This window comes from Terrapene carolina, unplaced genomic scaffold (assembly GCF_002925995.2).
Source record: "Terrapene carolina triunguis isolate 2854851 unplaced genomic scaffold, T_m_triunguis-2.0 Scaffold629, whole genome shotgun sequence".
Classification (NCBI taxonomy): domain Eukaryota; kingdom Metazoa; phylum Chordata; order Testudines; family Emydidae; genus Terrapene; species Terrapene triunguis.
The window spans coordinates 1,494,089-1,566,177 of record NW_020664980.1 but is presented as its reverse complement, the minus strand read 5'-3'; the positions used below and the strand labels follow the sequence as shown (position 1 = coordinate 1,566,177).

General features: G+C 41.8%; 1 protein-coding gene across 4 annotated transcripts; it reads right to left on the bottom strand.

Annotated features, from left to right (window-relative positions):
• Window positions 1-11,838: 11,838 nt before the first annotated feature.
• On the bottom strand, window positions 11,839-58,368 carry SFXN1 (sideroflexin 1). 4 transcript variants are annotated; one of them, XM_024199353.3, is made up of 12 exons: window positions 43,633-43,684; window positions 40,154-40,280; window positions 31,754-31,928; window positions 30,830-31,000; window positions 28,767-28,865; window positions 28,075-28,150; window positions 26,187-26,272; window positions 24,896-25,023; window positions 23,335-23,384; window positions 16,843-16,892; window positions 16,018-16,065; window positions 11,839-14,252 (listed from the first exon to the last, which is right to left on the bottom strand). In XM_024199353.3, exons 2-12 carry the CDS (start codon window positions 40,185-40,187, stop codon window positions 14,156-14,158), a joined length of 1,014 nt encoding a protein of 337 aa, XP_024055121.1. In that variant the 5' UTR covers window positions 40,188-40,280; window positions 43,633-43,684; the 3' UTR covers window positions 11,839-14,155. The 4 variants fall into 4 exon arrangements, with proteins under 4 accessions (XP_024055121.1, XP_026515157.1, XP_024055122.1 ...); XM_024199354.2 differs by lacking the exon at window positions 11,839-14,252 and adding an exon at window positions 20,616-20,716 and having other exon boundaries at window positions 43,633-43,694; XM_026659372.2 differs by lacking the exons at window positions 40,154-40,280; window positions 43,633-43,684 and adding an exon at window positions 58,294-58,368.
• Between the last annotated feature and the right edge of the window lie 13,721 nt (window positions 58,369-72,089).

Below are 72,089 nucleotides of genomic sequence, written 5' to 3'. Positions count from 1 at the left end.
CTAAAATGGCACTGGAAAAATATGGGTAAATTATTGGATGCCAGGAGAGGAATCATGGAAGTTTGTTAGTCTGACCACAAGTCCCAGAATTCCTGCAGGTTCTGGCAGACAACCCACAATGCACTACCTGAAAACTCCCAGAGCTCTCTAGAGCTGAGTAGTAGAACATTGCAGCAGGGGATAAATGCCCAGAATGCTGCACAGTTAACTCAAACAAGCATAGCACTCTGTGGACTTAATGATTAATAAGGACAGTGCCTCAAGCCAGCATAACAAAGTGGTTTGAGTGAACTTCAGTTCAATATAGTTCATTTGTTGCACTTGGTGCAAAGTAATCCAGTGTAACATCCTCACGTAGACAAGCCCTAAAATGTGCTCAGAGCTGGTTTACAGCTGCAGAAACAGATCCTATTTTAGCTGATTTAAGCAAGGTGAAAGCACCCCTTGTCCGCACCCTAAGGAGATGCTACTTTTTCAGAGGAAGGCACTGAGCTACTTGGTTCAAGATTTTTAAATGTAAGTCTGGTTTGCTTTCCTCCTCCATCTGTCCTGCACTGTGTTCTCAAGAGACACTGCCCTTCCCTCAGGGGAGTTGCTTTTGTGAGGGTCATACTTTCTAGGGACCTGTAGCATTCTCAGTGATCCCTGTAAGTGAAGACTTCATTTCTTTGTCTCTTTTATTTATTAGAATGACAGAAGACATTTCCATGGGTGATGGCATTCTGCTACTTGGATGAGTTCTCAAACAGCATGGCCAGAAACACACTATATACAGAGACAGAACATTCTTCATTCCCTCTAACAGTTGGTGTGGTGTGTGTGGCTGGGAAGTGTTCTGTGATTCCAGGGTTGACTGTAGGTAGGGGTGAACTTATTTAATTTTTCCTGTTGGTTAATTGTTTTCTTACATAAAGTAGGGCTGTGGGAAATATTTGCTTGGAACCCTGAATCATCTGAAATAGAGTGAACTTAAATTCTACTGATACCCACACATCTTTGTGCACAGCATTAGCCTCACTTGGGACCCTTTCCTGAAGCTGGACTGTATTATATCGTTCTCCTCACAAACTCCCTCCAGCTGTCTCCCTTCCCTATCACACCTTGGAGACTCTTACCCTCAACTTACCATTTGTCTCCTTGAGGATATCCCTTATCCGGTTTAGTCCTAGGGCTTGGGGTCTACTGCCACATGTGGCTTAGGCAGTGCCAGTTGGTTCCGTGTGCTAGACGGGGTACCAGGTAAAGATCCCCTCAATCCTTAACAGTGTTCTAGGGGGTAGTATGTGCTTGCTCCTTGCTCCCCTAAAATCCTGTCAACTAGATCCTCAAACACCACCTGGACCAAGGTTGAAGCAAAGAACAGGTCCCAAGAGTCACATAAAGACATCAAAACATGGAGAAAATGCTTGGCTGACCATTGGGGTGGAGCAAGGAAAGGGGGTTCTTGAATGTGCAGAATGTGTAGAACTTGATCATCTGCCATGGTTAGGCTCACTACCAAGCCCTCTGAAAAGGCTGTTATTAATTACTGTTATTCTCATGGTACAAAGCACCATAAAGTCACATTACAATGAGCAGTAAACAGCACATGGGATTATTGGTCAGCAATCTTCCTCCACGTTTTGTGATCTTCAAATAGCCTTGAGAAGAAAGTACCGTACTGCATCCTGTCCAGTGAGCCACATCATCAAACCACACCCGCTGCGGGCCTCCACTGGGCTGGCGCCCGCCCCTACAAAGCTTGTTGCAGCATTTTCCTCACCTGACCCACATGTGCCGCCAACTGACGTTTTCTTCATCTGACTGTCTTGATATCAGGTGTCATTCCAGTTAATTTGGGAAATTACCTCTTAGCCATGAATGATGTAACATGGAGCAATCACTTGTGGTAGTTCAATTCAAAAGGCAGAAAGCCTCTTAATGATCTGTTTCCTTTGCACCCATGTCCCGCACGCATATATCAAGATGCTGAAGGCAAGAGACTGCAGCAACTTCATTTTCCACTTCAGAGTAATACATTTGCTTCTCTAAATGTGGCTGAATGTCATTAGAGTAGCAGTTGTGAGTCCAATTCTGTGTGAGATGTCCAAGGTTACGTCTACACTTGGAGATAGGGGTGTGATTCCTAGCTCATGTAGACATGCTCTCATTGAGCTTGTGGGCTAAAAATAGTAATGTAGCCATGATACTATAGGCTGCAATGAGTGGCGGGCTAGCTGGCCCTAGCACAAACCTGTCTGGACCCCATGGGGCAGCTAGTCCACGCCACTGCTTGCTACTGCCCATGATACTTCAGCTACACTATTATTTTTAGCAAGCTAGCTCTCATCGAGTTAGTGTGAGTATGTCTATGCATGCTGGGAATCACACCACTGGCGCCAAGTGCAGGCGTAGCCTAAGGGATGTTTAGCATCCTTTATAATCATGCTATCTGAAGGACTGCTTCCTCATATTTGGGTAGGAATATCTTCACCGTTTTAACAGACATAGATCTTTTGTCTTGTCTTTTCATGTGAACAGGCTGTATAGTGGCTTATTTGTGTGGGCCATGCAAACTGAACACTTTAAGAGCAGCAGCCGCAGGTGCGGGACAAAGCAATACCACTGGGTCTTAGGATTTGGCCCATATTCTAGACAATGACTGTAATGTTCCAGGTTTATGAATACCTCTCAATTTGTTCTGTTTACAAGTAAAAAGACAATTTCTCTAGCTAACAGCACTGCAAACACAAGATGTGATCAGAAAGACAAGCTGTGTTCTTTGACAGCAGCAATGACAAAGGTTCTGCACCTGGAGCATAACAATGGACAAATCATACTGGCATCTAGCACTTTTCCCACAGCACTATAAGATTTGCCACGTGAACAGCAGAAAAAAATTGCGAAGAATAATTTGTCAGAAAATTATACAGATTCAACTCAGTACACACCTGAAGAGCAGGTCTGTTGACTAGGAAGTTGACATTTTATGTCCTATTTCTGCCAAAGCCACACTAAATAGAGAAAGTTAGATTAGGGAAATCTTAGTTTGATGCAAAGGGGCTGTAGCAGTGCGCTGGTTTTAGCTTTCTCTTTGGCGATAAATTTCATCATCTAGTTCATGCATATACACATCAGGATTTAGGACACTTTTATTGCTATGCTGCGGTAGCACATTACACACCTACCTGAATCTGCTCTGCCTTACACCTTCTGTGTCATCAACAATTGTGCAGAAAGGGTACAAAATGCAGCAAAATCAGAATCTTTCATCCACTTTGACTGATGGTAGCACCTTTGCATAGGAGGAAATGAAGGTGCAAAGCACAGGATGGTTGGGCCTTTCTTTTATTTGGATTATTAACTATAACTTTGGGGGAGGAGGGGCTTATTTTAAGCATTCCAATGGAAAACATGTTGGATAGGCAGCGAAATCTGTACTAGCAATCCCAGCTCCAAGAGGCAGCCACCAGTCATTAAACGCTAAATTATCCTTTAGGTTTCCAGGGCAATATAACTTGACCTTTAACTAGAGCTCTATCTGTATTAGGAAACAAGGGTTTTGCAGGTCCCTGGAGGGATCTTCCAAAGGGAAGTTTCACTGCATTTTGTTTTTCAATGTGCAATGTGTGAAAGACATTTTATGAAACAAAATAGTCCGAAAACACTGTTAAGCGACATGCTATTTAGTTTTATTTCAGTTTCCTTTCATTTGATAATACCATTAATAAATGTCAGTTAGGGTTATTTTGTCTATTTATTGCACACGCTATTTAGGTCCTTTCCCTATCATAGCTCAGTCAATACACTTTATGCTTCCACTCACCTCACATTTCAACCTGCCCATGCAGAACCTAATAGCCATTGCTGGACCTATCCTCCATGAACTTATCTAGTTCTTTTTTGAACCCTGTTATAGTCTTGGCCTTCACAACATCCTCTGGCAAGGAGTTCCACAGGTTGACTATGCATTGTTTGAAAAAATACTTCCTTTTGTTTGTTTTAAACCTGCTGCCTATTTCATTTAGTGACCCCTAGTTCTTGTGTTATGAGAAGGAGTAAATAACACTTCCTTATTTACTTTCTCCATACCAGTAATGATTTTATAGACCTCTATCATATCCCCCTAGTTGTCTTTTTTCGAAGCTGAAAACTCCCTCTTTTTAATCTCTTCTCATATGGCAGCCTTTCCAGACCCCTAATCATTTTTGTTGCCCTTTTCTGAACCTTTTCCAATTCCAATATAAAATCATGCCACCTGTTATTAAGCTTGCCTAACATTTCATATTACAAGACCTTATTTTCAATTGCTTATAACTTTGGCAAATTTTAGCTGAAAATTTTCATGGCAGGTGTCTGCCTCAAAATGGTTTTTTTTTTTTTTTTTTTGAAAATTTCGGTTACACAGTTTAGCTGTTTCTAAGATTGAAGCCTGAGAAATGTACATTGTTTTGGGTATGTTAAAAATTTCTAGTGACCTTATCTTTGAATGGCTGTAGTACCCCCATGCTGTGGACTAGAGACCTGAAATTTGACAAGGGGGTGACCTTTGTGTCAGGGATGTGCCTTTTGCCACCCACGTGAAAATCTGCCTAAATATGGCCAAGTTATAAACCTCTAAAAACATTGCAGTTTGCAAATACTCAGAGACTTTTCATTTTAGCAGCTTAAAAACCCAGCCTTCAGTGAGCATGCTCCTAATGTTGACCAAAGTGAATATGCACCATCCCCACTGTGAGCAACTGAGCATGCTCCAGCCCAGAACTATATAGGTGAAGCTGGACTTTCCCTGTAACTGCATCTGCATTTGTGTAATGGGTTTGGTGAAGACAATATGCTAACATCAGGCACAGTCTTTTCTTCCCCCCTTCCTGTACCTCAGCTTCTCTTGTTGCTGTGGTACAGACCAGTCTTTTTCTGGACTATATATTATACAGAGTTAAATCTCTGATAAAAAGAGAGTGACAAAATCTCTAAGAGAAAGTTTACTAAATTTCTCTCTCCACATGCAGATGTATGTGACTACATAAGTGTACTTATAACCCTCAAAAAAAAAAAGTGACTATTATCAATAATGCCTCTAAAGACACTGTCATGACTTCCCCCACAAGTTTTAGTCTTGTTACTATCACAAGTTCAAATGCAAAATATAATTGCATGTGCACGTACATATACTGGGCTCTTCTCTGGGAAAATTTATCCTTCTCAGTCTCTGTGGAATGGCATCACACACAGGGCTGGCTCCAGCTTTTCTGCCATCCCAAGCGGCAAAAAAAAGACGAGCAGCGGCACTTCGGCAGCAGCTCAATCGCGCCGCTTCTTCGGCGGCAGTGGGTTCCCCCTCTTTTCCTCTTCGGCGGCAATTCGGCGGCAGCTCAAAGAGGAAGAGAGGGAATGAGGGACCCGCCACCGAATTGCCGCCGAAGACCCGGACGTGCCACCCCTTTGAATTAGCCGCCCCAAGCACCTGCTTCCTATGCTGGTGCCTGGAGCCGGACCTGTCAACACCCCATCTGTAGGGCATGCAAGCTCCTTAACATCTGGGAAACATGCAATAGTCCTACACTCTCCTTCAGACTCCCTTTGAATACATTCTGTTCAGAACCACCCTACCGCTGAGATTCTCAGCCTGTCTCCCACTTTTCTTCTTTATGAACTCCTCCCCTTGAGTTCCCACTGTTTCAATAGTTGGAGAGTGAGTCTGGGTGTGTCCTGCCAGGCTGCTTGCCCACAATGGAAATCACCCAAGTAGCTTCAAACACTTAATGAGCATGCCCAGTACTGGCCATGCCCACTTTCAGAATGATTCTGGAATTACTGGCCCATCCAGCAACATCTGCAGGCACAGTGTCTGCAACCACACAATCCTGCACAAATCCAAACCAAGAAATTATATTAAGGAGGGTGGTGGTGATTACTCCTTTGAGGGTCAGAGGGAAACATGAGGTGACATCATCAATAGCAGTACTGTAATTAAAACAAAAATGGAAAAAGTAAAAAAAAAAAAAAAACCTTTATTTCAGAGCTATTGTCATAACTAAGCCCTGGAAAAAAAATTAATGATGCAACTGAATAAGCCATTTCCCATAGTCGGAGAGGTGATTTTAATTACTTCAGTAAAGTATCTTTTCAGTAGCATTGCTGCCTTTTCACACCTATCCAGAACTTCTAGTACTGTAGAGTATGGTCAGTTTCCAGATCAGTGGCTCTCAACCTTTCAAACTACTGTACCCCTTTCAGGAGTCTGATTTGTCTTGTGTCCCCCCAAGTTTCATGTCACTTAAAAACTACTTGCTTACAAAATCAGACATAAAAATACAAAGTACACTATTAATGGAAAAATTGCTTACTTTCTCATTTTTACCATATAATTATAAAATAAATCAACTGGAATATAATTATTGTTCTTACACTACAGTGTATAGAGCAGTATAAACAAGTCATTGTGTGAAATTTTAGTTTGCACTGACTTGGCTAGTGCTTTTCATGTATAGCCTGTTGTAAAACTAGGCAAATATCTAAATGAGTTGATGTGCCCCCCAGGAAGACTTCTGCATATCCTCAGGGGTACGTTTACATGTACCCCTGGTTGAGAACTGCTGCTCTAGATGTATGTATAAGTCACATGCTTGCAATGCAGCATTTACTGGTGTAAATATGGGAAGAAATAATGCCCAGTGGGGAGAATACATAGTTTTCCCTTTCTGCTCCTTTTATATCTCCTGATTCACCCCTCTCTTTTGTTTAAGAGGAAAAAACAATCCATAATCAGCAGTATGCTACATATTAGCTTAGTTTTGTGGAAGATGCTGCCCTCTAGTGCGCCTCAAGAACAAGACAGCATTGCTTCTAAATTTAAGTAGCAATTAAACTGAAATATGGGTAGATGCAATTGTGACTTTTTCTTTCTATTTGTGAGTGTACTTAGAGCGTATCTTAGGGCTTTCTATTGCTGCCCATCACTGTGGTGTCTGTCTGCCTTCAGGCACAGGACAACTATTGCCCCCAAAGAGCTCTGCCAACACATCTCAATCCTGACCTCCAATACAACTCAGCCAGGAGTGAGCAAGATTTTTCTGTTCCCGCCCTGGGTGGTAGTTTTGTGACATGAGAATGGAAAGGGAGTTTGATTATTAATTCCTATGTGACCTGATCAAGGATTTGAACCAAATGTCCAGAGAGTAAATGTGAGTGCTTACAACTTAGTCTCTGTGATACCCATTGTAATTTTTAAAAAAGAACTATTTATGATTCTTATATATACCATAAAGCTGCACGACATAGTCATGTAAACATTAAGGGCACATGTTGCTTTAACTCCACTTTAGTATTATGTTCTAACTGTAATGGCACAGTTCATGTTCCGAATGGGGAGTTATGTTGATTTTCTTTCAGCCTGTCTCTATTAAGCGTAAATGGAGGTGTTCATTGAATGTACAATATTCAGCATAAAAAGAGCTGCAAAAATACATGTAATGTGAATATAGATTTGAGTTTTTCCAGTTTTTATATTATATATATCATCTCTCTCTATATAGATAGATAGATAGATACAACAAAAAAGAAAATGTAGAGGTCCAGAATAAAGGAATGCACTGCATCAAACACACAAACAAGAGAGACTATAAAACTGACTATAAAACTATAAGCAAGTCAGAAGTCCCAGTTAAAAGTTGTAATGTTGATAAGGTTCAACCACATATATTTAACTGGGCTAAAGGCTTCAACAGTCCAAGGTTTTAATCTTGTATAAAGACAGGTTAGATTCCATCTAGCTTTCAATGTAACTGTGTGTAACCATGTCAACAGACAACTGTTGTAAATGGGTCATCTATCTTAGCCCTGGTCTACACTAGGGGGTGGGATTGATCTAAGTTACGCAACTTCAGCTACGTGAATAATGTAGCTGAAGTTGACGTATTTAGATCGACTTACCGTGGTGTCTTCACCGCGGTGAGTCGACTGCTGCCACTCCCCTATCGACTCTACTTGCGCCTCTCACAGCGGTGGAGTACAGGACTCGATGGGAGAGGGCTCGGGGGTCGATTTATCGCATCTAGACTAGACGCGATAAATCGATCCCCGCTGGATCGATCGCTGCCCGCCGATCCGGCAGGTAGTGTAGACATACCCTTAGTTATAATTGCATTGCTAATGGGGCCAGAGAGAGAGAGAAGCCCAAAACAAAGTAATCTACCACTAGTCCTGAAAGAGATACCATTTATTCCCTCCATTTTACCATTTCCATGTGATCAATGAAAGGGGCTCTAGTTAACCCCTCTGGATGTCTAGGTGGGTTCTGATTTTTCTATTATCTTAATAACTGAGATACAAAGCTGACTAAATTCTGGCAAAGGAAAGAAAAAACTTTCAAAAAAACCTATATACAAAGCTTACGAGTAAGTGGCAGATCATATCCTACATTTGCCCTAACAGAGTATGTTCAGATCACTTTCAGTAAAGTCAGCGTATCAGCAACAGAGACTTGCTGTTAATGAAGGAACACAAGTTAGTTTTCATGCAGTCTCTTCTAGATGGCACAGCAGAATTTATTTAACTAGGACACATCAGGTATCAGGACAGCCCTATTATTCACTTGTCCCCAAAAGAGAAGAGATTATTTTGTTAAAAAACGCTGAAAGAACTGGAGGAAATAAGTAACCGTACCAAATAAAATGACAGAAAATATTGAATGCAGTGAATATTTATTACTGTTACTTCCTCTTGTGAGTTATCTTTGGAAACCTCTGTAGTACAAGAGCCTACAATTTCATACCTCTCTAACACATGGTTAAGTATCACTTAACCTTTTAGCACAAGCCAAATGCATCCAACATGAAAATTTTTTGAAAGTACTATCTCAGTTAAGCACCAGTCATTGCTATTTATTCTCACTAAACAGGTTCCCTGGTAGATGTCCTGATTAAATGGAGTATGTTGTATTTAAGGCATAGCAGGATCCACTCAATTGGTAACCTAATAGCATGACATGTCTGTTTAACTGGATGTTTACCAGGGAACAAATTCACTTCAATGAATTTAAATTACTCTAAAAATGGCTCAACTTGTCCATTGAAATGGTGCAGCTGTGCTGTCTGAAAATCTAGAATATTTACAGAAATATATGGGCAAGAATGGGCCTACTAGCACAAATAGCCCATAGGAGTCTTTTTAGTTACCTCTTAATGCTTCACTGATGGATCGTTACTGCTAAATTATTTTTTAATTCTTTCCATGTGCTATTTTAAAAACTTTTATTTCATCAGTTGCCTCTCCCAACACAAATGATTTCTAAAATCCGTGAATAAATGGGATAACTGGCAAATTTGTTTTGGGAGGAGCACCCACACACAGTGATTTGGTTTTACAAAGTTATGCAAAAGCCCACTCTTTGCCTGCAAAAAGCTTCAGAAGATAGATATTTTCAAAATGAAGAGGGACAAAAGCCACAGTTCACTGTGATCTGAACGCAAGATTACCAGAGATTTGAAATTAAACAACTTGATTGTCTCATTTATAGCCACTATTTACACACAAACAATGCATGCATCATACAAAATAGCTGTCACTGGTAGAGGGTCAGACTTGATGATCTGATGAGTGAGTTTTCTTCCATGGTAGCTTCTATGATTAAGGATTTATTTCGATTGTAAACATTTGGGGCAGGGATAGTGGTTTGTTATGTGGTAGTTCAGTGCCTACAGCAGAGAAGCTCTGATCCATGATGAGGTGCCTCTAGGCCAGGGGATGGCAAACTTTTTGGCCTGAGGGCCGCATCTGGGTATGGAAATTGTATGGTGGGTCATGAATGCCGTGTGAGGGAGGGGGACTCTATGGGGTGTAGCATGGGGGGGCTGGCTCTATAAGGTATGTTACCGAAGTGGGGGGAGAGGGGACTCATGGGGTGTGGTGCAGGGGGGGTGGGCTCTATAGAGGCGGTACTGGGGACTCCTAGGGACCCTGCCAGCAGTGACACCAAGACGGCTGTACCAGGCACCGCCATGGGCGGAGGCACCCTAGCTGGGATGGGTGCGGTCCCTGGGTGGTTTTGAGACTGGGAGGGGATTGGGCCCCGCTGCCACGTAGGGGCGGGGTTCCGATCCCAGAAACAGAGCGGTGAAGTCGTGCCTGCACAGCGTGGCTCTGCGCGTGCTGGAAGATGGTGGAATTGTGAGTCAGGGGTTGGGGAGTGCCGGGTGGGTGGAACGGGGCAAGCCCCCGACCCTGTTCCCCGGCGGGAGCTTGAGGGCCGGATAAAAATGTCTGACTGGCCGGAAGTGGCCTGTGGGCTGTAGCTGGCCCACTTCTGCTCTAGGCACTATCTGCAATACAAATATATGCATCAGTTACACAAACACAATTTCTACCTCTTCATAAAATCATTTTCTTCCCTATCACCAGATGGGAGAAAAGAGTAAAACCACAAGAACAGAGTTTTCACTCCAGAAGTAAACCTACCCAAGTCCCTCCATCCATCGTTTGCATTCCTGCAGGACCTCCACCACCCAGAGCTCTGTGGAGGGGCTTCTTCAGGCTACCAGGAAAAGAGGAAGTTTGCGATGGAGATGGTGTTACTCTCACCATAGACATGCCCCAAATATGCCCAGGACCGGGGCAGGTGCTTGAAATCACATTTAAAACATCTCCCTTCTGTACAGAGAAGGAATGATCAAGCTCACAATCAAATTCATGAATTTTCATGAAATTTAGGATTGGAACTTCCTTTACCTTATGATCTCCTAGCAGATAAACAATTGTATGTCTTTGAAATAGGCATTTATGTACAGGATACAGGTTTCCATGGGAGAAATGCCACCAGCCATAGAAATTTTGCCTGCTTAAGGACTGCTTAACATTCTGCAGTCCCTCCATCCATCCTATGCATACATACCAACTGCAAAGTCTACCTAAGGTACCATGCTATTAAGGAAGATTAAAATCCGAAGAAACCAAGTGGAACATCTGGGTAACATCATGCAGACAGGAACTTTTGTTTAGTATTGTAGATGACTTCTAGTGCCCTAAATTTGACTTCATTTCTTGGTACTCAGAGATAAATTTTCCTGGGGCAAAGTCTGTGTGCACACGATGAAATGTGACAGATTGAGGTAGGAAAAGACTAGTCATATCAGGAAACATGCCAAATTGGTACATGGTTATACAGAGGCTGCTATTGTAAACTGAAAGTTCCAAAATTTCAATTAATTGTGCCACTTGAAAATTTAGAACCTCCAACATGACAGCAGTAAATATGTGGGCTTTTTTTTGGGTGCAAGTACTGTTGGCATGAAATGTTCTTATATATCGGTAGAGGGTTGACAGCCTGGGAACGAACGTCTAAGACTGCCACTGAATTTCAAAGGCATAGCTGGGAGTTAGGCACCCACCTCCTGGTGAAAGTCCATGGAAGTTGGGTGCACAACTGCCCTACATGCCTTTGAACCCCTCTCCCCCATGTGCTTTTACTGTTTAACATTGCACAAGTATGTTTTGTTTTTAAATATTAGTTAAATAAACACGTGGGATCTTTCAGCGATGAGTCCAAATATTGTCAATATAAATATTCAGTTTTTTTCCTATGACAAATTTACATTAGAGTTGTACCTGCCTAAGGCTGTTAAAGGAGCTGTGAAACAGTTATTTATGATGGCCCATGCCATCGTAAGCTTTATTGAAGCTTATCAATCAAGAAGCTTTATTGATTGCTTTATTATGAATTTTCAGACATCAGCACTCAAAGCCTCTGAGGAGGTGCAAAAGATGATGAGCTGGAGTCGACTGCACCATAAAATTCAATGTACAAAAATCTATATTCAGAAGACAATACAATAAGAGAAAAATCAATTCATTTCAGTCTGAGTTTATTTAATATTGTATCTAGTTCACTTTAAATAGAACATTAACTCCATCAATACTGGAAAGACATTGTGATAATACTTAAATTAAAAATGTAGTCAGTCACTGCATCACTGAAAATTATATTCCCCAAGTGGAAATATAACTATTCTATTTTTAAGTAAGAGTTTATTGCACTTAAGTTGGAAATATTTTTTTAAAAACATTCTATTTCTAGCAGATCAGTATAAATTGTCTGATCTTTATACTATTTTGTTCTGCTTAATAATATCATGAAACTGTACAGATATTAGTTCTGTAGAAAAGCATTAATAGACTGAAGCTTCAAAAAAGAAAGTTAACAAAAAAAATATATACCCATGATTTTTTTTTCTCCTCAGATCTATACTTTGGTCACTGAAGAATCTCCTTTATTTAATTGAAATCTATCAATAATACTCTTTAAACTAGGCTATATCATTTTTATAGAACATTTGCACATTTCAGAATTTTCAAAACTGAATAAGTGAGTTCACATAAAATATATCTGATTGCAAGAGTTCAAAAATCAATGGGTGGAGAAATGGCATGTTTAAAAATGAGACAAGCTCTTTTAAATAGGAGATTGTAATCATTAAATAAATTCCTTCCTGGCTTCTCTGCAGATGAGTATACACTTCTACATGTATTCCTAAAGCATTCAAGCATAACACAAATCTTTTGGCATTTATGTTTTTTCATTTCTTCTCATGCAGAACTATTTATTGCAATAAAATATATCTAGAGTCAGAATTCACTGGGGAAACCAGCTCACTCCCAACTAGAAAGGTTAAGACAAAAACGTGAAGGTAGGTAATTACAGAAGAAATGCAGGTAAGGCTCAGTGGCATTCAAGGAGACTAAAGCTTCAGATCTGTTAATCCTTTCAGATCAAACATAAACGTTACAAGCCATCAAACAAATCTCTGCTTTATGAGAAAAGTCACTCTGATCACAGTCAAGCAAAATCTGCCACTAGACTGTTCTCTAAACTTCCAGACATTAGCTATGTTATATAGTCGCTGCATAACAACATACTGTCAGTAAAACACTCACCAATCATTATGTATATTACTTTGAACATCTACAAATGTAGGACAAAATTCTCTGCTGGTGCAAACTGGCAGTGTCAGTGGAGTTGCACAAATCTGTCCCAGTGGAGAATTTGGCTCTTTAAGTTTAAGCTCTCTAACGTTACATTAAATATACTATATATTAAATATAGGTGGGCCTTGGTAATACAATGGGTGTGTACTGGATACACTGAGAATATGGTGAAATGTAATAGAAAGTGTTCAGTAATTTTGTGCAGGAATTGATCAAAACAGCAGCATACAACATGTTTCCTTTGTGCTTTTCCTGGAACAAAGAGGTTGGCCAAAAAACCATCATATGAAAAAAGGTTAGGCAGATTGTACTGCTGCAATATTGATCACTCAGAAAACAAGAGCACTCTTAAAAGACTGAACACAGCAGGACTGTATGTGCTGAATGTAGTTAAAAAGGAAACCGCAGGAACTTTCCATGAAGTTTGAAGATTATAAGACATAAGAAAATAAGGCAAAATAAAATTAAGTGCTGCTGCTATTTATTAGAAATGGGAAATGAGGCTAATGGGGCATGGCCACAATATAGCTGTTCTTTGGAGTTATTACTCTTATGATGTTACCACTGGACAGGGAGGGCCTGAAGAAAAGGATTTGTGGTCACAACTTGAACCATGGGGCCAAAGACATTTACAAAGAGACATTTGCCCTACATTGAGGGGAAAATGAAAATCTGGGTTCCTTCCCACTTTGAGTGGAACAGGTAGGCTGCCAACCCTCCAGGATTGTCCTGGTGTCTCCAGGAATTAGAGATTAATCTTTAATTAAAGATTATGTCATGTGATGAAATCTCCAGGAATTCGTCCAACCAAAGTTGGCAACCCTAGGAACAAGTAGCAAATCTCAGAAAAGATCATCTGATTTTCTTTGTGCGCTTGATTTTTTTTTTTCCTTTTGAGGAGTTTTGTCTTTAGCTGCTTGCAAGCTAATGTAAACATGTTTGGATATGTGCGATTAAACTTTCAGTTAAAAAAACTGACGGCTACAAAGTGGGCAATACAACAGTAATGAGTTTGTGATTTAAGATAATTTTATCATAATTTTTTAAAATATATTTATATAAAATAACATGGATGGTCAAAATTGTTTAACAATAAAAGGATAGGTCAAAATAGAGTTCTTTTCACCAACATTGGCACACAATTAAAAAAGGAGCTCACGAGATTCTCCTTGAAGGGTATTCTACCTTCCTCGAATTATAATCCTTTATTAAAGTACACACGTTCTAAACCAGGGCTGAACTCTTGGATCTTGGCTCGCAATTCTGGCTCCAAGCGTGTTACGGACATGGAACTGGGCAAAAGAAAGATAGTAAAATGAGTACACAGAAAAATGCTGGGATCTAAAATAAAAAAGATGATGTATCTGCTCAAGGCTTTTTGGACTAGGAAAGGAGGTTCTGGATCTATTTTTCCCCCAATATGATGTTCTTAGATCAGAAGCAAAATAACTTTACTTGCTTGGAAATGAGATGTTCTGCCTATTCAAGAAATAGCTGCTGCTCTAGTATCTTGGACTTCAACCTTGATGGTTAGGGTCTCATGTAAATGTAGTGCTGGAAGACACAAACTATACCCTTTTACGAGACTTTCCAAAAATACTGTATTTGGCTGCTTTTGACGACTGTGTTATTTTATTCTGTTGAATCAAAGGAACTATTCTGTAGATGCAACATTTATTTTTCATTTGTAAAATGAATTCATCTGACAAGTCATGTAACAGCTGCAATTTCTTAAATACATTTTTTTTTAAATTAATTTCCCTATAAAATTAGTGAGTCAACTCAGGACACATGAGGGTGAATTTCAAGAAGCACTGATCTGACTCAGGAATAGCACAGTGCTCACTACACTGACTTGCCAGTACAACTGTGTCAATCCAACTCAACATAGTCCTGCCGTGTTCCTTGCTATTGCAGCTCTTCAGCCTGTTCTTAGCCAGGAGGGCAAACAATGTGTAATTTCATTGTTGGAATCAAGGGAGTTACACCAGTGTAAAAATTATGTAAGTGAGATGAGAATGAGACCTAGGGTTTCCGGAAGAGAAAAGCTAGTGAACTCACCCATTAACTTTGTTAACTAACTAACCTCCAGTTGCAACATTTAAATCACATTAAGTATTTTTTCCACTTGATGCAGTAATCATGACTTCCATTAATGACAAAAGGAAAGAATACATATCAGTGGAGTTTTTACACCAAGTTTACATAATTTATTGCATTTGAGCTGACCTTAATATTTAGTCTTCCCAGGCTCCTTTAGGATCTCATGGATAATGAATGTCAGCTCCATGTTTATTTTCAAACAAAGCTAATGGTTCTGAGACACATTAACATGGATGAGGCTCTTACCTGGGGACAATCTTATTACCCAAACTACAAATAAAGCACACACAGTCCATTCAGTGCGAGTTTCCAAATGAAAATAAATGGGATCTCACCACTTTTTTCATACATTAAAATGACGCCACCACCTTAAGGCACAAAAATGTATCCTTTTGACGTCATCTCCCCCTCTTTGAATCCCTCTACTGGCTCCTCACTGTGCTGTGTATCAAATCCAAGCTCCTTGTCCTGACATTCAAGGCCCCACATTATTCAACCCCAATCTGTATGTCCAACTGTTTCCTTTTTTTCCATTCACCCCATTCTCTCTGTTCCATCAATGATGCCCACTGTAACATCTCCTTTGCATCCCCTCCACTCCTGCTTCTGTATCTTCTTCAGAGCTGCCCCGCAACAGGAATGCCCTCTCAAACCCCAAGTCCTCCCCTCTCATTCAAATCCCTCCTAAAACTCATTTCTGACACCCGGCCTATCAGAAGTTAAACCCTGCTCCCCAACTAAACGGAACTATTAATACGTACACCTGCCTTACTGAGTAACTGTGGCAACTGTCTTTTCCTTCCTCCCTCATGTGTATGACCCACACTTGTCATATGTGAATTTAGATTGTATGTTCTTTGAGGCGGGGGGGGGGATTTATTTACTTTTTGCTGTGGAATGCCTTGCATGCTTATGGGCTCTCAACATTAAAAGAATAAAAAAACCGACACGTACCTTTTTTGAGGAAATAATGCACAGCACAGAGGTGTAGCAAACACCAAACTATAAAAGACAAAAATAAGATTACAATATTTAGGGTAGAATCGTACTTTTCTAAAAAACATTGCTAGACACACAAGTCAATCATTTTATTCTCTTTTCTTCTCAAGAACGGTAGGCCCCAGTCCTGTGACATGAAGTCAATTCTCCACTGCCTTGCACCATGTGTAGTCATTTACACCTATGCAGAGTGCAAAGAGGGCGCGAAGCACTATCACCCATATAAGGCAGTGAAAATCTGATTTGGTGACATTTCACACCCACTTTGCATAAATGTAAGTGATGCACAAGAGGTTAGGCAGTGAAGAATCAAGCCCCTTGTTGACTTCCATGTGAGTTGAGGGCATTCACAACATTACAGGAATTGGTTCTACATTATCACATGTTTAGGCAGTGGTCAAATAACTTATTTTAATCAGTTGTAGGCCTGAGCCACCACCCGCACCCCCTTCTGCCCCCTTTCTTTGCTGGTTATATCTACGTTTGTAATTTCTCCACGCTGATGGCTACCATAAAAGAAGCAATGGAAGCAAGAGATTCGTGATTCATTTTTAAAAAACGAATAGATAATACGATATAGAATCAGCAGATGTAAATGATATAATCTCGTTAACACCTCATCTCACAGAAGGAATGAATAGTTTCTGATGCTCATTGGCTTTACTGCCCAAAAACATACAGCCTTGATTTTTTAAAATATTTTCAAATTGTGCCTCTTTACATCTTCCAAGGAAGCTATAGTCACACCTGTTAAAAATAGTAGAGAAGAAACTCACTCACCAGACTCCAACTAATCCAACTTGAATGGGGGCACTCATCCACGGGAACCGCTGTGTTAAAAATAATTATTACATAGTGAATCAAGTGTGCTTTTCCCTCCCCACAGTTTTGGAGATTTTATGTACTCATAAGAGATGGACTGACAGCTGTTAAGAGCTAAACATGGTGCAGATATACTGTGCAAGTTCTCCCCACAGCTTTGCCAGCACACTTCAATCCTGACCTCTAACATTGCTAAATTTGAGGGCCTGGTCCCAAGTCATCTGAAGTCAGTGGAAAGATCCCCATCAATGTGTATTGGATCAGATCTGAATAAATCTCCACTGGGAACTAGATTAATAGATGGCTGACAACCCATTTTGCTCATGGCCGGATTCTGATTTGAGTCTAGGGGCCAGTTCCATGGCGAGACCACTTTGTGCTGCACTGACTTCAGAATGTAGCAGCAGCATCAGTGTTTGGCTACGCTGTATTGAATCCTGGCTATTGTTTCAATCTGTTGTGCACCCTCAGGTTGATCTAACTTATGCCTGAGGACTTGCCAGCAGCGGCTTAAGGATCATGGGAGTGCCAAGGTAAGGTTTTGCACCAACCTCTCTCCTCACCCCTTGATTTGCTCTGTATGCTTCTCAGCTATCGCTGAGGTTCTGGCTCTAAATTCCTATGGATAAAACTAGTACTGTGCAACCGTGTGAGGGCCCCACTCCTTTTACAATTAAAGAAGAACATAAAATAGAAGCTGTGATTTGTTTAGCAAAGCAAAATAATTTTTTTTATACAAATGTGATATTTGTGGCTGGTTCATCTCTATTGCACTTTCTTTTGCAAATCTCATCAAATGTATTTGGAAAGAAGACAAAACTTTTATTGTAGGTCTTTAGATGATTTTTAAATACTATGTTAGAATTTTAGTTGAAATTAAATACTAATGAAATAAAACCAAACATTTTAATGAAACTCTGCTGTGATGGGCTTTTTCTTTACCATCAAACGAAGGTCTCTAAAAAGCATGGAACACACAATTGCTATCACAACAACATGTTGATTTGAAACAAAGCAGTTAATTAGTTAAGATTACACACTACAGTAGGTAAGTATAAAGACGATGTGTCTACAAGAAGCATTCCTCAAGCTGTAGGAAACTGGTGAACCAACAACAAAACTGAATGTCAGTATTTTAAAGGGGAAAATGGAAGCAATAGGGAATGAAGGCAAAAAGGAATTTAAGAAAGTAAGTACGACAAGGTTGGTGCTAAAAGATCACAGCAGAAACAAAGAAGTGGGAAAACAATTCTGGAATTAGCTCTTTCCTCAGGGACAGAGAGAGAGGAAATAACATAGCAGATTGTGCCCTTCTTTGTTTGAGGCAGTCTGTAGTCCAGAAATGGCTGCAGGAGAGAACTGTCCAATTCATCAGTTACCTACAAAAGTAGACAACAGATGGAAAAAAGCAACATCAAGGCGATAAAGGAGGATGAATTCAGTGGTGCCGCACTGTTCTGACATTCCACTAATACATCTTCATCTGACCTTTGCCCCAGATAGATTGGTTCAAAAGGCTTTGGTTTCATACAGTGGGAGAGTTAATGACAAGAGATGGTTGGAATAGCATCACAGGAGCAGAAGTGCTCGGAGACTGTATGCTTATCACAGCTTGTGTACCAGCAGCAGAGGACTGTGGGATTGCTATCCTCTTTGTGGGAATGTTAGTCAGATTCCTTACTGTGAAAGGCTATGATCAAGGGGAGGATTATGGTTGAGAGATTCCAAGTATTGAACACTGAGGGAGTTGAGATAGTCTCATAATACAGAGGCATCAGGTCACTTGGGGTATATAAGACAGATCTGTGCTTTTATCACAGTAAAGCACAGTGGTATTCACCTTCTTCTGAGTAGGATATTACTCTGAAAAACACAGGTGTGTCTAACAGCCTAGGCAGCATCATTAGCATAAACTGGTTCATTTAATGAAACGTTTTTTGTTTCATGACAGTAGGATGTAAAAAACGCCTGTTAGGCAGATAAAGTCCTGACCTTTATTTTCCAAGAATGCTGCTGGACAATGCTAATATTAAAAAGAGTAGGAGGAAGAAGCCAGCATTAAAGATCAGTTTTAAGAACAAATATCTGGAAGGGTGAAAAAAATCAAACCAAACAAGGAGGTATAAGTAAAATACACTTAACTAAAAACAAGTTAGAGGCATCAGACGCAGAATGTGCATCTGTCTGGAGAGAAAACAAAAACAAAGAAGCACAAGATAACAAAATAATTTGGTGAATACCAATTCTCTCATTGAACTCAGGAAGACAGTAGTTCTGAATGTATCAGGACTTAGCTTCCAGATGGTTTGTGTGGCAGGTATTATTGTTGGATAGCGCACATAACGAGGTTGTAGAAATGACAATTAAATATGAAAACTTAGTATTTTAGTTATTGTTTCTATTCACTGTTAGTGCATAGTCACATTGGGAAAGATGGCAGATTCAAAAGTTCTTCTATTTGCAATTAGATAAATAAATAACATTACTGGAAGCAGTTAAGGAATTAGAGGTATATGGAAGGAACTTGAATGTATCATAGGATAGTTCTTTGAAGAGCAGAACTATATGAGAGAAGACTGCAGAACAGGCTTTCTTTCTAATTAGGAAAAAAAGTTTGTAACGGTTGTTACAGTTGCAAACTAAGAAAATCTGATTAGATGGTTATATTACATGAAAGGGGAAAAAATACACAGGAATCAACCTGAAATGATGTATAGCGCAACAGGAGAAAGTAGGATGGGAACTTGTATGAGAAATTATATGAATTTATGAACCACGTTAGAGTTGGTTTAAAAATCTCAAAGTTCGGGTGGCAACAGTGATTTTCAGAAGTTTGTATGGAAGAAGCATCCAAAGTGCCTCTAATGGAAGGGTTAGATGAGATGGAAGTGCACCTATAAACTCTGCATTTCTATGCTAATATAGTTTATGGCTCCTGCCACTGGCAGCAGCTATTGTGACTTGGTTTTCAGACATACATACCCAAGCATGAGTCAACAGAGATGATGAATATAAGTAATAATCATATAGTCATATGGCCTTTGTTTTTATTTCAAATATCAATAGAGTTTACCATGATACCATTAAAACTGTTAGACATGAAGAAACAGAAAAGAGAAGATATTCTATGGTAGGATATAAAGAAATGAAGACTTGCTGATTGACACGCATTTGTTTATTTTCAGGCTTTTTGGTCTCAAAGGTATGTCTTCACTGTAATTAAAAACCGGCAGCTGGCCCATGCCATCTGACTTGGCCAAGGGGCTGTTTAATTGCAGTGTAGATGTTCAGGCTTGGGCTGGATCCCGGGCTCTAGGACTCTCTAAGGTGGGAGGGTCCCGGAGCTTGGTCTGCAGCCCGAGCCCAAACATCTACACCATGGTTAAACAGTCCCTTAGCCCGAGTTCTGCAAGCCAGAGTCAGCGGGCACAGGCCAGGTGCAGGTTTTTAATTGCTGTGTAGACATACCCAAAAAGTTTTTACAGGCACATAAGAATTATTTTCTGGAATGCTGGTGTGCAAAGCAAAGACTGAGGTACATGTGTTAGTAAAGCAGATTGTAGGTGGTGGTGTCACAATACTGCAGGTGGAATGGTGCTTCTGGAAACCTCAAGAGGACATGCACAAGCTGCTAGTTAAAAAATGCAGCTCATTCCTTAATAGTTTTAGAACTAATCTACACCAAATGTTACCACTGACTAACTGCAGAGCAAGGTTTCACCTGAACTCACAGTCTGTGAGGCTGAGGGGAAGGAACAGGAGAGCATAAACGATCATGATGGTACCAAAGAACATTGAGTAGCCACTGAAGAAATCTCTCATGTATGCTGATCTGCAAAATTCACAACACCCTTATGTTGATAATACTGCACAATAAATATTTGAAGTTTGACTCCAAAGACACACTGATTCCTCCTTCACTCTTTTTGCCATAAATGTCATGTTTCTGCGATGCAAGTTGATATGACACATGACAATTCTTTCATGCCGGGCACATGTAAAACCATTTTTGCTCTAAATTTGCAACCCCTTGGATTTCAGAAAACAAATGTCCTTGCTCTTTAAGGACAGTAAATTTTCAGGTGCACTGCTGTAGTTATCATGCCTCAAGTAGTCTAAAGGTCAAAGGAAGTCCATGAATAGGAGGTAGGTCAAATCAATATATTATCTCATTTATACTAGGGAAAACATGATGTGTGTACATGGGAGCTTCACTCCTATCAGTTAGGAGAACCATGCAGTTTAAGTCTCCTATAGAGTAAAGATTTTCATTCCAAAATTCAACAGCTATATTCCCTGTTTTAGCACTGTGACGAACACAATTTTCTGAAGAACTGAGCATTTCAGGAAAATGTAGTTTTCTAAATTTGGGGATAAAAGAAAATAAAAATTAAACAGTCTTACAGAAATGCATATTTATACACAAGTGTGTGCGTGTGCATGTGCACACACAGTGTATATTTCAATAGTGTAGTTGTGAAATCTAAACTCAACATAAAGACTATGAAGAACAGAAATATAAGAAATAATTCCTCAGAGTCAACTAAACGTGTAATCTAAAAACTGATTACACTAAAAATATACCTTTCCAAGGAGTGTCGGTAAGTTTATACACAGTACTTCTTTTCTGCTTCTAACAATAAGCATGCTCCTAACTCAACTTGTGTGTTTCCCAGACAAAGATATGAGATTGTCCATAGCCACTCATGCAAAAGGAAGCCAGGGACATTAATGGGCAAAGAAATTCTACCTTTGTAACTAAGATACTGCCCTGGCTCAGGTCTCATGTGAAATCTGTATGATATTTTATTCACAATGTAGTATGTTATTACTGCTGATTACAACCTCATGCATACACACAGTGTAAAAGGTAAACCAAAAGACCTTAATAGATCAGTATTAGATTTATACTAACATAATATGAACAACTGAATAAGGACATCACACTACATTAGCTTAAATAAAATATGAGAAACATATCATACTTATTGAAACATGCACACCCAATATTTGGTTTACCCATAATTCTAATGGGTCATTTTCAAATCAGATTTTTTTCCACTTCAAGATACTTTTTGACTGCAGCTAAGCGGAACCTCTCTTTATTGACCAAAACTTAAAAAATAAATTTAAAATGATTTGCATTGTATTTGTAACAAATTCAATGTTTACAAGTATTCCACTGAAACAAGCAAATCTTGCTGAACAGAGAAGAATTGCATATTTTAGAATTTTTTTTTAAAAACAGTTATTGTATTTTATAATTTGGTAGGCTCATTCATTTTTTGGGTGGGTGGGAGCAGAGGGAAGGCAGGTGACACTAACATCATTCGAAAACAGATCGCAATCTGTGTGCAGCCCATTGTGTTAGCTGATTCAGATAAATGTTCCCTAGATTTTAACCAAAATATCATATACACATACATGATGCTATACAGAGTAATCTACTCATTCCTTTCATAAAACTTTTATTTAGACAGTGCCGAGGTGAAGGACAGGGACTGTTAAATGAATTATTTAAATAATTCATGATACTTCGATAGCACCTCTGATCAAAGCGATATATGAAAGCACTCTGCCAACCTTAAGCAAGCATAACACCCTATTATTTCTGCTTTACAGATGGGGAAACTGAAGCACAGGCAAGTTAAAGAGCTAGATTCTATTTGGTGCTGAGCAACTCATTTGAAGTACTTAAGCACATGCCTAAGACTCACTGACTTCAATGGGGCTTCTGGACGTGCTTAACGTAAAGCATGTTCTGAACTGTGTTCGTGAACTGGAGCTTAGCTCCCTCAACTCCCACTGTCTTCAACGGCAGTTGAGGGGACTGAATATCTTCAAGGAGCTGCTCAGGTCCTCACAGGATTGAGCCCTAAGTGACATGACAAGAGTCAGAAATTCTTGACTGGCAGACCAACCTTTAACCATTAGACAGCATTTCCGAACTATTCAGTAAAAGATTTAATAATTTAATTGGCAAAACTACATAACTGAAAATATTCCAAATGTTTCTTTATGCATATTCAGAAACAAAAATTTTCCTTTTCTAGGGAATATAATAGTTAGCGGTCAGATCATAGAATCACAGAAGAAGATTAGGGTTGGAAGAGACCTCAGGAGGTCATCTAGTCCAACCCCCTGCTCAAAGCAGGACCAACCCCAACTATATCATCCCAGCCAGGGCTTTGTCAAGCCGGGACTTAAAAACCTCTAAGGATGGAGATTCCACCACGTGCTTAGGTAACCCATTCCAGTGCAGATGTAGACTAACTTTATGTTTCTGTGTGTATTTGCGGTTAAGTAACTTAAACAATGTTTTATGAAAACACAAATATTATTGAAAATATAACATTGTAATCTTTCTTCATGTAACATTTACTTAATACTCTGTATATGAAATATATGTGACTATGTCCTATATGCATATATTTAGCAACAGAGGCTTACCTTTAAAAAGGCTTTTTTTTCCAAAGTATTCATTATAAAGGGAGGAATAGCTGAAAGTGAGAAAATAAAAAACAAAACACAACAAATGCTTAAATCTTTGCAAACAACATATAGTTTTCCATAAACCTTTTTGCAGCAGTTTAGAACAGTAGTTGGAAATCTTATGCCACCTTTAAAATCTGGAATACTTTTCTGTGACTTCTTGAAGTGTGAACAATGACATCCAAATAGCTTAATTATGACAGTTTCAATATTTACACATATCTCTATCAATGTGTGCAAGCATTTTGCTTGGACAATTCAGTCTATTGTAAATTTTCCTCATTCTGGAGCAGACTCATCTTCTCCTCGTTTTCCCCAGTGCTCCTTTCCCATTGTGTAGGCTGTTCTAGTGGCATCTGCATTTTCCCCACAACTCCAGGTCAAAAAGAGCAGCTGACTTTCAGTAAGCCGAAAGCATTGGTTAGTAGGACCCATTAACAGCAGTAAGGAGGTGATACACCATAAACAACCATTGTCTCCTTGTACCTCTTGGCTTTTACCAGCCTGCACACAAATTTTAACATTCACATCCATTGTGAGATTACATTATCAAGGTATTAGCCTAAATTAGTGTAATACTAAGCACAGAAAAAACTATTTCCCATACAGTAGAATCATCTTAAGTGAGACATCTCAATGGATGACCTATCATCCTAATTAAGCACCTGCCTTGAGTAAAAGGAGGACACTTTAAAGCAGCCAGTTAAGACTTTAAATGAACTGAGTACCATAATGAAGATTTCACTGCTTTTCATTTTGATTTGACTTTCCTTTTCCTGCTCCCCTCTGCCCTTCACAACCTCTCCTTATCTTTATTTGACAACTTGTCTTCTAACACATTGGAATGGAAAATTTCTCACCTATTTAAAATATGTTTAAGCACTCAACAACTTGGCACTGGTTAAATATGTCCAGACTTGTAGCTAATTCTGTTCCATTTGAGTAGAAGTTACCACCACTTGCTGACAGCAGCCTAAGAACCATATTCTCAGAAGTATTTAGGCAACTAGTTTCTATCGATTTCAACAGCAGTTAGGGAGCTAAATACCTTTGAAGATTTGGGCCTAAGGCCCTGTCTACACTACCACTTATGTCAGTGAAATTTATGTGAAAAAAACACCCCCCTGAGAGACATAAGTTTTGTCGCCATAAGCTTCTCCCGCCGACGTAGCTACCACCGCTTGTTGAGGTAGTTTTATGATGTCAACGGGAGAGCTCTCACCCGTCGGCATAGAGCGGCTACACAAGCCATCTTACAGCGGCGCAGGTGCATCGGTACAGCTGTGCCGCTGTAAGATCCCTAGTGTAGCCATGGCCTAAATCTCTTCCTGGGGAATCATTCCAATAAATTCTGTTCCATTTAAGAGGAACACATAGCATGGTTCCTCCTGGAATGTCTCTACAACCATAGCAGGGTTTGATCTATTAGACAAACATTTACATAGAATTCAGCATCTCTCTAGCTGTTTATTCTAACAACTGTAGGGCAATCATTATGTTTGACTAAAGTTATACTAACCCATGCCAGGGGCAGCCATGAGAATCCTTGAGACAACCACCTGAGTAATGGCCTGCTGAGCAGCTTTGGCTGATTCACCTAACCTGTTCCCATTTTCGTCTGTAACCGGGATACCAAATTTGAGTTCCCTGTTGAATAAAAAAAGAGAGTTTAATAACCATTAGTGGCACTCATTTTTATCCTTTTTTGTCATCTGATCCTAAATGATTTTTCCTCCTTTAACTATGTCAAATTGAAAAAATACTTCCAAGCAAGTGACATAGGCCATGTGTACACTGCTTTCGTTGTTAAAACTTTTGTTGTTCAGGGGTGTGAAAAAAACATCCCCCCGAATGATAAAAGTTTTGACGATGGAAAGCGCCAGTAGGGACAGCGCTCTCCCGGTGACAAAGCTACTGCCCCTCATTCAGAGTGGTTTTATTCTGTCGCCGGGAGAGCTCTCTCCTGGCAACAAAGAGCGGCTACACTGTGCACTGTACAACAGTGCGGCTGCAGCGGCACAACCACGCTGTTGTAAGGTGCGCAGTGTAGACACAGCCTTAATATTTGATGAACTTTAAGTGAATACTTTAAAGAGCTTTTAAAAAATAACTCCTTTGGTGCCAAACAAAAATATTTCTTTTGTAATCTTGTAGGCCAAATATAGGGATTTTTTTTGCTGGGGATGGGGGGGGGGGAGTTAAACACACTAAAGAGTACTTCTCTACACAACGCACAGTCAACAAAAAAGAATTAGATATATTCATGGAGGACAGGTCCATCAATGGCTATTAGCCAAGATGGTCAGGGATAAAAACCTATGCTCTGGGTGTCCCTAAACCTCTAACTGCCAGAAGGTGGGACTGGATGATGGGATGAATCACTTGATAAATTGCCTTGTTCTGTTAATTCCCTCTGGAACCATCTGGCACTGGCTACAGTTGGAAGACAGGATTCTGGGCTAGATGGACCATTGGTCTGACCCATTGTGGCCATTCTTATAAGACTCTATATGTCAGGACTTGAAGGACAGGTACTTGGCTTTTGAGATCCAAGAGCAAAGATCTAATGGGATACTTATCTTAGGAGAACAAAGATGTTCTATTTTATACTTGTGATATTTAATCAAATGCCTTTAAAACCTAAAAAAGACTGCCCTTGAAATGCCATACACGACATTGAAAACAACTAAAATAGGTAGAAACATTACAAAACGGATAAACTAACTAAACCAAACAAGTAGTTCATCTGCAAGTGTTGCCACAAAAATTACATTTCTTCTAGAATGAATGTATCACATTCTCTTTCTTACCTTTGCCTCATTAATGGAATATTTATGCAATTAGCAGCGGCTACAGCAGCAAAAGGAACAAAACGTCCTATAAGGGGCGAGACATGCTGTGAAAAGGGGAGGAAAAGGTTTTCAGGTTTCACAATCTTTTTAAAGGGTCTTCTTAAGCCATTTTTTTTTTTACATATAAAGCAGATTGTTCTCTTTGACTTAAAATTCAGAGAGAACCCACTGTGAAGTCAAGGGCAAAAAAAATCCGACATAAAACTTTTAACTGACAAAACTGACAACCCTCTCTGTCAGGGTAAGCATTGGCAGGAAGGTTGAAGGGGAGACAGTCTTGACTATTAGCATCGCCGTTGCCTAGAAGTGTGAGCTTCCTGACACACCCATCAGCATAATAGCAAGGAGTGGCACCAAAGAGACCTTAAATTTAATTCCATCCACTGGCAAGGTTATATCCACCAGGCATCAATATTAATAGCTTTGTAACTAAGGGCACTGACTATACAGAAGCTATTGATCAAATCAATATGTTGTATAATCTGTTATGCTCTACTTAAAATAAATTCTCTTGAACATTTCGTCATTACTGCATTTTATCCAAAACTGAAATTTAACAAAAATATGTAAGACATGCTATTTTTTTTTGGGGGGGTGGGGGGAGCGGGTAAAGGAAGAGGAAAAGGTAAAGAGTCTTCTTTCATGGTAAATCTGAGGATTTAGTTAAATAACTAGACAATTTTCAACCTGAAATCAGTTTAACAGAAACATCCAGATATACTCCATAGCAGCTTCATTAACTCTGTAATGCCAGTTTGGGACAGAGTTGCAAAAAACTGCAAAAATTGCAAGCAAAGAAATGTGTATCTTCACTCATCACTGAAGCACGTATTAAAATTAAGCACTTGGAGAACAAGAATATATAAGCTCAACAGAATCCCTTGTGTAGGATCAGGTGATAAGAAAACTCCAATTCCCTACATTTTAAAAGTGAAAGCAACATAAATATTAAAAGGGAGGCAGTGAAAACTGTTGCAAGTATTGCTATTGCAAAATATAGTATTCTTGCAAAGTTTACAAGTTTTAATCAAAGATTTTGATAAAAGTACTAAGTTCGTTGGCAAAAACTTCTTGACATATTTTCAGGAGTTTTGACAATAACAATAAGTAATTGTAAATAAATAGGTATATGAATAACTACATCCTACATAAATATTATTTTATGCTTAAATATCAGACTACTTATTTCACACTTTGGCTATGTCTATACTGCAACTGAACTGCAATCAAAGGTGTGATTGCAGCTGGAGGAAGCATACCTACACTAGCTTTAATCTAGCTAACTTGGCTAACACCACAAGTACCTACCCAGGGTCTCAGAAGGGCTCATACAGCCTACGCCAGGGTCTATGACGTCATGTCTTCACTGCTATTTTTAGCCATGTTATGCCTACCTAAGCCGCAATCACATCTTTGATTGCAGTTTGACTGCAGCATAGCCATAGCCTTTGACACTTATGGCCAAATTTTCAGCCAGACTGAGGTTCAGCCTCCACGTTTGCTGGTGCAGTTTTGCATCTACAAAAAAATGTTCCTGCACATTTTGTTCACATGAATGGATGATGAGCATATATATCTTAGTGCTTACTGGTCTAATTTCCTGATTTTCTTCCAAAAGATACTTAGACATGTAACACTGCCAGTGTAAAAATGGAGTACATGCAATTTGCACTAGCAAGAGGGAGGGATGGGCCACTGAAAAATCAATCTGCAGTTCTAAACGAGCAGTAGGTAATTATAGTTCCATAATGGGAACTGTGTTTAACAAGATGTAGAGGTACCAGAGGATGACTAAGCCACTAAAATTCTACTAAACATAAAAGTTTAACTAAGAAAAATTCAATACCTTGGTTAGTGCATTAAGTCCTAGAGCTGTTGCTACAGCACCCGTAGTGGCAGAAACATAGGCTGTTCCCAGCTGGCTAAAACAAAAATAAAAATGATTGCACTTGCACAGCCTGCATTTGTATTAACTTGCAAAATCTTCAAATTCTAAAACAACATGCATCAATACTGTACTAAAATAACGTAGTTTAAAAACAAAGCTGCATTTTATTAATGTAGAATCAAATTTCTCTCTGCATCTTATTCTATTCATCGCATTTTAGCTTTCGCTCATATGTCCAACTCTCTGAACTGAGGCTGTGAAGGATCATATGTCCTATATTTAATCTGTTGATGTCCTTAATTAAAGACATTAACCAAAGCTTCTGACAAGGTAACAAGCTAATTTAGCATTCTCAAATGACTGTTAAACAGTGCAATGAAGATCTCTATTAGAGATTATGTTGGCGTTTAAAAGATTGCTTAACTCATGGCAGTTATATTCATTTTTAAAAGGTTAAACATAATTGTAATCTCAAATCATTCTCAAGCATCTCTTCGCAACTGTGCTAACTTGTTAGCACGCACTCACACTGATTTGTGCAGTGACTCATGTCCACATACTGCATCAGAAATTACTGAAGCTCAACCATCTTCAGATAGATGGCAGTGCTGGTTACAAAGATATTTGAACTATTTGGTTAAGCATCTGACCTGACAGTAATTGGGGCATCTCCACTCCTGTTGGTGTAATTTACAATAGCGTTGAAGGACTGGTTAATCCACTGCCAGAAGACCACTGCCGGAGTAGTTCTTAAAACAAGAAAAAGTGTTTTTTTTTTTAAATGGACATTAACAAAAGAGCGATGTTATACCAAGCAAGGTGAGTATGAACCTGAAGAGCTGCTAGGCTGTTCTTATTTATCTGAGCAAAGTTATTCCGAAGTACTTCAGCCAATCAGAAACTAGTTTATTAAAGTAATCAAAATACAGAATAAATTTTTAAACAAACACAAAAACACAACTAAAAACCATATCAGCAGTCAGTATAATAAAGCACAACCTTAATTATTCACTCAAGATGGGAGGTGACTTGCAACAACTGAGACATTATGGCAAAAGCTTCACTTCTAAAAATTGAACAAAAATATATGAACTTACTTCCACCTTATATATAGACTACATTTACAGACCTGGTTATTTCTCGCCCAGCTCCACAACCACATGGATTGGTAGGTTTCTTTGGAGATCTCTCTCACACACACACACACACACACACACACACACACACACACACACACACACACACACACACACACACACACACACACACACACACACACTCTCTCTCTCTCTCTCTCTCTCTCTCTCTCTACTTACTCCAAAAGTTCTTCAGTCTGCTACGGTGACATAAAACATGTCCTCTGACCCTGAAACATTTGTTTGAGTTCAGGAGTCAACAGGTGATTTTTTCATTATTAGCTCAAAGCATAAGCAAACATTTCTGCATGAACTAACCATAAATATTGATGTTGTACAGGAATAAATGTAAAATCTGTTTCAATATAGGATCAATGACAGATTCATTTGAAAAAAAAGTCTCTGAGACGTCCTCTAAATTGTGTGAATGCTACTAAGGTGATGCCTCAAGACAGAAATCCTACCTTGAAAGTATTTAAACACTTTAGCTGTTGGGGTAGCAAGAAAGCTAAAGATCATGCTCAAGTTTCAAAGCTACAGTCTGAAAAACTGATGTGACTGCTATAATATTATCAAGATGGGTGCTTTAAAAATGCCTATGTGAGGAGGTGGGGAGGGAGTAACTGTTCTACTATGAATTCTGAGATGGAAAACAACCCATTAGTGTGAACAAAGAACATAGATTAGAACATTCTTTCTATTAAATTCAAGTAAATTGCACTTGTGGGGCCTTTTTCAGATGACAAAATATTATATTTACCAGGTTGTTCAGTGGAAAAGCTCCAGAAGACAAGTCATTGGCAGAGACAAAGGACACAGAGATCAGCAAATCGTTTACATTTCTTAATATAGATTGCACTGATAATATTTGTTTTTGTTGGTTTTGATAAAGTGATAAGATAAAGTGAGGATAATTTTAGAATCACTGAATCAAATACAATAATGTTATTACCTCTAACTTCTCCACTGGTTTTTCTAAGAAAAATAATATTATTTCAGAAATAAACAAATAAACTAAAATAAAATTCAAGTGCAAAGACTGCTCACAGAAGATACTAAGACTGGCCTTTGAAAGTAGACTCCACTGAATTTGTGAAGATTTGGAATAAGGATAATTCAGGTGCTTTTGAGGAAAAGGGAGGTAATAAAAGGGACATGGGACTGGACGACTGATAGACTGAAGGATGTTTAACACTTACTTTGCAGAGAGCATCCTACATGCCAGATCTCTACAGTAAGAATTCTCAGACAGAATCTCCTCCTCTTAGTTCTCCAGATAAATCTCCTATATGGATGGGATTTTGGAACATTCAACTTCCTCAGTTAAATGAGGAAAAACAGGATATTTGGTGAATTATTAGAGGAGGCTAAAAGGCTCACCTCACAGCTACTTCTAGAGAAAACGACCAATAAATGCAGGTAAAAGGGATGCAAGGACAGAAGAGGAAAGGAGGCAACATTTTATATTTAAAAAAGCATTTATAAAACATCTTTTAAAATGTTCTGATGAGCTAATTACATTAAATATTACCTACTTTATTTACTAACAGTGTTTGTGTTATATTGGCATCGCTTACCTATAAAAGGTCATCATACAACCTGTGATAGTCATGTTCATTGGTACCTGAGCTGACATTCGGCCAATCAAAATCATCTTTTCACCGGTGTCTGGGTGAAAAGCTGAATCATACACATATTTTGCTCTCCATAGTTCATCTTCTGTCAGCCCAGGGGCCACAATACCTTGTCTTGGAAACAAATAAAAAATGTTGTTATAAAATATAGCAATTAGTATAAACAAACAAATATGGTACCAAAGGACTTTTGGATCAACAGAATACATTTAAAAAGATAGAAGTGAGTATTGTACTTTAGCTTCTATTGTACTGCATGTTAAGAACCCCATTGACAAGTGCATTTGGTAGATTAGCCTTTATATAGCTAAAGAAAGAATCAAAATTCCCTGCAATGGTTAGGAACCTTAGCTGATACTGCCCATAACAACATTCTACCTGTTCAAAAGAATGTAGAGATTTCAGCTATATAACTTCCATTAAAATCACTAGTAATCACATAGACAAAAACCAGTGCCCAAGTCTGAAAATTTATCTTCAGGTATCTGAGAAGCTATTTATCTCAAATAATAGAACAAGTAGTCAAAGTTAGCTCTCAGTATTGCTGTCATACCAACTATTTATCGGAATTAGACAGCTCATCCATAGACCAGAGTGCTTTCTTAGCACGGGTTCTCAGACCATGTCATTTGTTAATTCATAACTCTAGATGCTACTATTTTAAATATCACATATACTTGTCATTACAAGAAGATACAATAGAATACCTAAAGGAAGCGATATTGGGTTGAAAATGTTTTAAATATTTCATTAGATGGATATAATCACCTATTGATATGAGTGACACTTAGCAAACCACAATCACTTATGGTCCAAGAAAAAAAATTGTCATTATTACTGATGGCCAAAAATATCCAACTATCATACCTGTAATCATGAACAATTTTTCTTGCATTTTCTAGTTGTTCATTAGGTAATAAAATATTCCTGGGATCCGTTACAGTAAAGAAATGATTGGCTCGTCCAACAAAAGTGCTTTGATCCCAACGGGGTTCCTTGATATTAATGTCTAATGGTATATCTGCTGACATTTTCATGAACTCTGTGTGCAAAGAAAAAAGATTTCAATTTGATAATTCTTAGTAATACATAATGTACCGAGAACCTCTAAGGGTGTAATCTTGCTAGGTGCCAAACACTCTAAAATTCCATTAAAAACCCTAAATGAGCAAGTACATACTTTGAATGCAATGTATTTATCCCATATGCTTTCCGCAAACAACAACGTGATTGGCATTAGTCAAATTGTCATTCACATGAGGAACAAGTGCAAGTTTATCTGAACATACATATATATTTCTACATTCCTTCTCTTAAATAGCTGCACAGTAAAAGAATGGTTCTCAGAAGATGAGTAACTGAAGAGCAGAATGTTATTTATAATAGCCTCACAAAATAATGGATAACGCAAAATACTAATTCAGTATTTGCTTTACTTGAATTAATTATGTATTCTCTCGACACTCCACCAGACTGGAATAAAGTGACTTAAAGTGAATTAAAAATTAAATTGAGAAGACAGGCTTTAAGTGAGTTAAACTATTCTTCTGCCACTGTATTTTGTGAGAAAGCCTGTAAAAAAATTCTGGCACAGCAAAACAAAATTAAAGTTAGAAACACACAATACAATATCTTTTACTGTAACAGCTGCATTTTCTAGAGCTTACTGTAGATTATCCTTTATTTTTAAAAGTGTTACCAAGCAATCCATAACACTAAGAAGGTGTGCCAGTTTTCCTAGGCATAAAGGCAGGAAAGAGCACCTCTGCCAGTTAACCTCACAGACCTAGCAGTGTTCTGCCACCTCAGTAGAACAGGGTGACTTATTCATAGTTTGCAGTAATAATAGTTGCTTCCACACCAAGAACAAATATCATCTGCTCAACCATTCATTCTGTCTAACTACTAAATAAGTCTGTGGAAAATGCTAATTAATAATGATTGGTTGGGGTCAATAAACAATTGTGTTTCAAAGGCAATGCTTCTCACAGCCCTCTAAAACAGGCAAATGGATGTTAAAATACATCTAACTGAGAAGTGATTTTAAAGACAACCCGCTGTGTTTCTTATGGGTTTAAGACTGAATGGGACCATAAAAACAATGTTTATTCAATGCATTTCTAAACATTAAACAGTATGGTATTCTGTCTAGTATTGAAAACAACCACAGACTTACAGACTTCAGTGAAAAAGAAAAGTAAACACATAAAACCCAATATGTGATCAAACACAAGACCTTGAGAGAATGACACTTTCACTGTAGACACTACAGCAAAAGCAGGCAAAAGATCATACCAGCAAGAGCACATGCTCAGCTCCCCCTGACGTCACTGGAGCTGGAGCATGTCCATGTCCATAGGGGTTAGGGCCCAGAAAATTAAAGGTTTTGTGACTAAAATAATTTTAGCATCCTGATGAAAGAAGGCAGTTCCTAGTATAATACCGGCTGTATCAACTATAGCATTGTTAAAAGTGGATTTCTACAACATGTTCAAATAAAACCTGAAAGTGGATTTCTACAACCTGAAACAAATAAAAAACCCAAAACAAACAACCAAAGTTAATTAGACTTAAGAAAGGGAAAAATGTTATGTGAGAATGATATTTGTACTGTAATGTATTAATTGCTAATATCATTATCTTTGTCAGGAGAAACCAATACACTGTGTACCAGTTCGCTACCATTAAGATCTAGTTAATAGTCCAGGTGAAGTTCCAAAAGTTAAGACTTTTAATTGTTAAAATGCCAAACGTAAAGATATTTGCGTTCCTGTTGGGTTCACGGTTATCTAACTGGAGCTTCATTTGGGGTGGTGAGTTGTGTGCATATTATTTCCATTAATGAAATAACGGACTTTATATAAACTTGTATTGTCCAGGAGAGAGCTGGGTAGTACAGGACATACATTTCTGGGGGGAAATTTAAGACCGGGAGTGTGTTGGGGTCACCCTGCATTATAACAAAGGCTAGTGATAGCCAGAGTGTAACCCAAGCATGGCTGGCAGGCTGCAGTTACACAGAAACACACAGGGAGTGACTTGCATGCTAGAAAGCTGTTTGGGAGCAGCCCAGGTTGGAACTGCTTCAGCAAGGCATCATAAGGCACCCAAGATTGCAGGGCAAGGGTGGCCCAGCTGCTCATTATTCTACATTGTACTCAAGTATGTCACACCTTCCACATGGCATTCTTTCATATTCTGATCAAAGACAAGTCAAATACTGTTTGTGAGAAAATTAGTGAAGACACTGGAGTTCAGCAATTAAACTTGAGTTGTTGTGTCACTGAACCTGGATAGTTCTTTGCTGTTTATGTGAACAAATTCTGATGAGTATTTTCATCTTAACTTAGCTTCTCTTTTTACTTGGTTGATGTTTGCTCACTAATGGAGAAAGATCAGGCACAAATTATGAAAGCTGTTTGAATTGCGTGAGACTGATCAAAATTAGATGTGTAGAGAAAAAAAGTATAAAAAGAAGCACTTTATAACACAACTTCTAAAAACATCTTCAACATATGAATTTTACACCAAAACAGAACTAGTCCATTCATGGTGGAGAGGTTAACACATCCAACAGACATGAACCGTTACTCAAAGTCCTTTTTTTCCACCTCAAGAGCACTTTGGAAGTCTTGGAAAAGCAATTAAGTTATCTACAGATAGAAATTTCTTGGTCTTCTTCATATCCTAAGCAGCCCAAAACAGCAAAAGGTTGTAAGAGATATAAAATACCATCCACATTTCATATTGGAGATTAGGAAGCTGATTTAGACCACTGATACTATTGGTAAAAAACCTCCCAGTTCTTGGAATCAAGAAATTAACCATTTGTGAAAGTCAGGCCCGGATCCACAAAGGGACTTTTAGGCACCTAGAAAATCACTGGAATCCACAAACCCTGGATTAGGCACCTAGACTCCCTATACAATACATTGGGAAATATAGGCGGGATCCACAAACGCCCCAGCACTCTAGGTAGGAACTGACCTAAGCTGACCAACGGGAGATACCTTTCCTTATAATCTTTAGTCCAATGGTCAGAGTACTCACCCTGGTTCAATTCCCCCCACCCCCCTGCCTGAGAAGATATTTGAAAAGGCATTTCCCACCTCTCCTCCAGATGCCTCACTAAGGCAGCAGTGTGCATGCCCAGAGGCAGAAACTTGGGTATCTAGGTAACTTTTACAATGAAAATGTAGGCACTGACTAAGCTTTGGCCTTGGCTACACTTGCAAGTTACAGCGCTGTAAAGCCTCCCCCAGCGCTGTAACTCACTCCCCGTCCACACTGGCAGGGCACTTACAGCGCTGTATCTCCCTGGGTACACCGCTGCAGGTACTCCACCTCCCCGAGAGGAATAACAGCTGCAGCGGAATGACTACAACTCACGGGTGTGAGTGTAAATGCTTGCAGCGCTGTACTAATCACCTTGTCAAGTGGCCAATCCTCTCCATTGTTGTGACCGGCTGCAGGAATGTGGAAGTGCCGGTTTCAAAGCTCGTACCACAGAGAAAAGCAAACAGTTTGCAGCTTGCTTTGAGTGAGTGAATGAATGAGCAGGGGACCGGGAGTTTGGAACTTGCAAAATAGAGAGCTGACATGCTCCAAAAAGCACTCTTTCTCCCCCCACACTCCCTGTCACAATCCACCCCACCCCCATTTTGAAAAGCACGTTGCAGCCACATGAATGCAGGGATAGCTGCCCATAATGCACCGCTCCCAACACAGCTGCAGATGTTACAAGTGTGGCCACACCACTGCGCTATCAGCTGTCAGTGTGGACAGACTGCGGCGCTTTTCCTTACTCAGCTGCACGAAGACAGGTTTACCTCACAGCACTGTACAGCTGCAAGTGTAGCCAAGGCCATTTTTGGCACCTAAAGAGTTAGGCAGCAACCAAGTGGGGGTTTTGTGCATCACAGTAATACCTACATCTGGGGTTTAGGCCCCTAAATCCTTTTGTAACATATGTCATGGGGACCATAAATTTGTTTTGTAAACAAAGTTACTACTGAGAACTGATGGCTGTGACAAAGATATTCCCTCTCCATGCACTTATGTCAGAAAAGATTTTTTAAACTGTAAGATATTGAGGGAAAGGGCTTTGCCTTCCTTTATGTCTACACAGCACTTAGAACCTTTTGAATGCTTTTATAATTATTTATTGTTTAAATTACAACGAAGGCCTAGTAGTCACACATCATGCATAGCTTACTACATTTCACATATTATGAAAGATAGCACAGTTCTCTAAGATGCTAATCCCCACAAGACCTGTCACTGAGATTCAGTTTGCCCAAATTCTGCCTCACGTTAATCTCCTACCAAAATCAATGAGTGTTGGCACACACATGAAGGCAAAATTGGCTCCAATTAATTTTACCAAGTATGCAGAGCAGCTGTGTTATGCATGAAATTTAGTAGTGGAAAAAGAAGAATTGGCAAATACAATTCATTTGGCTTTCCAGAACACAATAGACAAAGTCCCTCAGAAGAGGTTTTGAAGGAAACTAAGTAGTCAACAGAAGCAAAGTTCTGTAATGGATTAGAAAGAAACTGGTTGAAAGACAGATAACAGATTAGGAGTCATCGTCCAGCATAGTAAATGGCTAACAGTGGAATGACCCAATGATCCATACAAAGACCAACACTGTTAAATAAAACTTGCTAATGACCTTGATGAAGTCATATTTTGTTCCCACTTACCTTTATACCAGGGGTCCCCCAATATGGTGCCTGCGGGTGCCATGGCGCGTGCCAGGGCATCTAAGTGCGCTTGTGTACTGGCCGGCGGATGAGCCACGGAGGACCATAGCGACAGACGAGCATCCGCTGAAATGCCGCTGAGAAGCAGCGTCATCCAGAGGCGTCGCCGCCAAAATGCCACCGATTTTCGACGGCATTCCGGTGGTGACACCTATTGACATTGCCGCTCGTCGGCGGCATTTCGGCGGATGCTCGTCTGCCGCTATGGTCCTCTGTGGCTCATTGTCTGGCACCTGCCAGACGAAAAAGGTTGGGGACCACTGCTTTATACTATCCCTTTATGCATGTCCCTGATAATTATACACTATTGTTTTCAGTTAAACAACTATTCTTTAGAAGAAAAAAAATTGAGTTTATAGTGTTTTCAATTAAAAAAAACACTGTCGTGATATTATATTTTTACATTTAGTCTATACTGTCAAACATAGAAGATTGAAATAACAAGGCCATTACATTAAAAAGATTTCTGTTTTCAGCCAGTTCCAAGATTATCCTTTAACAAACATTCTACTATGCTAGACAACAAATCCTATTATTGACTTAAACATCAGTCAATACCTGATTGCTATCCTGCTAAAAGCTCATAAACAAAGTTTACAGTATATATACATATTTCTCCTTGTCAGGAACCACATGGATTTTTGTTTCTAGTCTCCTAATTTATTCTGGCACCAGGAAAACTGTACATTGTATAAATAAATTGACCCTTTTTTGTCCTGGCGGTGCAGAGGTTAGTAGTATAAAAAGGTTGTGATGGGTTGGATTACAGAAACCCCTTTGGGACTGCCACCTGATGTGCTTAGACTACCTCTGAGCAGCGGCGGCTCCAGGCACCAGCGCTCCAAGCGCGTGCTTGGGGCGGCAAGCCCTGGGGGGCATCCTGCTGGTCACTGCGAGGGCGGCAGTCAGGCAGCTTTCGGCGGCATGCCTGCGGGAGGTCCGCCGGTCCCGCAGATTTGGTGGCAATTCGGCGGCGGGTACGCCGAAGCCGCAGGACTGGCGGACCTCCCGCAGGCACGCCGCCGAAGGTAGCCTGACCGCCGTGCTTGGGGCGGCAAAAAAGCTAGAGCCGCCCCTGCCTCTGAGCCTGTTTTCCCTGCCAGCTTGGGACTTCAGTCCCTTGCCTGGTTTGAGCCAGACACACTTGCCTGCTGCAGCACAGATCCAAGTCTGAACCACGTCCCCCACAAGCTGCAGGCTTAACTGAAGACAGCTTAAGAAGTTCTCCTGGTCCACATTCAGATACCCAACTACCAATGGGGTCCAAACCCCAAATATATCCGCTTTACCCTGTATAAAGCTTATACAGGGTAAACTCATAAATTGTTCGCCCTCTATAACACTGAGAAGTATGCACAGCTGTTTGCACCCCAGGTATTAAACATACTCTGGGTTAATTAATAAGTAAAAAGTTATTTTATTAAATACAAAAAGTAGGATTTAAGTGGTTCCAAGTAATAACAGACAGAACAAAGTGAATTACCAAGCAAAATAAAATAAAACACACAAGTCTATGCCTAATACAGTAGGAAAACTGAACACAGATAAAATCGAACTCCGAGATGTTTCAATAAGCTTCTATCACAGACTGGATGCATTCCTAGTCTGGGCCCAATCCTTTCCCCTGGTACAGTCCTTGTTCCAGCTCAGGGGGTAGCTAAGGGATTTCTCATGACTGCAGCCTCCTTTGTTCTGTTCCACCCCCTTATATATCTTTTGCACAAGGCGGGAATCCTTTGTCCCTCTCTGGGTTCCCATCCCTCCTTCTAAATGGAAAAGCACCAGGTTAAATAAAGATGGATTCCAGTTCAGGTGACATGATCACATGTCACTGTAAGACTTCATTACCCACTTGCCAGCACACAGGTATACAGGAAGACTTATAAGTAAACCAGGGCCGGCGCTTCCATTTAGGCAAACTAGGCAGTTGCCTAGGGCGCCAGGATTTGGGGGAGCGGCATTTTGCCGCCCTTGGCGGCAATTCGGCGGCAGGGGGGTCCTTCCGCGCTCCGGGTCTTCGGCGGCAATTCTGCGATGGGTCCTTCACTCGCTCCGGGACCCGCCGCCGAAGTGCCCCGAAGACAGGGAGCACGGAAGGACCCCCCCACCGCAGAATTTCCGACAACGACCGGGAGCGCAGAAGGACCCCCGCCTAGGGCGCCAAAAACCCTGGCGCCGCTCCTGAAGTAAACAGAGCCATCTACAGTCAACTGTCCTGGTTAATGGAAGCCATCAAAATTCCAAACCACCATTAATGGCCCACACTTTGCATCATTACAATAGGACCTCAGAGTTATACTTCATATTTCTAGTTTCAGATACAAGAGTGATACATTTATACAAATAGGATGACCACACTCAGTAGATTATAAGATTTGTAATGATACCTTACAAGAGACCTTTTGCATGAAGCATATTCCAGTTACATTATATTCACACTTATTAACATATTTTCATAAAATCATATAGAGTGCAACGTCACAGAGGTATTAACTCAAAGGCTGCAAACATCTGACTAAACAAAAAGCACAAATCATGAGTGCATAGTGCAGCCAGTGAACACTATTGTCTGATGTTTTAAGACTGTTTTCCTGGTTTATACTCTTAATGTGTTAAGATCATTTAAGCGTCTAAATGTTTCTCTAGACAAGTGTTATTAGCCTGGCTATTTTACTACAGGAGGTCTGTGATGCACTGCTTGTGCAGTGCTGTTTTAGGAATGTTGTTACTGTCTCAATAAACAGAAGCCTATGCTGTCACATGGAAGGTCATTTCAAAGATGCTCAAAGCAGTCCAGATTCTCACATCTTTTATTTTGACAATTGCATTGGATTAAGAGGTTGAATTATTTGGCAATAAAGTCAAATTAGCTATTCTGAATGCTGGCCTTGTCAAAGCAAAGTGTGCTAAGGTCTTTCCAACAGATAGGACCTAAATTTGAAATAGAACACAACCTTGTGAAACCAGAAAAAATAAAGATGAAATAAGGACAGTTTCCAGTAATGATTAGGGCACATGAATAGTTCCCACTGACCTAACTGGCTCACTTGCAGCAGAATGCACTATTGGTCCCCAGATAAAAAGGGTTTATCTACTGCAGTTGATGTCCAATACCTATTAGCCCAAGATCTACATCTTCTTGCCAAGGTTAAAAATACTAGTGTCACCACTCCTTTTCAGGCCAGTACCTTGCAATTTAAATGGCACCATTATGTGCTGATTGTTTGCAATTCAATATTGTACTGTACTCATGATAATCAACTTTCTATTTAATACAGTTTTATTACCTAGCTGAATAACAGAAAACAAAATTTGTTGTATATAATTATTCAATGAATTTCACAAGTAGTCATCAAATGATATATTCATTAAATAGCCTTTGATCAGTTAAGAAGTCAGTCTAATATTGCACAAGAGTATATGTCAACTGAATTATTCAATAATTACCAGTGAACTTTTAAAAATATAGTCACTTATTATTGTACCAGCTCTACTTATTACCTCTTTCTTGCCTTTTGTCATAACTTCCTTCCATTACGAACTTCACTTTTTCTTTCTCTGAAAGAGCTCCAGGAAAGTGGGGATTTTTCCAAGTACCGTAAATATCTTCAAAACTGCTGTATATTTACTAAAATAAGTAATCATAAACCAGGGGACTCAAAGAGCACTAACTCTGTTGTCCAAACTTACTGTAAATATAGTTTCAGTACATGTTAAATATACAGATAACTTACATTATCTCCCATATTTCAAAGTTCCAAAATTAGCTTACACAAGAGAAGCTCAAAGTCCCCCTGGATACTAGAAGGATAATAAAAGCAACTCAGTATGGGGGTGGGAGGTTGGGAATCTAGTTCTATTATTAAATCGAAAGGGAATCTTAGTTAGGAGACAGCAGTGTCTATTTGCATTTTTTTATAGAAAGTTGGCAACCTTCCTTCATCAAAAAGGGGAAACACTTTTCTAATTCATGGACTTCCAAAGAAACAAGTTGGCACAATGACAGGCTATTTATAAAGGTACTTTGAAATGCTGAAGATACTCTTCATGATAACTACGTAACTGCTAATAGACCAGTACAATCGAATAATGCAGTGACTTTCACAAAGGCTCTCAAAAGACCTTTATTAACACTTATCAGGTTTCTCAACACCTTTGTGAGGTATCATTTCCCCCATTTTAAAGATAAGAACACTGAGGCAAAGCAGTAATAACTTGCTCATGGCTACAAGGCAAGTCAAAGCCAAGAACAGAACCCAGAATGCCTGAATACTAATCTTTAACCATCTCTGCTATAGCAGTTACTTACATACTCTATGATAGTGTGGTAAATAAATTCTCACAAATTATCCAGTTGGGGGAGGGAGGGAAGGAAGAAAAAGAATTCCCACTTGTCGTCTAATGGGCTTTATAGACTGTTAACTAGCATGTGGAAATAAACTGAGTCAGCGCACAGAGTGCATCATAAGCATCTTATGCTCTCTTGGTCCTCCCTTACTCAAAAAGGGCTCACACATTAAGCATTAATTAAAACTTCCAAGAGATCTTCAAGAGGACCACAAGCAATTAAGCAAGACTCATTGCCACTGGTATCATTAGGCATCAATTTGATATCTGGGAGATGTCCCAATTAAGCATAAACTGGTACTTTATCTTAGGAATTTTAGTAGGTAGACTATTGAACTGATGCAGGTGATTCTACCAGATCCACGTAGGTAATGTTTTCTCACATGTGAGAAACTTGTCTGGCCAAATCATTATACAGTAGGGGCAGATACATTTTACTAAGAATAAAATACTGCTTAGAAAAAGAGAGGGGGGAAAAAAATAAACCCTGCTACTTCCAAATGTTGAGACCCAGCATGTTGTGGATCTTTCCAAGCTCCCTGGGGCATGTGCTGTACCTTCCTCTAAATTCTATATAGCATCAACAATGTTACCAGCATTCAAATAATAAATGAAAATGTAAACCTGCATTTTCAGATTCTGTTAGCCTGTAATATACAATAAATTGAAACAAGCCAATATGACCTGTTTCATATATTTAAGGTAATGAACTTTTGCTTTGATCCACTGTTGCCAATAGCCCATTTTTAATCTCTAACACTTAATGTGATGAATTCTTCCACAGTGCTATATAATCTTTCCTATATCTAAGAAAGAGGTCCTCAAAGAAGAACTGTATTCATTTCAAAGTGTCATTTTGTTTTTAAAAGGTTTTGACATTTACATAAGGTTCACATAGTGCCAGAGACTGTACACAAAATTATACACTGCATGAATCCTGGCTTAATCATCCAAGCAATGCTAACATTGTAAAGTTATGCATTCATTTAAATATTAGAGTTTCTTCTGATCATAAAACCAGCACTAAAGTGACAGGAAAATATCTAGAATTTCCTTGAGAGGTGTGGAGCATGTAAAATTTTAAGTCAGCTTCCATCCTGTCAAATTCAATAGGCCACATTCAGAGGTGAACTGTAAGTTACTGACTGATAAGTGAGAATAAGCAAGCCTGAACTGCTGTAACTTACACGAGGAGGGTAAGATCTATAAAAGAAACTAACAAGGGGTGTAAAGTGTCTGTTAAAGTAGGACCCTCTCTGTGTAAATTACACTGACACTTTTGCACCCACATACAGAGGTATAATTTTCACCATTTTACATAACTAGAGTTGGTAGAAACTGACTGATGTTTCAATCATTTCAAGTTTTCCACTACATTTTTCATTAAAAATCTGATTTTTTTAATGAAAAGTATTTCTCACCAAAAATGCAGGTTTTCAATCACTTGTGGAGCTGGTTGAAATATTTCAACAATTGAAATATTTTGATGAAATTTTAACATTTTTACAATTTAAAAAATTCCCTGGACATTTTTAATTGTTTTTTCAACCAATTCTACACATAATCTATGAACTTTTCAGATTTCTAATAGCCTCATCACCTCCTATTTTCTTTTTTGCGTTCCTCTCCTACACTTTCCTGCATACCCCCTCCACAAAGAATTCTCATCATGACTTCAATGGCGGGATCATACTCTTGGTAGTTACAGGAGCATACTCTTGATGGTTACTTTAAAACAATGTCTTCATTAATTAACATAGTAGCGCCTTAGATTTAATGACCGTCCATAAAAAATAAAAACGGCCCAAAACTAATGGATTTGCAAATGTGTGTTTTGTCATTTTAACTATTAAAATGTGAAGTGCATCAGTTCAGCAAGTTTTCAGCAGCAAAAGACTGTGATAATTTAAATATCAATTTTACAGAAGTGGAACATGATACGGATAATCTGAAATATGGGAGTAGGTGGGAAGCAGAAAAAGGTCATGGAAGCTTCAACTGCAAGACAGGATGGAGAGGATGCACTGTTAAGTCTAGCAGCTGTTGAAAGGACTGGCATTCCTTCACATGGGAATGAGCCATTTCTATAGAAAACAAGTGTTTACATTTTCCTTGAGGATGAATGTTCAAATGACTAAAAATTAAATAAGATGAAGAGGGCCAACAACATTGTTTCATCGGATGGACTGATTTAAATCAAGGCTATTGAAATTGTGATTTTAATCACCAAATGGAAAGCCTCGATAAATCATCAACTGGAAATGGAAAAGTAGATTACTGTAAACTTATTTTCTAAAGAAAGATGCATTCTCATTGGTTGATATGACCATTAAAACATATTGATTTACAACTAAACAGAGCTTTTACACTAGATTTGGTACATCTTTTTGCCACCTAGGAGGGTACACTATAACTATGTATATTTATTTAAGCAATTATATAGCTTAATAGTTTCAGATTCTTATTAATAATACATTTTTAGTATGTTAGAAAATGGCAAATGATATATTGCCTATTTACTAGATAATTAACTTTCTGATCATGATTTGCATCAAGCTGCATTAGGACGGTAACTGGAATTTAATTAAACACACAAAACAGCATATAAAATTATTTTGATTAAACCAACTAACCTTAAATATTTTGGATAGATAAGCTTCATTATTTTTCCATGTGCTGGAGAGTAAGTTTCCATGTTGGGTGGGGTCATAAATATTCATAATTTGAGAAGTGAGTCAAACCAGAGCTCCATTAAGGCAAAGCCAAAAAAACAAGAGTATGAGACCACCCAGGCTGGCTCAGTGGATGATCCTGATGAGACACCTGATGATGTTTCCTGGAGTCAGAGGCTGGGCTGCTGTGATGACATCAGACTCTTGTACCCACTAGCACAGGATCAAGCCCTACTGTCTATTGTGCCATATTTATAAAGTTTGACCTCAAAAGTTAAATATTTTCCCCCTTGATTCTTTCTTTACATAGAAAAGCAGCCTTGTACTCAAAGTTTTTGATAGATGCTCATGGATTCAGCATATTTATTTTTTATTTAAAATTTTTAAGAAATAATAATATTAGGCCTTAGCATATTTTAAAGAGGTTTATTTTTAAAAAGAAAAAATAATTTAACATAAATTAAAAGAATTGGATTTAATAAAAAAAATCTGATTTTTATGATTTTTTTCAAAAAAATATTGATTTTTATCCACCCTGTCATATTAACTTAATGCACCAAGGAAAGAATGATAAATGCCATGGCAGAGAATGTTCATTACTTATCTTTTAAAAATTATTGTAACCCCACATTTTTCATTACTACAGTTAAAACATTTCAAAATATTAAATGATTCATGAAGAATGAAACCCAACGACAATCGTGTTCACCATTTTTAGGACCCAATCCTGCCTGGAGCTCTGTGTGGGCACAGCTGTCAGTCCACATGGAATTCAGTGAAAGATGGGGACCTTAATTAGTAGCTACCTAAGAAAACAAAAGGTTTTCTTCCTCCTCTAGATTTTTTCTGTATATAGTATATTTGGCAGACGCAGAAATCTTGAGAAAATAAAAGCAAGTATGAAAAATCTAAAATACATCGTATCATCCATTGAAGTGATGGATACAATCCAAGGAGGAAAGAAAACAGTTTGTATCAAGTGAAAATGCAGTGATTCAAGATCATTCTATACACTTCGACAATAAATTTAATTTCTCTGAGTGTAATGAAACCCAAGTGCTCTGAACACATAAAGAGTAATAGTGTAAGGAGCCCACAATTTGCAGTCACCCGAAAGTTGAAAAAAAGTTGCTAAGCTTTCTGATTTCACAGTGGAAAGCACTGTTAAAATGGTACACCTCTAACAAACAGCAAGGATATTTCCTTGCCTTGACAAAATTACAAACTTTTCACAGAAATATTTTTTATATAGAAGTATTGTCCTTGGTACTATTGAGATTGTAAAATCCCAATTTTTGTTTTGTTTTGCTTGTTGGTAGACCATCTGTTAACAGAGAGGTAGGTACCAACAGAGAGGTAGGTAACAACAGTCTGAAATGAAAAAACAGTTCATGTATTTCTTTCCTGTTCTGCATAATTTATCATCCACTATCAGTAAACAGTGAAGATGTACATAAATTCCCATACAAACTAAACTATACAAGCAAACACCAACAGAACTCCACTGGCCATCACATACAGTCCCCAGCTAAAACCTCTCCAACGCATCATCAGTGATCTACAACCCATCCTGACAACAATCCCTCACTTTCACAGGCCTTGGGTGGCAGGCCAGTCCTCGCCCACAGACAACCCGCCAACCTGAAGCATATTCTCACCAGTAACTACACACCGCACCATAGTAACTCTAACTCAGGAACCAATCCATTCAACAAACCTCAATGCTAACTCTGCCCACATATCTACACCAGCGACCCCATCACAGGACCTAACCAGATCAGCCACACCATCACCGGTTCATTCACCTGTACGTCCACCAATGTAATATACACCATCATATGCCAGCAATACCCCTCTGCTATCTACATCGGCCAAACTGGACAGTCCCTACGTAAAAGGATAAATGGACATAAATCAGATATTAGGAATGGCAATATACAAAAACCTGTAGGAGAACACTTCAATCTCCCTGGACACACAATAGCAGATTTAAAGGTAGCCATCCTGCAGCAAAAAAACTTCAGGACCAGACTTCAAAGAGAGACTGCTGAGCTTCAGTTCATCTGCAAATTTGACACCATCAGCTCAGGATTAAACAAAGACTGTGAATGGCTAGCCAACTACAAAAGCAGTTTCTCCTCCCTTGGTGTTCACACCTCAACTACTAGAAGAGGGCCTCATCCTCCCTGATTGAACTAACCTCGTTATCTCTAGCCTGACTCACTCTTGCTTGCATATTTATACCTGCCTTTAGATATTTCCACTACATGCATCCGACGAAGTGGGTATTCACCCACGAAAGCTCATGCTCCAATACGTCTGTTAGTCTATAAGGTGCCACAGGACTCTTTGCTGCTTATACAAGCAAAGTGTTTTAACAAATACTTTGGAAACTGTCCCTATACTTAAAGATACTCCTATATATAAAAAATACTTCAACTATGAAACAAGAAATGGGAACTGTGCACAAAAGTATTTTTATCATGGCTATTTTTTAAATGTATTGAAGACGCCCTACTTAACTGGAAGGCATAATTCTCTTTTCTGGTGAAATAATGAGCCTGCAGCCAAAGATCCCTGGAACTGGTACAATACCTTGTATTCATATTTTAATCAGCTCTATCTTAATCAGATACATTAATTTTCAGAGGGCTAGTTTTAAATTGCCCTAGAGGAATGCCACAGCTTACTTAATCAGTCTGAAGGCACAAAAATCCAACACCAGAAGCGATCAAATAAATTTTATAACAAATTATGTAAGACCTGATTCTGATCTCACTTACACTAGTTTTCCATTTGTTTAACTCCACTCACTTCAATGGAGTTACTCCTGATTTATACTGTTATCAGAACTATATCCTTAGTGATACAAAATCTGTACCTGAATATTACGACTAATAAAATAGTAAGAAAAGAAAAATTATGGACATTTTGGTTACATAAAATTAAGATAACTCAGGAAATCAGATAAATTTAATGAAAAGTTTTTAAAGGGAACATGCATGGGAAGTAAATGAACAAATCTTGTAAAAAGGTTTCAGCAGCTACAGCCATCTGATGAAGCCAGAGCTCAACAGCGATCAAATCATTTACTGCTCTTTTTTGGCATCTTATTTTATCACTTCCAGAGATTGCATTATTTAATAAACACCATCAGAAGTGGAATAATCTATTTAATAACAGTTTTGAATCAATAGCGCCACAACATTTTCATCCCTGATGCTTCAAAATCTGAGAAAATTAAACACAAGCAGCACAATTATCTCATCAGTTATTCAGCTTCCAGTTATTGTCAGCATTCCTTTTCAAACAGCTCAGTAGCAGAGATGCTGAAAAACAAAATTAATTATGCAGACATGTCAATTATTAACATAATTCACACTGAACAGTCAAGCTGAAGTGACTGTCACAATGCAAGGACACGCACTATGGGAAAGTATTAAAAACCCCAAAGATATTTTTATATAACACAGTTAAACAATTGTTTCTGTTGTGGATATATAAACATATATATTTTTTTATTTGTTACTTTTGGACAATAATTTTTTTTCACTGATTCCAGTAACACAACACATCCACCATTTGAATTCAAAGTATATTTACTTTTTAATAAAACTTGTACATATAGATCCAGATGGTTCTAATCCAGAATTCAAGATTATGAGGAAAAATATCATAAACAACAATATTTATAAACCACTTTTCACTTATAGATCTCCGAATGCTTCATAAAAGAAGGAATCGTTATCCTGAATGTACAGATGTGGAAATTCAGTCACAGAGAGGTTATATGGCTTGTCAAAGGACAGAGAGAAAGGCAATGACAGAATTGGAAATAGAAACTAGATCTCCTACAACAGCGTCATCCAGTGGTAAGGTCCAATGTTCCTATCCACTGGACCGCAGTGCCTCCAGATTAAGTTAGTTGGGTAAAAAAAACCTGTCCTATGTCAGTTTAGTCTAACTTCAATACAGTCTTATTAAGAAAGAAGTCAGATGCATAAAATTATGTATAACTTTCTCTCCCGCATCTCTTCCTCCTCCTTTGTCTGCATTATGTTCCATTTAGGCCCAGGTCTTGCAAACACTGACAAACATGGATAATTTTAAGTGTCTGAGTAGTTGGGACTAGGGATGCCCCAGTCCTGCAATAAATAAATAAATAAGTAAAGAAAACCATGCCTGTGCTTAACTTGATGCACTGAGTAGTCCATATGCAATTCTTAGCAGAAACATGGCCTGAGAGTAGACTCCTCAGACCAGGGTCCTTATCTTCATATATAGTTAGGTGTGCATGGCACTTTAGAAGACATTATAAAAGATGTTTGTGCATAACAGATAAGAACTCTTTAAGGGACACTCTCAACCCATTTTTTAAATTGACTAATTTTTTTTAAATCAGTTTTTGATGAAAACTATTAAATAAAGTTTCTCTGTCTTTTCTGCTCCCCTTCTGATATTTAGGAGGGTAATTTGAAGGGGCATCTAAAAGCAATACTACTAAACACACTCAAGTTTGCCCCTCCTTATTTACTCTTTGATAAGATGGAAACATTTGCAATTTTTTTTCAAGTGTCCTGTACTCCTGTTCTTTTTGCGGTTACAGACTAACGCGGCTGCTACTCTGAAACCTGTCTTAATGGGGAATAAAGTTTATAAATATCATAAGAAGTGACAGTATCCTCCCCTGAAAATGAAATCACAAACCAGAGCAAAGTCTAAACAACAGTTTTTAGTACAAAGGCTACTGTTAGTTTTACCATGGAATCAGCAGCAGTGGAAGACTTTAAACTTTGTTTAAAGGATAACAACAGTAGCTGCAACGGGTCTGAAAACTGCACGTTCAGAAGTCATCAGGAATTAAACTCTCAACTGTAATGTTTCAAAGTTCACTTTTTTCTTTATTAAATGTAAAATGTTCTACAGCTACTTTGTAACCTGACGCAACAGTCACAAATGAAGCAGCAACTATATGTGATACAATTAGTCATAGATTAGATGAGTTTTCGAAGGGCCCATACACTTGGTAACTTTTTTACTCACATTAAAATACAAATGAACAGCACTGAAGTTAGCTGTAGTCAAAATAATTTAAGGTTTTAGAACATTTTAAATTGTACTGGTTACTAAAATCACAGTGACAAATTCATTAACTCCTGGGTGAGTAGAAATCTTCTCTGTACAAGTGTTACCGGTTTCTGCAGAATCTAAGCATTCATTGAATAAAGTAAAAATAAAATAAAGTTTCTTTCTTATAATTGTGAACATAAACTTCTAAAAGTGAACCAAGTGTAAACGAGGCAGTGATGCCTTCCTAATTCTACAGATGGACATCTCTAGCGCCAGAGTAAAAAGGGGACAGCTAATGTTATTATGATGGGTGGGCAGGAGGGTTCCAACACTGCTAATGATTGAGGACACAGCGTTTATGTACAATGGGAACTGCAACTTCCAAAACCTCAGGCAAAGGCACTAGTGTGGGGGGGTGGGAAATCCCAGAAGAGGACTCTGCTGAGTCGATGTCAGCAAAGCCCCCCCACTCCCAACCCTTCTGCTTGGTGGTAGGGCGTTCTGTTGTGCTGGCAGGCAGGGGACCCACCATTTCTCTCCTTCACTCTATCCTACATCTCCCTGATCCTCAGCCTGATGATCCCTGTTTTTGGGCAGGTTGAAGTCCAAGAGAATGGCCCCAGATGCCTGTCACCATAGCAGCAGGCTTTGTTGGTAAGACAAGGGTCCTCCTGCCACTCCAGTAGAGGACTCTGTGTCTGACCAGCATAAATTGAATGAGGAGGAGGCAGGTTGTGTGGGAGGTCCAGCTTTAACTGGAGAAGCAGAGTGCTTCCAGAGAAAGACTAGCAGGGATGTATTTAACCTGCATGAGATAGGGAAGGAGGTTTAGCTCAGGAGGGGTACTGATGTTATTTCAGCCTGCTGAGTAGGCTTAGTGTTTGGGCTAGTAGATGCTGGGCATGGGCAGTGGGTCGAGCCCCACTTTGGGGAGGCTAGCCCCTGGCTCCACCCCTTCCACCCCCCCACCCTGAGGCTGGAGCCCGAGCCCCCCTGTTCCCCTCACGGCCGGAGCCTGGAGACCTCCTCCCCCTGGCAGCCTGAGCCCTGCAGTGGCCGGATTCCCGAACCCCTTTGGCCCCCCTCGCAGCCCAAGTCCCCCTCCGTGGCCAGAGCCCCAAGATCCCTGCCCCCCTCACAGCCCAAGTCCCCTCCACTGCTGCAGCCCCCCTCCCTCCTCCGCAGCCGGAGCCCCAAGATCCCCTCTCCCCATGGCCCGAGCCCTGAGCCCCCCTCCCTGCAGCAGCCCGAGACCCCCTACGTGGCCAGAGCCCTGAGATCCCTGCCCCCCTCCCGGCTGCAGCCCCCCTGCCCCCTCCATAGCCGGAACCCCAATATCCCCTCCCCACCACAGCCTGAGCCCCGAGCCCCCCTCCCTGCAACAGCCCGAGAGCCCTTGCTCCCTCCCCGTGGCTGGAGCCCTGAGACCCCCTGGCTCCCCTCCACGGCCAGAGCCCCAAGACTCCCGGCCCCCTCTAGCTCTCCCCCCATGGCCAGAGGAGCCCTGGGCCAGCTGAAGCCCTGAGCCCCCCACAACCTGCTCAGAGGAGCTCTGGGCTGGCCGGAGCCCCCGCAGCCACACCTCCCTCCACAGACCCCAAGCCACCCCTCAAAAATTCAAAAGCTCTTCTCTTCTTCCGGAAGAAGAACCTAAGCTTTTGCTATGCCCCATGCAGGTTCCGAGGCGGCTGAGGAAGCGGAATGTGTTATTCAGACAGCAACCCTGGGTTCATCAGTAATAGCCCTGGAGTCCACGGAGAAAATTCTGAGGAACCCAGGAAGCTGAACAGCACATACTGCCTCCTCAGCCACCCCGGAACCTGCATGGGGCATAATAAAAAGCAAAAATTTCCCCCCTTGAACCTGCAACCGGGGTCCAGCGGCAGCGCTAGGGGAGGCAGAGCCTCCCCTGGCCTATTATACCTGCCACCCATGATGTTGGGTACATTTTTCAAGCCCTGTGCAACCTTGCCTATCAGAATGGGAGATGGCATTAAAACAAACTGCTGTGATGCAAAAGCTCATTTAAGCGAATGGCAGTAACTATTAATTTAAGCCGACGCCCTTATAATTTATTATGATGCGCCACACATCACAGCATGATTTATGAGGATGCTAATGCTATGAAAATTTGCTAACCATTCTCAGTAGCTTAATTTTGAAATGAACACACTGGCCTTTTAAGAACATAAGAATGGCCATACCGAGTCAGACCAAAGATCCATCTAGCCCAGTATCCTGTCTTCTGACAGTGGCCAATGCCAGGTGCCCCAGAGGGAATGAACAGAACAGGTCATCATGAAGAGATCCGACCCCCGTCACCCTTTTTGGGTCTAGAATTAAAGACCTGTGGCATGGCCATGGCTGGCCCGGATCAGCTGACTCTGGCTAGGGCTGCAGAGATAAAAATCGCTGTGTAGATGTCCGAGGTTGGGCTGGAGTCCGGGCTCTGAGACCCCTCCTCCCTACCTCATGGGATGCCAGATCTTGGGGTCTGGCCCAACACAGCAATTTTACATCCTTGCAGCCTGAGCCCGAGTCAGCAGACTCAGGCCAGCCACGGGTGTTTAACTGCTGTGCAGATGTGCTCTTTTTGAGTAGTCTCAGTCTTGTCCCCAGTGGATATGGATTTTCCTTCCCCCAGACCTGAAAATGCCCATCATAATGACCTGTCTTTTGACAGTTTCTGTGGAGAAGCCAGGGACTGAAGACCCTGGGGACCGAACTACTCCCTCCCACCTGGAAAAGGTGACCCCTCTACCTCAAGGCTGAAGCAGTCTGGCAAGGCAATGATGGGGCAGCACACATTGCAAATACTCATACTGTAACTGTTCTGATGATAAAAAGACTTCAGGCTCCAGAGACATGAGGCCAACACCTCTCATTATAATTAGTGCTAGATTGTTTTAAATGATAATTTTGGGGAGAGGAGCATCTTTACATGATGCCAAATTTTCAGCATATTTCAGATTTATCTTTGTCATTTAGCAGTGCTGTTCCCTCTCTGCGTTATGCTGGCAGCCCCAGTTTAAAAGATGATAGCTGGGAGTCAGCGGCATTGCAAGATAGTGATACAGAAAATTACAAATGAGTTGCCAAATTTTTTCTACCCTAAAATAGCATTTGCTGGTAACTATCAGTTGAAACCAGAAAGCTTTTACTGCAATGTCTACTTTTCCAACTGCATTAATAAAAACACATCACATGCTAGAACCAGCCCCTCCCATCACAACAATACTACCAGATACATTTATAAGGCAAAAAGTAAGTCCTGTTTGTAGCCTAGCAACAAAAGCTATAGTCTGTGTTAAATGGATAGGGCCTGCTGCTGAGACTGAGGCCTGGTCTACACTAGGCTTTTATGTCGAATTTAGCGCCGTTATATCGAATTAACCCTGCACCCGTCCACACCACGAAGCCATTTAGTTCGACATAGAGCCCTCCTTAAATCGATTTCTGTAATCCTCCACAACGAGAGGAGTAGCGCTAAATTCGAAATGGCCATATCGAATTAGGCTAGGTGTGGATGGAAATCGACGGTAATAGCTCCGGGAGCTATCCCACAGTGCACCACTCTGTTGACGCTCTGGACAGCAGTCCGAGCTCGGATGCTCTGACCAGCCACACCCCGGGAAAATTTGAATTCCTTTTCCTGTCTGGGCAGTTTGAAGCGCAGTTTCTGTTTGGACACCGTGGCGAGCTCAGCAGCAGTGGCAGCAGTGGCAACGATGCAGAGCTCTCCAGCAGAGATGGCCGTGCAATCCAATAGAAAGAGGGCCCCAGCATGGACGGATCGGGAAGTCTTGGATCTCATCGCTGTGTGGGGAGATGAGTCCGTGCTTTCCGAGCTGCGCTCCAAAAGACGGAATGCAAAGATCTATGAGAAGATCTCTAAAGCCATGGCAGAGAGAGGCTACAGCCGGGATGCAACGCAGTGCCGCGTGAAAATCAAGGAGCTGAGACAAGGCTACCAGAAGACCAAAGAGGCAAACGGACGCTCCGGATCCCAGCCTCACACATCCCGTTTCTACGAGGCACTGCATTCCATCCTAGGTGCGGCCGCCACCACTACCCCACCCCTGACCGTGGACTCTGAGGATGGGATATTGTCCGCGGCCGGTTCCTCAGCGGACGGGGAAGAGGAGGAAGGAGATGAGGAGGACGAGGCAGTAGACAGCGCTTACAACGCTGATTTGCCCGACAGCCAGGAGCTCTTCATCACCCTGACAGAGATCCCCTACCAACCCTCCCCAGCCGTTACCCCAGACACAGATTCAGGGGAAGGATCAAGCAGTAAGTGTTTTAAATATCCAAACATTTATTTACAACATAACTGGCATATTTAAAATATTAACAGTAGCTAAAGTGCTTTAAAACATGTAAACATTTATTTGCAACAAAACAGGAAGATTGAAAATATTAACAGTGGGTAAAGTGCTTAAAAACATGTAAACAGGAAAGTCAAACAAAAGGGGAATCAGTGCAAAGTGTATCATGATTACTCCGTCTTTGGGCGCCTCAATATATAGTCCGAACCATTTTAAAAAAATCTCACAATGTCCGCTTCATGATTATAGTGCCCAAAACCCTGCAGTCATTTGTCCCTCCAAGGGCACCTAAGCCAAGAACTGGTCAATGTAACCGGGGATCGAGGCGACATCCTCCGGGGAGAACTCCTCATACACCTCCTGCAGGTGTTTTTCAAGCCTCATCAGCAGGTTCCTGGGCAGGGACAGCTTATTAGGCCCCCCGTGGTAGGACACGTTTCCCTGCCACAACGCCAGCAGGTACTCCGGGATCATGGCCTTGCACAGCAGTGCAGCAAATGGCCCCGGTTTCTGCAGGCTGTCCCGGAGCATCTTCTCCTTCTGGCTCTCGGAGACCTTCAGGAGGGTGATGTCAGGCATGACTCCCTGCTGTGAATTAGGTAGGGGAAAGTTAGTATTGGGACTGCTTGCCCGTCCCTTTACAGAACTGCAACCGCCGGTTTACAGCCACGCGGTTTACAGCCGCGAGGGGCTGGGACAGGGCCAGAGTTCATGCTTGCAGGATTGCTGCCAGCAGAGACTCGCATTGCTTTCTATGTGAAAGGAGGCCAGTGCCACTCTTAAAGTTTTAAGCGGCCACAAGTCTACGGCTTACCATGTTTGCCATCTAGACAAAGTCCGGTGTCCTGCCCTGCTCCTCAGCTCGCCACAGCAAGACCGCAGGCACTGTAGGCGAGGGCCGAAAATTCGACCTTGTCCTCAGTGCGCGTGTGATAGGTGCTCTGCATGGTCTTGTTCACAGAGAAAGACTATGTTCTCTGTTCACAGATACATTGCTCTGTCTCAGGAATTCACTCCCTTTTTCCAATTCCCACAGCCACATCTGCCCAGAGGCTAGCGCACATTAGGAGGAGGAAGAAGAGGACACGGGAAGACATGTTTGCTGAACTAATGGAATGCTCCCGAGCACAGGCAGCCCAGCAGACACAGTGGAGGGAGAACTTGTCCCAAATGCACCGGGCAAACATTGAACGGGAGGAGAGGTGGCGACAGGAGGACAGGCAGGCTACTCAAACGCTGCTTGGACTAATGAGGGAGCAAACGGACACGCTCCGCCGCCTTGTGGATGTTCTGCAGGACCGGAGGCAGGAGGAGAGAGCCCCGCTGCAGTCTCTCTGTAACTGCCCTGCCCCGCCACCAAGTCCCATACCCCCCTCACCCAAAGTCCAAACACGGAGGGGTGGAAGGGGCCGGGAAAAATTTCACTCCACCCCTGCGGACTGCTCTACCACTAGAAGGCTCTCATTCCCCAAAATTTGAAAAGTCCTTTCCTACCCGCCTCACACAAGACCCCGTCCAAGTTTCACCCCCCCGTTCCATGTGCGGTTGTTAATAAAGAATACGTTTCTGTTCATTTCTGTTTCCATCCTCTTCTTTTGGAGGGGAGTCTGTCTGGAGGGGGGGGAAGGGCCTTGGTCATTGGACAGGACAGTCACCTTTAGCAGGGGGCAGGTGCAGCAGCAGGGCACATATACAGTGCAGTGACTAGTTATCCTGGTCAGTCTGGGAGGTGGTTTTCATGTTCTGTGTGGTGGGGGCGGTGGTGTTGCTCTGTGACTTGGTGGCGGGGGAGGGCAGTTACAGATCTTATGCAGCGGTCCTTACCCTGGATCACAGAGCCGCGCAGCAGGGGATCTGTAACCCTCCTCCCCCTGCAAGACAGTCACATAGCCGACACATACACGCAGTCCCGGCCAGGAGGGCTGGCAGGCTCCGTTGAAACAACCAGTCCACCATCGCGGAGCCTGTCATTCCTGGAGTTTAGAAGCATCATTTGCATCACAACCCTAAACCCGCTCCCCGCCACAGTCTGCGTCCCAGGTTTAAAACATTCCCGTGAAAACAGTAATAAAGACAACGGTGTCCATGAACAAAACAGAACAGATTTTATTTTTTGGGAAGGGGGTGAAGGGGGTATGTAATTGGAGAGGATAGTCGACGGCAACTGGGTAAAGAAACGGGGGCAAGTTCAGCTTCTGTGTCCACAAACTTAAAAGTCAATGGGTACCCTGCTCAGCCTTGAAACTGGCTTTCAAAGCCTCCCGGATGCACAGCGCGTCCCGCTGGGCTCTTCTAATCGCCCGGCTGTCTGGCTGGGCGTAATCAGCAGCCAGGCTATTTGCCTCAACCTCCCACCCCGCCATAAAGGTCTCCCCCTTGCTCTCACACAGATTGTGGAGCACACAGCAAGCTGCAATAACGATGGGGATATTGGTTTCGCTGAGATCACAGCGAGTGAGTAAGCTTCTCCATCTCCCCTTGAGACGGCCAAAAGCACACTCCACTACCATTCTGCACTTGCTCAGCCGGTAGTTGAACAGTTCTTTTTCTGTGTCCAGGGCGCCAGTATAGGGCTTCATGAGCCAGGGCATTAGCGGGTAGGCTGGGTCCCCGAGGATCACTGTAGGCATCTCCACATCCCCAACAGTTATCTTGTGGTCCGGGAAGTAAATACCTTCCTGCAGCCGTCTAAACAGACCAGAGTTCCTGAACACGCGAGCGTCATGAACCTTGCCCGGCCATCCGACGTAGATGTTTGTAAACCGTCCCCGATGGTCCACCAGTGCTTGCAGCACCATTGAAAAGTACCCCTTTCTATTGATGTACTGGCTGGCCTGGTGGCCCGGTCCCAGGATAGGGATGTGAGTCCCATCTATAGCCCCACCGCAGTTTGGGAATCCCATCGCAGCGAAGCCATCTATGATGGCCTGCGCGTTTCCCAGGGTCACTACCTTTGACAGCAGTACCTTGACGATTGCCTTGGCTACTTGCATGACAACAACCCCCACGGTAGATTTGCCCACGCCAAAGTGGTTCGCGACTGACCGGTAGCTGTCCGGCGTTGCAAGCTTCCAGAGGGCTATGGCCACTCGCTTCTGGACAGTCAGGGCTGCTCGCATGCGGGTGTCCTTGCGCTTCAGGGCAGGGGACAGCAACTCACAAAGTTCCAGGAAAGTCCCCTTCCGCATGCGAAAGTTTCGCAGCCACTGGGATTCATCCCAGACCTGAAGCACTATGCGGTCCCACCAGTCCGTGCTTGTTTCCCGGGCCCAGAATCGCCGTTCAACAAAATCCACATGCCCCATTGCAAACGTGATGTCCTCGGCGCTGGGTGTCGTGGTTTCTGACAGCTCTGTGCTACTCTCCGACTTCAGGCCCTCACTCCGCTGCCGTAGCCTCCTCGCCTGATTTCTCTGCATCTGCCTCTGGGAAAGGTGTATGATAAGGTGCGAGGCGTTGAGAACGGCCACAACTGCAGCGATGGTCGCAGCGGGATCCATGATCGCAGTGCTGTGGCGTCCGCGCTGTCACTGATCAAAAAGTGCGCGAACTGATTTCCCGCCGGCGCTTTCAGGGAGGGAGGCAGGGCGGTAGTGACTGACGGATGACGACAGTTACCCAAAAGCACCCTCGCCACAATTTTTTACCCAGAAGCCATTGGGGGCTCGACCCAGAATTCCACTGGGCAGCGGGGACTGCGGGAACTGTGGGATAGCTGCCCACAGTGCACTGCTTCCAATGTCGACGCTTTCCCTGGTAGTGTGGACTGACAAAGTCGAATTACTGTCCTTAGTGTAGACACACACGTTCGACTTTCTAATATCGATTGCACATATTCGATTTAACTAAAATCGAACTACTCTCGTAGTGTAGACATACCCTGACTCTTCAATACAGCAGCCATCTTTGGTGTGTAACTTAAAGGGAGATTTCATCATTCTGCACTGAAGCCACCTCCAGATGCTAGAGGTTTGCAGCAGCAGCCAGCTCAGCAGTGTGCTTTCAATTTACAACCCCTCCTCGGATCCCTGCCTCCCCTGAATTACACTTGGGCATTATAATTATAATATAATTAATGGAGATATCCCATCTCCTAGAACTGGAAGGGACCTTGAAAGGTCATCGAGTCCAGCCCCCTGCCTTCACTAGCAGGACCAAGTACTGATTTTGCCCCAGATCCCCAAATGGCCCCCTCAAGGATTGAACTCACAACCCTGGGTTTAGCAGGCCAATGCTCAAACCACTGAGCTATCCCTCCCCCCCATTCACCACACATTTCTCCCCTATTTTTTCAAAGAGCTTCTTTGCTAACGAACAAGTATCAAAGGGGTAGCCGTGTTAGTCTGGATCTGTAAAAGCAGCAAAGAGTCCTGTGGCACTTTATAGACTCACAGACGTATAGGAGCATGAGCTTTTGTGGGTGAATACCCACTGCTAACAGACAGTTATTTCAAGCTCTTCATTTCATCCCCAAAGGCAATTGCTTCAAACTTGCCTCCTCTGGAGGGTTAATGTGTTTTCTTCCCCTTATCTGTGTCAACAGGAAACTGAACCAGGAATTATTTCTTTTTAACTAGACGCTCTATATGGCCCTCATCATGGTACCTTTTCTCATTATAATGCATCTTTTCCTGAAAGGATTGAAACTGAGGATCTTTACTGTGCCTAGGTATAAATCTGCCCCCCTTGCCTCCTTAATGCCCTCATCTTGATTATACATCGCTCCCCAAACCGGGTGCATTAGTCAAGCCACATGCGTGTATAGGTTGGGGGTACACGAGGAGCAGGAGCTCCAGCATAAAGGAACCCACCGGTCACCCAGGGCGAGTGTGCATGCTACTAGCTAGCCTATGAACCGTGGAGGGCACGGGCCAAGCACAGACCCCCCCCCCTCTGCAATATCATGCCTGTTTATTAATTGGGGGGTTAACCTGGAGGGAGGTTGCTGCATTAGGGGATGACCCCCAGGCCTCCCTCTTGCATAGGGGGAGGGACTCTGCAGAAGGACTTAACCCCCGGGGGAAGCTGCCACCCAGTCACCGGTCTTTTGGGGATGCGATTGCCCGGGAGGGGGCTCGCTGCAGAGGAGTACCCAGTTCCCCGCGCGTGGAGGGGGCTGCGGCAGGAAGCTTAACTCCCCCTCCCGGAGGCTGCCCCAGGTCCGCGGGGATGGGGAGGGCAGGTGGCGTTAACCCTTGCGGGGTTCCCGCGGTCGCGTACTCACAGCGCCCGCCGCTCCGCACAGCCCGCCGCCGGAAGAGAGTCAGCCAGTGCCGGGCAGGCGGGAACGGGAGGCGGGCGCCCGGCCCTGCGCGGCCCACCGAGGGGAGGAGACGAGACGCGCGGGGGAGGGGGCAGCACCCGATGGAGACGAGGGAGGGAGAGATGGGGAGGGGGTGGGCAGCAAGGCCGGAGCAATGGGGTAGGAACGGGGAGGGGGAGCTGAGGGCGGGGAAGAGATGGGCGGGGGCAGGCAGCCGGGTGGATGGGGAAAATCATTGGTATTAGCCGTAGCTTGTTATTTCCGTTTTGTAATGAGGCCCCTTTGCAGCCCCTGGGGGGCATTTCCCTTCCCCGGTTCCCTGCGCCGCCCCAAACCCAGTGAGATGTTGAATAAACACAATCCCGGTTCTGTTCGGGTTCCGCTTCCCACCAGGGGGCTGGAACAATGTGTATAGTAGGGGTGCTGAGAGCCATTGAACCAAAGTGCAAACCCTGTGCAGGATGTAAACAACTTTAAGCCAGGGGGTGCGGTGCGGCAGCACCCCTAGTTCCAGCCCCTATGCTGCCCGCTCATCCCTGTGAGGGCCGGGGTGCCAGGCTCTGAGAAGCGCCTCATTACAATCATCCTTCCACAATTATGTTTTGCAGTTTTTAAGGTGTCATTTCAAAATCTGACACTTGCCTCCAAAGCAACGCTGGCCGGGGAGACCTGGAGCTGCCAGAAACCTCACTAGTTTGTTATTGCAAGGCATGGCTATCCACATAGCCACACCGCGTAGTGTAGGAGTGCCATTAATGGTGAACTATCTGTCTGCCTAGCTCTACCACACATCAGTATGGTAGCTGTGTGCGCTGGTGTGACAGTTTAAGGCTGCTCAGGAGAAGACATGTTCTGTCTGCACAGATTTTCTATTTTTGCTCATAAGGCCTGCATTGCATTCACAAGCTTATTATTGAATTCCTCCTTGATATTAAGTAGTCTGAGATTCCGGGTATGTAAAGGGCAAAGGGAACATCAGGACAGTTCACGTAGGCCAGTGTTCACCTTGTGGCAACCCTGTCAGGCAGAATACTTAGAAGCTAGCTGATTTCAGTTTAACATAACTTGAAGCTTCTGGGATATCACATGCCATGTGTAATATCACCCAGGAGTATTCCTGATTGTGAGACGCCTCACCACCTGCTCTTAGTGTGGAGAGTCTTGCCTAAATGCCTGCTGTAGTTTGGTTCCCTGAAACCAACAGCCTCTGGTCACAGCCAAGCACCAACTTGCAGGTCTTTGCAGACCTCACCCTCATGCAGGCTAGTGACAGACACATATCAACATCCTAGCCCCCCTGTAGTGTCCAGCCTGTGTCACAAGACACTCACAGCAATAGCCATGTAAGCTGTCTTCAGAGAGAGAGCGTACAGGCTGCTTAGCTAGCACAACTCAGGTCAGATCCTTTATAACAGCACAACACTGGAATCTACTTAAAGTGAAAACAAATTTGAGTTTATGTACTGTGACAATGCACCTCTTTCATCACATGAGGGCTCAGCATTTCTCCCTCTGGCATTGGGGCTGTGGTAATACTTCACATTGGTTTGTTTAGGGTTGGCCCAAGGGGCTTCTTTAAACAAACAAAAAATACATTTTCCCAAATCCCACTGGAGTATTGTCTCTTATTAAGCTGGCTATTAATTGCCAGCCACCATCTGTAACCCACTCTGGGCCCAGCTACACTGGGAACCTCTCCAAACAGAAACAAACACAAGATTTCTCCATATGGTGAAAAAACAGCTGTTCACCTAGGGGAAGCCCTTTCCCCCTCACTGCAAACAACCCTTCTGTAGCTTGCTTCTCATCCTTCCTCTCACCCCCCACTAAAAGAGGTTTTTAAAGGTCATTGTATGCCCTTCATTAGATGTAGATGTCCATAATTTGCACTCACCTACTTCCCAGAACCCAACAGGACCACTCTTCTAGATTGAGGAGCAGTGGGCTCTCTGACCTTCACACCTGTCCTTGCTTTTCGTCTGTTGTGCCCCTTATTTATTGGAGTCCCGGGCTCAGTGACTCCTCCCCTAGGCTGAGGGAGGGGCATTTAGCTGTGGGCGGGCCTGTGCCCACCCACCTCCCGGAATCCAACAGGACCACTCTTCCAGAATTGTCAGGTGTGACTTCATCACATTACAAAGATTGAAATGTAAGAGATTGTAAGCAAGGATAAAAACAACAGGTTACATGTAAAACACAAGGGATAATATGCTTCTTAGAGTCTAAACTTAACTGTAACACGCTAAAGCCCTTGTCCAAAGCAATTTCTCACCTAAAACAATGTCCCAGCATTGCAAGCCCACGTGGCCAGGATGCAATTTTCATGAACGCAAAAAACACCCTCTGTTTTGCTTTCCTTAGGGTATGTCTACACTACAGGATTAATCCGAATTTATATAATTCGAATTTGGGAAACAGATTGTATAAATTCGATTGTATGCGGCCACACTAAGCACATTAATTCGGCGGTGTGCGTCCATGTACCGGGGCTAGCGTCGATTTCTGGAGCGTTGCACTGTGGGTAGCTATCCCATAGCTATCCCATAGTTCCCGCAGTCTCCTCCGCCCATTGGAATTCTGGGTTGAGATCCCAATGCCTGATGGGGCCAAAAACATTGTCGCGGGTGGTTCTGGGTATATCCTCCCCCCTCTCCAGGAAGCAACGGCAGACAACCGTTTCGCGCCTTTTTCCTGGGTGAACAGTGCAGACGCTATACCACAGCAAGCATGGAGCCCGCTCAGCTCAAGACAGCAGTCATGAACATTGTAAATACCTCGCGCCTTATCGTGCAGTTTATGCTGAACAAGAACCTGGAAAACCAGGCGGCGAGGAGCAGGCTACAGCAGCGCGGCGACGAGAGTGATGAGGATATAGACATGGAATTCTATCAAACCGCGGGATCCGGTGCTTTGGAGATCATGCTGTTAATGGGGCAGGTTATAGGCATGGAACGCCGATTCTGGGCCCGGGAAACAAGCACAGATTGGTGGGACCGCATAGTGTTGCAGGTGTGGACGATTCCCAGTGGCTGCGGAACTTTCGCATGCGTAAGGGCACTTTTATGGAACTTTGTGACTTGCTGTCCCCTGCCCTGAAGCGCCAGAATACCAAGATGAGAGCAGCCCTCACAGTTGAGAAGCGAGTGGCAATAGCCCTGTGGAAGCTTGCAACGCCAGACAGCTACCGGTCAGTCGGGAATCAATTTGGAGTGGGCAAATGTACTGTGGGGGCTGCTGTGATTCAAGTAGCCAAAGCAATCACTGAGGTGCTGCTACAAAAGCTAGTGACTCTGGAGATGTGCAGGTCATAGTGGATGGCTTTGCTGCAATGGGATTCCCTAACTGTGGTGGGGCGATAGATGGAACCCACATCCCTATCTTGGCACTGGAGCACCAGGGTACCCAGTACATAAACCGCAAGGGGTACTTTTCAATGGTGCTGCAAGCACTTGTGGATCACAAGGGACGTTTCACCAACATCAACGCGGGCTGGCCGGGAAGGGTTCATGATGCTCGCGTCTTCAGGAACACTACTCTGTTTAAAGGGCTGCAGCAAGGGACTTACTTTCCGGACCAGAAAATGACCGTTGGGGATGTTGAAATGCCAATAGTTATTCTTGGAGACCCAGCCTACCCCTTAATGCCATGGCTCATGAAGCCATACACAGGCAGCCTGGACAGGAGTCAGGAGCTGTTTAACTACAGGCTGAGCAAGTGCAGAATGGTGGTAGAATGTGCATTTGGCCGTTTAAAAGGTCGCTGGCGATCGCTACTGACTCGCTCTGACCTCAGCCAAAGAAATCTCCCCATTGTTATTTCTGCTTGCTGTGTGCTCCACAATCTCTGTGAAAGTAAGGGGGAGACCTTTATGGCAGGGTGGGAGGCAGAGGCAAATCGCCTGGCTGCTGATTACGCGCAGCCAGACACCAGGGCGATTAGAAGAGCACACCAGGAAGCGCTGTGCATCAGAGAAGCTTTGAAAACCAGTTTCATGACTGGCCAGGCTACAGTGTGAAATTTCTGTTTGTTTCTCCCTTCATGAAAACCAGCCCCCTTTATTGACTCATTCATTCTCTGTAAGGAACCCACCCTCCCCGTTCCCCCAGATTTCTTTCAAAGGAAATAAAGTCACTATCGTTTAAAAATCATGTATTCTTTATTAAGTGATTATAAACATAGGGAGAGAACCAAGAAGGTAATCTGGGTGAGGTTTGGGAGGAGGATAGGAGGGAAGTAAAGGCCACTGAACAAATTCAATATAATGACAGCCTTTTGGTTGGGCTGTCCACTGGGGTGGAGTGGGAGGGTGCACGGAGCCTCCCCCCACCGCGTTCTTACACGTCTGGGTGAGGAGGATATGGAACATGGTGAGGGGGGAGGGAGGTTATACAGCGGCTGCAGCGGCACCCTGTCATCCTGCTGCCGTTCCTGAAGCTCCACCAGACGCCGGAGCATGTCCGTTTGCTCACGCAGCAGCCCCAGCGTTGCAGCCTGCCACCTCTCATCTCGAGCGTCCCTCAAGACCTCACGTTCACTGGCATCTTTCCTAAATTTAGATACAGTGTCCTTCCACTCATTCAAATGAGCTCTTTCATTGCGGGTGGATTCCATTATTTCTGTGAACATGTCGTCTCGCGTCCTCTTTCTACGCCGCCTTATCTGAGATAGCCTTCGGGATGGAGGAGGGAGGCTTGAAAAATTTGCAGCTGCTGGAGGGAGGGTTGAAAGAAAGGAGAGAAGTTTTTAAAATGATACATTTTTCAGAACAATGCTTATACTCTTTCATGGTGAAAAACACTATTCACATTACATAGCACATGTGATTTCAGTACAAGGTCGCATTTTCCATCTTAATATTGAGTGCCTGTGGCTTTGGTGTTAGAGATCACAGACGCAGGTCCGGGCAACAGAATTCAGCTTGCAGGCAGCCATGGTAAGCCATTGTCTTTCGGCTTCTGCGCCCTCCTTTCCCACATACCAAGCAAAGCCTGTTGACTGCTGCGGTTTTCCTGTTAACCTTCAGCAGCAGAAAACAAACTACCCCCCCCATCCAATTCTCTGGGATGATGGCTTTATCCCTCCCCCCACCGCATGGCAGGTATCAGGGAAAATCCCTGCAGAAACCAAACTAACCCCCCTGCCCCCCCTCCCGCCATGAATTCCCTGAGATGATCAATGTACCCCTCCCCCGACCGCGTGGCTGGTAACAGGGAAGATCCCTGCTAGCCAAACGCGAAAAGCTCAGGGCCAATTCCCCCCCCCTGTGCTTGGCTAACTGCAGGGAAGGATTTCTTTTCAGCCACAGGCAAACAGCCCAGTAGGAACGGCCACCTCTGTCCCCTTAATTAAGTTCCCGTATTTCAACCAGGTTACCATGAGCGATATCACTCTCCTGAGGATTACACAGCAAGATAAAGAACGGATGTTGCTTGAATTCCAGCAAACACCGGGACCATACGCTGCCAGGCTTTGTCAGGCAATGATACCAGATTACTTGCTGCAATCATGGCGTGGTCAAGTGTCCTACCATGGAGGACGGAGTAAGGCTGCACTGCCCAGAAACCTTGTGGCAAGGCTTTTGGAGTACCTCCAGGAGAGCTTCATGGAGATGTCCCTGGAGGATTTCCGCTCCATCCCCAGACACGTTAACAGAGTTTTCCAGTAGCTGTACTGGCCGCGAATGCATCCCAAGTCCTCAGGGCAAATTAATCATTAAAAAACGCTTGCTTTTAAACCATGTTTTATATTTTAAAAGGTAAACTCACCTGAGGTCCCTTCCATAGGGTCATGGTCTTGGCTACTGGCTTGGGAAGCTTGGGAGGGTACTTCAGTCAGGCTGAGAAAAAGATCCTGGCTGTTGGGGAGAACAGAGTGCTGGGTGCTCTCTGCAAGCTCATCCTCCTCCTCCTCCTCTTCCCCATCCGCAGAATCCTCAGGTGTAGCTGATGAGACTATCCCCAACCCGGAATCCACGGTCACAGGTGGGGTAGTGGTGGCGGCCCCCCCTAGAATTGCATGCAGCTCAGCGTAGAAGCGGCATGTCCGCGGCTCTGACCCGGAGCGACCGTTTGCCTCCTTTGTTTTTTGATAGGCTTGTCTGAGCTCCTTGACTTTCACGCGGCACTGATCTGAGTCCCTATTGTGGCCTCTCTCCATCATGCCCTTGGAGATTTTTTCAAAAGTTTTGGCATTTTGTCTTTTCGAACGAAGTTCTGCTAGCACTGAATCCTCTTCCCATATAGCGATCAGATCCAGTACCTCCCGTACAGTCCATGCTGGTGCTCTTTTTCGATTATCAGCCTGCATGGTTACCTGTGCTGATGAGCTGAGCTATCTGTGGTCACCTGTGCTCTCCACGCTGGGCAAACAGGAAATGAAATTCAAATTTTCCTGGGGCTTTTCCTGTCTACCTGGCCAGTGCATGCGAGTTCAGATTGCTGTCCAGAGCGGACACAATGGTGCACTCTGGAACAGCTCCCGGAGGCCAATACCATCGAATTGTGGCCACACTAACCCTAATTCGAAATGATAAAATCGATTTTGGCGCTACTCTGCTCGTCAGGGTGGAGTACAGAAATCGATTTTAAGAGCCCTTTATTTCAAAATAAATGGCTCCGTTGTGTGGACGGGTGCAGGGTTAATTCGATTTAACGCTGCTAAATCCGAATTAAAGTCATAGTGTAGACCAGGCCATAGTGAAGGATATGTAAGGGGTCCTTTTTTCTTCCTCTAATAGTCCAGTAAAGCTTTTTGATGCCCCTCTTAAAGTTCACCCCCAGATAAGACTCTTCTCCCCTGTTGCTTATTCTCTGGTGTGCTTCCCACGTTGGTTTCAAATGCCCTCCCCCCTATTTTTTTGTTGTTGACTTCACATGCAGACAGGATTTCCATTGTGTTGGCTTTACAATGCTTTATTTACATTGAATACAGAGATAGGTAAATAGACATGATTTTGTCTGGCAGAAGATTTATTGGTCCACTCTGCCTTGTTGCAGACTTTAAAGCATGATTTCAGTATATATATATAATTCTTTATATAGTGTCAGTACAAACAGTTCATAAAGATATTAATGACCAGTGTGACATCGGCTTTCATTTGCAACCTTACAAGATACTTTTGGGATAAGTACTATGAAAGCAGTGTGTTGAGTGTAGTGAGTTTGTCAGGCCTGATGGGAGTTGCTGACACAGAATAGTGAACTCTTTCTAGGTGGCAACAATGGTCTTCTGGGTCACATCATGAAGCTAAGTGTATAATGAAAAAGCTGACATAACACTTAACAGTATTACTGGTCACGTCTGTAACAGGATACTTCATCTGGATGACGAGCAAATTGGATCATCAATCAATTTCATGAAAACTTCAAAGGCAAAAAATGGGTGGTTCAAAGGCCAATCCTGACAATAAAGATGGACTTTTAAATTTACTTTCTCATTTTCACTTCTGCTTTTATAAATATTGCAGAAAAAAGGAGCAACAGGGAAACGCTCACAGGAAAGCACAAGGAAAGAACCCATGACAGGAAAGAAATTTACTCTCAGTGCCTGGTCCTAAAATGTAATTGAAAACAACTCAACATCACTGGATATTTTTGCACAGTGGCTTCTTCTAAAAACAAAAATGCCAATGTTTGACATGATCATGTACGATTAGTTGGCTGCATCCGATGAAGTGGGTTGTAGCCCACGAAAGCTTATGCTCATATAAATTTGTTAGTCTCTAAGGTGCCACAAGTACTCCTATTCTTTTTGATTACAAGCATTTTCTTGATCTTTAGTAATGATGATGCTTAACATCTGACCTATAGCATATCATAGCTTTAATTTTAAAATTTTTTTTAACTCACGCGATTAACTCAAAAAAATTAACTGCGATTAAAAAAATTAATTGCGATTAATCACACTGTTAAACAATAGAATACCAATTGAAATTTATTAAATATTTTGGATGTTTTTCTACATTTTCAAATATATTGATTTCTATTACAACACAGAATATAAAGTGTACAGTGCTCACTTTATATTATTATTTTTTATTACAAATATTTGCACTGTAAAAATGATAAACAAAAGAAATAGTATTTTTCAATTCACTTTATACAAGTACTGTAGTGCATGTAGATTTTTTTTGTTACATAACTGCACTCAAAAACAAAACAATGTAAAACTTTAGAGCCTACAAGTCTACTCAGTCCTACTTCTTGTTTGGCCAATTGCTAAGACAAACAAGTTTGTTTACATTTACGGGATATACTGCTGACTGTTTCTTATTTACAATGTCACCTGAAACTGGAGAATGCTTTCAGATGTCTTAAAAGAGCAACACTCAGTTGCGGAAACTACAGAACCTGAACCACCAAAAAAGAAAATCAACCTTCTGCTGGTGGCATCTGACTCAGATGAATAACGATCAGTCCGCGTTGCTTTGGATCGTTATTGAGCAGAACCCGCTATCAGCATGGACGCATGTATTCTGGAATGGTGGTTGACGCATGAAGGGACATATGAATCTTTAGTGCACCTGGCATGTAAATATCTTGCAGTGCTGGCTACAACAGTGCCATGCGAATGCCTGTTCTCTCTTTCAGGTTACATTGTAAACAAGAAGCAGGCAGCATTATCTCCTGCAAATTGTAACCAAACTTGTTTGTCTGAGTGGTTGGCTGACGTAGGACTGAGTGGACGTGTAGATTCTAAAGTTTTACATTGTTTTATTTTTGAATGCAGTTATTTTTTGTACATAATTCTACATTTGTAAGTTCAACTTCCATGATAAAGAGATTGCACTACAATACTTATATTAGGTGAATTGAAATATACTATTTCTTTTGTTTTTTACAGTGCAAATATTTGTAATAAAAATAAATATAAAGTGAGCACTGTACACTTTGTATTCTGTGTTGTGATTGAAATCAATATATTTGAAAATGTAGAAAACATCCAAAAATATGTAAGTAAATGGTATTCTATTATTGTTTAACAGTGTGATTAATCGCGATTAATTTTTTTAATTGCGCAATTAATCACGAATAATTTTTTTAATCACTTGACAGCCCTAATATAAACATATATAGATATAGATAAATCCTTGTCTTTACTATTTGTCTAGCTCTGGTCATCTGTTTTTCAGAAGGATTTCGTCCACCTAATATGTATGCATTATAAAAGTACAAAGATGTAAATTTATGCTCTGTAGGTTTGTACTCTTCTCAGTAGGGTTATTCGCTCCCTTCACTAAGGATGTATTCTGTTTACCATTTCAATACTCTTCTAATATGTCCCTAAGGATTGCTTCCAGGTCACCCAGTCTGCTGGTTGCTTAACCCTGTCTGGCTTAGCGTCACACTGAACCTTTCCAGTTTTTGACCAAAAATTTTTGTTTTTCAGTTTTTCAGTGAAAACTCAAAATTTTCTGCATAAAATTTTTACAAAAGCATTTTTTTCATTTTCATTGAAATCCCTCCCTCTATTTGTATACCAGCTCTAATTCTGGGCCTTTCCCAGCCTAAGCCATACCGTCTAGAAGGAGTATGGCATCACTAACTGTACCAGAAGCAACTGTATATTTATTATACTCTTGGTGTTATGAGGTACAATTTGCAGTCTACACACCAAGTACTGAGATTCTAATTCAATGTTTATAGAGTCCTTAATTGAGCATACGCCCATTGAGACCAACAGGAGTTTGCCTGCATAAGGATTGAATAAACACGGAATAAGGATCATAACAGATGGCACCAGATATTCAAGGACTTAGATTGTGGTAGCCCATTTTTATAGCCACTTGGGTGGAGAGGTATTCTTTCTTGTCATGTTGTCATCTTGTCACCTACATAGGGCTAGCTACAGTGTGGTTTTAGACCTTTATTTTGGAAGCAGCCTCAAGTTAGCATTGTTCTTTTACAGGAACAATTTTACACTTGCATTTATCTATGGGAGCAACTACTATTTAGAGGCCTAATCCTGCATTATTGAAGTCAGTGGGAGTTTTGCCACTGATTTCAATGAGTACAGAATCAAGCCCTAGGTGCATATGTATCTGATTCCACCTGCAGTTCAAGTATTTAAACCTGTAAAGGTTAGTATTTGCACCCACAAAGAGAAAATACAAATAAATAATAATACAAGAACCTCACAGTTGGAGGCTGCAACTGGTATTTATTGAATTAGGATAACCCTCACTCCAGGTAGCGTAAAACTTGCAGTCCCCTCAACCCACAAAGACTTGCTACCAATGAGGTCCCTGAGGAAATCAGATGTGAATTGAGCCAATTGACTTCTATGGAGTTACACCAGGGATGAATGTAGCCTTCTTTGTATTGTTACAGAATGAGTTTCTTAACTATCAGTAGCAAAGTCTTCCCTTCACTCCCTAAAATACCAAAGATCTCTGCTTTTACACAGCTCTCTCCTCCTCAAAAAACAAAAAAACATAACACCACCCCCATAATATATTCTTTATTGTATTAATAATCACAGGTACCTTAAGAAATTAGTGTATTTATATCATGGATTAGGAGTCTGGTGGCACCTTGAAGACTAACAGATTTATTTGGGCATAAGCTTTCGTGGGTAAAAACCTCACTTCTTTGGATGCATAGAGTGAAAGTTACAGATGCAGGCATTATATACTGACACATGGAGAGCAGGGTCAGTATATAATGCCTGCATCTGTAACTTTCACTCTATGCATCCGAAGAAGTGAGGTTTTTACCCACGAAAGCTTATGCCCAAATAAATCTGTTAGTCTTTAAGGTGCCACCAGACTCCTTGTTGTTTTTGTAGATACAGACTAACACGGCTACCCCCTGATACTATATCATGGATTGGGATCAAGAGATCCATTTCATCTTGCTAGTTTATTATTGACACTTCACTTGAGCAAATCTAAGTTTATAACTGCTGCATATTACATTATGGCTCGCTATTAACATACATGTCCTGTAAGGGGCACTGCAGGACTAGGTTAGCAGCAGCACAGTGTCATATACAACATATTGAAACAGGCTAAAGGCAAAGCCTGGGATATTACATCAGGTTTTTCTGATCTTTGTGAAAGGTGGATATGCAGCAGGTGGGAAATGAAGTGTGCTCACCTCTCTGAAGAGATGTGGATGGCATTAGAAAGTGCTGAGCTGCTGACTCTTCTCAAAGGTGAGTGTTATGGTCTAGTGCTTTATACTGATTTGTCCCTTTTCAGAGATTTGCCAGAAAGAATCACAGAGGCTCCTAGGAGCAATCCATTAACATTCAGGTAAAGGGAGGTTGCGGGTGATTCTCTGGTGAGTGATACAATTCTTCCTCTCTCTGGATGCTGCTGAATTACGCCTGCCAGACAAGTTCTTTATCTCTAAAGCAAAGTCCTTAAAAGCACAGGTTTCAGAGTAGCAATCATGTTAGTCTGTATCCACAAAAAGAACAGGAGTACTTGTGGTACCTTAGAGACTAACAAATTTATTTGAGCATAAGCTTTCGTGGGCTACATCCGAAGAAGTGGGCTGTAGCCCACGAAAGCTTATGCTCAAATAAATTTGTTAGTCTCTAAGGTGCCACAAGTACTCCTGTTCTTTTTTCTTAAAAGCACAGTTCCCAATACCACATCTTCCCTTTCAACACAAAACTTAATAAAAATAACACTTAAAAACAACACTATTATAACACACAATAACAAACACTTATAACCAAACTCATAACTACTACTTACTAACAATGTTCAATTAGTCTCTGAAGTGCCCTGTGCTGTCATGTGGACCCACAGGGCTCCCCTAGAACATCGGCACTATGGTTGTGAGGCGGAGGCAAGTCCACTTGTTCCGGTTGTTCCAGGTCCTGGTGCTCCATTGTCTCAAATCTGCGCTGGTTGTTGCCTGTCTGAAACCCTCTGAGGCAAAATGGCAGACTCAGTGCCCCTTTATCTCCATCCCTTCTGGGATTTGGAGAAGGTATTGTCACCTGTTCCTCAGTAGTACATGTCCATCTGGGGTGACAATCTCATATGACCATAGATCAAACTCTTGTGACACAATGCCGTTGTGTCCCATCACAGAGATTTTCATGAAATGGTGGTAGCTCCAGGGCCCCCAAATCAGACTGAGTTTCTTGTTTTGCCTTATCTGTCTCTACAAATCTGCAAGTCCTCAGTGACTCTGACATCCATTTCTAATAGTGCAGGCATTCTGTTTTCTTGTGAACAAAATGTCAGCAGGTGACAAACTGTGCTTCATTGATGCCATTCTGTAATTAACAGTGCTAAATACAGATCAGAGTCTGACTTCCCAGCCATTTTCAGTAGGCACTTAATTGTTTTGACACTGTTTTCCACCAACCCATTGGATTGCAGATGGGAACTAGTGGTTACATGCCCAAATCTGTACTTCACTGCAAATTGCTTAAACTTATGCCCATTAAACTGTGGCCCATTGCCAAACATTACTGTGTCAGGTATACCATCACTAGCAAAAATAGATTTGGTATGCACAATCACCTATTTAACTATAGTATCTTCTAGTAAGGCTATCTCAGGGAAGTGAGAACAACAATCTAGGACAAGTACATAGTTTATTCCAGACAGCATAAACAAATCTATGCCTACTTTGCTACAGAGGGCTAATTTTTCCTGTGCCACCAACATGGGCACTTTTGCTTGAGTTGGCCTGCATTTTTGGTATATGCAACAAGACTTAACAGCTTCCTCAGTGTCACTGTTCATTTGACATTGAAATGTATCTGGCCCTTCTTTTAACCTTTTCAATCCCTAAACAATTTTCATATATCCCTTTTATTCCTAGTATCATATGGCGTTCAGTGATCACTCAGTGGCTTAAGGTGCTTGCAAGAGATCTGCTTTCTTCTGAGACTGGTTCCAGCTGGTTGTGCATAACAACAAGAGCTTCCCAGCGCCCAGACTCTTCATCTAGGAAACTCAGCCCACTCCCAGTACCACAGACTAGATGGATCACTGGTCTCATCTGGTATGGCAATATATATGTTCATTTATCCTTTGAGGACCAGACATTGCTGATTGCAAATGGTTTTCTGCCGAGTCTTTCCACTGGCTTACAGCAATCTTAAAGAAAATATTTTTATTTAGAAATCACCTCACAATTGTTTTCTATGCAAGGCACTGTAATGGTTTTCTTACTTCTGATTATACTGAAATAACCTTTTTGAGAACATGTATGCCCTACATTGGGGCCTTTTCTTGCAGACCTTACTCATGCAATTATTTTCATTGAAGTCAATGGGATTATTCACCTGAGAAAAGTCTATACCAGCGGTTCTCAACCGGGGGTCCGCGGCCCCCTGGAGGTCCGTGAGCCCTTTCAGGAGGACCACGGGGCCCCGCAGATTAAACCTGGTGCCCCGAGCCCTGGTGTTCCCCCACCCCGGGCTGAAGCTGGGAGCGGGGCTGAAGCCGGCAAACCCCCCCGTCCCCCATCTGAAGCCGGGAGCAGCTTCATGTGTACTGTATGTATTCGCTGAAATTGTTTTGGACACACTAAAGCTGCCCATTGGCTTTTGAGTCATAATCACTCCAGGATATGATTAAAAAGCACTAAAACACACGCATGGAGATTGCCAAGAATCATCCCTGTACCATATGCTTTTCAATAAGCTTTGAGAAAGTGTTGCTCAAACTAAGGCTGGACTCCCTAGGGAGGTACTGAACTCTTGTAGGAGGAGGCACACAAGCACAAGGAAAATTGCAAAAAGTTTTATTTTATTTTTTTGCTTTCTGGTTGGAACATTTTCACTAA

Excerpts from the sequence above, each read along its gene's own strand:
- SFXN1 (XM_024199353.3), bottom strand. The coding sequence starts at position 40,187 with ATGGAAGGAAGTTATGACAAAAGGCAAGAAAGAG. Across the intron at positions 28,151-28,766 it reads GATGCCCCAATTACTGTCAG|CCAGCTGGGAACAGCCTATG; the intron begins GTCAGATGCTTA and ends TTTTTGTTTTAG. Across the intron at positions 14,253-16,017 it reads GCATTATTTCCTCAAAAAAG|TTCCATGTCCGTAACACGCT; the intron begins GTACGTGTCGGT and ends TCTTTTGCCCAG.